Below are 69,111 nucleotides of genomic sequence, written 5' to 3'. Positions count from 1 at the left end.
CAACAAATAGCAATAAACCTCAAGTCCTTTTTAATATTTTTAACTCTCTGACAAATCCTCGTGACACATCTCCCATAGTCGCACCACCTCTATTATGCACAAATTTCCAGAAATTTTTTATTGACCGTATCGCTGACCTACGGTCAATGCATCCCACTTCAACCCTGGACCCTCCCCCTTCTCCTCGCCCTGATATTCCCACTCTTAGACAGTTTGAACCGGTATCCCTATCCACACTCACCGACCTGGTCATGCACCTGAGGCCCACAAATTGCCTAACTGACCCCATACCATCCCGACTCTTTAAGGAAGTTTTTGCTGCCGTTGGCCCAAGTGTGCTATTAATAATCAACGCCTCTCTCCTCTCTGGCTATGTCCCTGTCCCCCTGAAACATGCCGTGGTGAATCCTATTCTTAAAAAGAAAAACCTTGATCCCTCTACTCTGTCTAATTTCAGGCCTATCTCACATCTGCCATTTCTCTCCAAGGTCTTGGAAAAAGTAATTTATATTCAACTACAATCTTTTTTAATTACTAATGGCATACACGAGAAGTTTCAATCTGGCTTTAAGCCCGGCCACAGTACTGAGTCTGCCCTACTGAGAGTTTTTAATGATTTGCTTTTAACTGCTGATAATGGTTGCTCTTCTGTCCTGGTTCTTTTGGACCTCTCCTCTGCTTTTGACACCGTCGACCACAATATTTTAATCTCGCGCCTAGAGCACCATGTAGGCATATCTGGCACTGCCTTGGCCTGGTTCCGGTCGTACCTAACAAGTAGAAGTTTTTCGGTCCAACTAGGTAACTTCTCATCTCCCTCTGCCCCCCTTACCTCTGGGGTCCCCCAAGGCTCTATCCTTGGCCCCATCCTATTTCTCCTATATATGCTACCACTAGGGTCAATTTTCACGAAACATAATATCGCTTTCCACTGCTATGCTGATGATGTACAAATCTATCTACCCATCAATATCAACTCCCATAATTCACTTAAACGCCTACATGACTGCCTAGATGACATAAAATCCTGGATGGACACAAACTTTTTAAACTTAAATCAAAATAAGACAGAAGTCATATTCTTCGGTACTGCTCCATCCACCAATACTAATCTGGGTTCCCTTAGCACTAACATCTGTCCCTCCGTCAAAAATCTGGGTGTCACCTTTGACAGTAATTTCACATTTACCAAACACATTAGTTCTATAGTCAAAAGCAGCTTCTTTCAACTACGCCTAATAGCCAAAGTCAAACCATACCTCCCACCAAAACAACTGGAAATGGCAATACATGCATTCATATCCTCTAGATTGGACTATTGTAACTCTCTCCTCTCTGGCATTGATCAGTCTTCACTCCGGCGTCTACAACTAGTACAGAACGCGGCTGCACGCCTTCTTACTGGCACAAAAAAGCATGAGCATATAACTCCAGTTTTAGCAGCACTGCACTGGCTCCCTGTCAATTTTAGAATTGATTTTAAAATTCTTTTATTTACTTATAAATCCCTGAACGGCCTGGCCCCCCTATACCTGTCTGAACTGGTGGATCTATACGTCCCAAATAGAGCACTAAGGTCAGCCAACCAGCTGCTCTTAGAAGTTCCAAATAGGCCCAACGGGCTGAGAAGTAGGGGCGACCGCGCCTTTGCCTCAGCCGCCCCGAGGCTCTGGAACAGCCTGCCCATCTCTATTAGAAGTGCAAACTCCATTGAGTCTTTTAAATCCCGGCTTAAAACATATTTTTATTCTCTAGCTTTTATTCACAGTTAAACTCATGTTGGAGTTGCTTATTGTTTCTGATATGTACATTTTGTCGCTATTGTTTTTAATGATTGTTTTTGTTTACACTATTGTTTTTAAGATTGTTCTTACAGTAATGTTGGTGATGGTTTTGTGTTCTGTTGTACAGCACTTTGGTCAATTTCGATTGTGTAAATGTGCTTTATAAATAAAGGTTGATTTGATTTGATTTGAAATCCTAACAGTTTTCTGAAAAGTACTCATGCTGTCATCTCTCTCTCAACTAAGGGGTCCTTGGCCTAAAAACGTCGAAGACCCCTCCCTGGCCTATAGGTCATCTTCTGCAGCTCAGATCACTGTGGCTAATAATCCAGATCAGTGGTTCTCAACCTTTTCAGGCCGCAACCCCCAAAATAATCATAGTTTAACTGGCGACCCCCCCCCCCCCCCCACCCTGATGAGCACTAAGAGTTGAGGCATTACATTTTGTATAACGCTGTTCTATTGTGAAAATAGCAGATCTACATGCTCACAACGCCTCGTGTTGCGAGGCGTTGTGAGCATGCAGATCTGCTATTTTCACAATTTCTGTCTATAATATTTGACAATTTGGCCGATGTTTAATTTGTCATGTTAGGGGTATTAAAAAGTCCTTAAATTGTCACTTTAGAAATGTGCAGATACCCTCTTATACACTTAAACCTTATCTTGGTTTGTTTACTGTTGAGTGAGAAAAACAATGTGGCACATTAAGACAATCATCTGGAGGCCCCCCAACATAATTTGGGGACACCCCCCCCCCCCCCCCCCCCCCCCCCCCCCGGCCCGGGGGTCCCCGACCCACAGGTTGAGAACCACTGATCTCAGTGACCTAGATGTGCTTTTGGCAAATAAATCACCAAACTGACGCTTGTCTTATAATAGGCCTAATAAACCAACTTTCTTCACAACATCTGTGGCCTTCTATAGTTGGTCTCCTGTATAGCAGCAAAAAGCCCCAGGTTTGGCCCTGTGAAAAGAGGTCACCGGTGAAACCAGACCTGCGTGGAAAAAAACGCATGCATGGCGTCTGAAATCATTAGAAAGAATGTGTGAAGTCCCTGAGCATGAGTACACAACAGCTGACCAAATTAATGTTTTGGATAATTCAGAGGCCCTGGAATGTGCACCCCTGTGTGTGTGTGTGTGTGTGTGTGTGTGTGTGTGTGTGTGTGTGTGTGTGTGTGTGTGTGTGTGTGTGTGTTATAGGTTTCCCACGGGAGTTGTTGCTTATCACAGAATAGCAGAGCACCATAACCTTGAACAGCATTCATTTCAGACTGAGCCGCAACTCCTACACACACACGCACGCACACACACACACACACACACACACACACACACACACACACACACACACACACACACACACACACACACACACACACACACACACACACACACACAACTAGGCTATAGGTCTATATTACGCATGGATATTATGAAAGACATGTTGACATAGATTGACACAATTTGCCTGAAAGTTACGACATGCAGTTGTTTCCTATTTTGTGGTCAGACTTTCAAACAGACAGATTTTTTTTACTAAGCTATCTGAACCCCTAGGCCTACTAGTCATATATTCAACGTGTTTCGATTTCTAATTCTCGTCGAGTTTTAACAGCACACGTAAATCCACATTTTATCACTTCAAAGTCAAGAAAATATACATGTACCCAAGAAGAAAATCTTATTTTCTGTCTGAATTCTCGGGTGGATCTTTCACCAATATATCACATCACATCACATCTTCATATTCTACCTCATCTAAAAACATGACCGGTTAATTATAGATTAATTGCACATATATTTACCCTAATAAGCTAATAAATAAATAAATCAACCCAGATGACAACTTGGTTCAACATTCAAACCAGCCTAACCTACACACAGCGCAAAATGTGTCAACTTTTCCACTATTTAATCCGCAGTATAGCCTACTGTCGCCCATATATGGTGTTGCTTGCCGAAACGTTCTGATCTGATCTAGAAGTTCGAACTGATCATCGTGTCAGGCAAGCGACACCTCTGTGCGATGGAATGAAGCCGTACAGAGTGGAAGGAAAGAGAGAGAGAGAGAGAGAGAGAGAGAGAGAGAGAGAGAGAGAGAGAGAGAGAGAGAGGAGAGAGAGAGGGTTGAAGAGAGAGAGAGACGTGCGGTGGATGCAGCCATTTTCTCTCTTCTTCTTCTTCTGCTGCTGCCTCGCTTCAATCAGACGATCAATGTTGTGTGGAGAGAGAGAGAGAGAGAGAGAGAGAGAGAGAGAGAGAGAGAGAGTGAGAGAGAGAGAGAGAGAGAGAGAGAGAGCGCTCTGTCTGCATGCTGAGGAAATGGTTGCTTAATAACTAGCCTACGCACCATGCATGAACGACATGCACCACTGAGGCTGATAGTCTACCAGCACCGTATATATGGGCGACATTTCAGACGCATTTATGGAGGCATGATAGAGTTAAATTCAGAATGGATTTCAATAAGACAGCCATGAAAAGAAAGGGAGAGAGAGAGAGAGAGAGAGAGAGAGAGAGAGAGAGAGAGAGAGAGAGAGAGAGAGAGAGAGAGAGAGAGAGATTATGAAATTATTCATTTCACATCAAATTACAGTTTACATTTTCAATGAATATTGATTGATTGATTGATTGATTGATTGATTGATTGATTGATTGATTGATTGATTGATTGAATAGGCTACAGTTTGCAGACACATGCAGTATAAAAAACAAGGTCTGCTATAGGACTTTTAGCCTGTATGGCTTTATTTCCATTGGGGTTCTGCAAACCTATATACAATTCTTTGAAAATGCACTCAATCATAACTAATCATTATAGGCTAAAGAAAACTATAGACTATGGTTTAATGACTTGATGTCCCAACATTGCACACTCGTGTCTATAGGCTATGAATCTATAATGTATCTATATCTATGATCTATTATGTGCACCTACGCACAACAACATCATTTCACTGGAACCACACGACGAGACAGAAACTGACACATCGTCGCTCACAGAGGCGCATAATGTATTTATAGAGCACAGGGTGCTGTTTCACATTCCTCCTAATAGACTGACTATATTAGCCAACAACACAGTGAAAACACCAGCGTTCATTATTAGATAGATAGATAGATAGATAGATAGATAGATAGATAGATAGATAGATAGATAGATGGATAGATAGATAGATAGATAGATAGATAATCTTCCATATTACTGCAGTAGGCCTAATGCTATTACAGACTGTAATAGCACTGTAATTGTTGTAACAGTGTAGGCCTATTGTGTTTGACCCTAAAAAGTAATTAAAAGTTCATCTACAACAGATTCCAAGAAAATAAGCTAATTTTGACTTCAAGTTCAAGTTCAAATATATACTGCCCTATACAGAGCCAAAGTAGGCCTATACGTTTTTGGACACTATAGGCCTACGTCTGCATCCCAAAGGTCAAATTAGCTTTCGTGATATAATGTATTATCACTCATGCCCATATGTCATTTGGTTGACCAGTGCAGTTGAAACACCTTAAGGCCTAAACCCAATGTTTAACAGTGTTTTTAATTGTAGAGCAGTAGCAGTATAGGCCTATATGCTTACCTGATTTGGCAGTTAAGCATTTCGGTAGCCTATTTAAGAGAGGGAATTAGAATGCATTCTAACTGTAGATTTAACTGTCAAAAATGCACAAGCAGAATGAGAGCATTTAGAGGTTAATTTTAGAGCCCACCGCGTCGCTTCAGTTCCTATTTAAAATGATTTCCACTTGTGGTTTTTCATGTGTAGCCTGGTCTAGTCTGTCTGCTGCCTCCGCGTCATCATCAGATCATGATGATAAGAATAAAATACCTTCAGTTCCATATAATCTGCTGCCAGTTGCCCAGAAACCAAGCCAGCCAATGAGACGATATTTATTTGGTATTTCATTTGTACACAAACGACGGCGTCGCTCGAAGACAAAGAGCATTATTTATCTATATCTTCATCGCTGCAATGAGCTTGGAGATGATATCTGTTACCGGGTGCTAAAGTAAGGCATAGGTCTATAGCTCGGTGGTTCTCAAACTTTTTCATGTCAAGGACCCCCAAATTGAAAAGATATGCCACAGCCAGCCTGCTTTTTATGGCTAGGACTAGGAGTAATTCTCAACCATTTTAATTTCAAGGACCCTTCAATTAAGTTTGACATGCATTATTAGGGCTATTACGGACCCCCGTTTAATGGAATGTCTATCTATCTCTGAAATACAACAATTAATTGTTATTATTGTAAAAATCAATGTTAATTGGTCCATTTGGTTCCATTTGTACACTCATGGGTTACAATCCCATGCATAAGGGTCCATTTGGTTCCTATAACTATATACATTTAGCCGGGGGACCCCCTAAAACTCCCTCGCCTCAAGGACCCCTGGGGGTCCTCGGACCCCACTTTGAGAACCACTGTCTGCGTTATAACAGGCTAATAATGTTCTCATACAGTCAGACTGAGCGGCCACTGCGACAAGCCCAACCAAATAGGCTTTATTCATTTATTATAGACTATTAGGCTGAACACGGGCGTCGACGGTTTCTACCTCGTCTCGTCCTCGTCTGCACTCGCATGAAATGAAACCATATAGGCTGCTAGTACATCCCATAATAGTACCGTCAGGAAATGTCGGTCTCTCTCTCTCTCTCTCTCTCTCTCTCTCTCTCTCTCTCTCTGTCTGACTGTATCAAAATGGTGGTCATATTTCTGCGCCATTGCAGCAGCAGCAGCAGCAGCAGCTAGAAGAAGATCGCCTACAAAACACGGCTCATTTTGTCCTCCTGCAAACGGAGCGCTGCGGCGTCCGTTCCAGCTCGCTCGACGTCGTTCAGAATCACATGAAAAGCACACTGGCTTTGTGATAAATTACGATTAAAGTAATATTATCCATCTATAGCCTTTATTTGTCGGAGAAATGAGGCGAAGGCAGCGCTTCTCTTCGCCCGGGGAATGGGTTAATATCCATCTCTCTCTCTCTCTCTCCCCCGCTCTCTGCGCTTTGAGCAACGCCTGTAGCCTATATGCGAGAAATAAAGTCATTTTTCTAAAATGACACATTTCTTATGTTGTATTTCACTGACAAGCTGATTAAAGTGTTGATTCAAAAAGCCGGGCTATTTGTTTGGTATATTTTCCTTTAAACGCACAGGGAGGTGCTAAATGCATGTCATGCTTTTCTGTTGATGACGGAGAAATACATTTTTAAAAATTGCCAATAAATGGAGGAAAGTCGTTAGGCTATGAAAGTTTTATCTGAAAAAAAATATTTCTATTCCCAGAATTCCAGAAGAATATTTTTATGAATTTAGATCTCTTTCATTTGGCAGTGGAACGGAATTTAAAGCCAAGCAAGGTGTGAGTTAGCCCAATAAAAATAAAGATATAAATGTATACATGATATTAATTAATGTGCTGATATATTATATGTGATTTTGATTTCACACCACATATAATATGCGGTTATAATAGTAATATTTAATATTAATTATAATAAATAAATAATTCTTACAATTTTTATGAATCATTGAATTAACTGGGTCAAATACATTTCTACTTTAAGCACCAACAGCAAGAAAAATAAATAAATAATAAATAATAAAACATTAACTATGTTTTTTATTTGTATGAATAATAGCTTAATAATAATAAATAAATCTAATTATGAATCTGGTTTCACAGTTCCATCAGTCTTAAGGATCACTGTATTCAGCAGTAGACCCATACATCTATATTTATTAAGGAATTACGCATATTTGTTTGTTTGTTTGTTAGTTTCTTGTTTTTTAGTTGTTTTTTTAAGGACCTAAAATGCAATAAAAATAGACAAACTGACTGATGTAGTTTGAGTTTAGAAAACTCGTCAGTATGATAAACACTATAGATATAGAGCAATTGTGATCCCATAGTGTTTACACTTACAGGAATATTCATGCCATTAAGTGAGTTTAAGTGAGTACTTTTTTATATATTTAATCTCCTCTTCACCAGAGCTGTTAAATCCATATAGTGAATGTCATCATTGTTTATTCATAGTTTATTCACATATCCATGTCTCTTTGAGCTCTTTAGTAGAAACGGAAAATGCATTTTCATGTCGGGACACCAATTTCATCCAACCAGAAAGGGAGAGATGTGTCGTATAACTATAAAGGACACATAGCCATATAATAAACGAGTGAAATTGGAAGTGATGACGCAAATAAATTACAGCACACTAAATTGGATTTGGAGTCCAAAATCTCAAACTGATAAATCACTATACTGAGCTTCTCGTTATTGGCTGAAATGGTCAACCCGCATGAGAATGTGTTTTTATTATTAAATAACTTGAGAGACATGCAGACATGGAGAGCTCTGTTACTGAACAGACAAACAAACTAACACAAACTTTAGTTTTAACCACAAAACATATCACTTATTATTACCTTGTAGCCTACCTTTAATTAAGTAACCTAGCAGTGGTTCTCAACCTGTGGGTCGGGACCCCCAGGGGGTGGTCCCCAGATGATTCATTTAATTTGCTAAATTGTATGTGATCGGCTATTAGAACCGTGTTATACACTGTAATGCATCAACTCGTCAGGGTGGGTGCATGGGTTGCGAACCACCAATATGACAACTTGCCTTTGGCAAGCCCGTATGTGCATGTTTTATGCTGACTTTTAATTTAGAAAGCTTTTCGTGGGTTCTGGTTGCAATAGATTTGGGCTGAACAACAGACGCAAGTAAATATAAAACAGGCCACCTGAAATTATCAGCCAATAGGGCAGGCTATTATCTGACACAAACGATTAATAGGCTGCCGCCTATAGGCCTATGCATTCAGCAAAAATCCTCCGCGCATTTTAAAAGGAAAAGAATAGGTTTTGTTGTTGATACAGCAAAAATGCGTACAGAATTATTTATGTGCGGTGCCATTGTTGCACAATAATAGGATATTTAAAAAATATAATAAATAAATAAATAAACCTCTTGATCTATTTGTTCCGAAGTTATATTTGAACGTTCATGCCACTTTATATGCCATTTAATGTTGTTGAAAATCTATGTCGAATCAATGTTAAATATGCTATATAGGTATAAGTTACTAAAGCTCAACATGTCCTATACCCATAGTGTTGCTTGCCAATAGAAATAGATCTGTTATTTTCGGCAAGCGACACCGTTCGCATACCACCTCCTTTCTGAGTGAGGTATAGGGACCCTCTATACATTACTTGAGGGGGGCTTCCAAATGACCCCTTTACCATACAGGTCTGCTCTGAGAGTGCAGCCTACACCTGGAACCATAAGGGGTCCCTAAGGGTCCATTTGGGGGTCACCGTTATGGGGGTCCGTGCATGGTGACATAAAACAGTGGTTCTCAACCTATGGGTTGGGACAAATTCTTTTGGGGGGGGGGGGTCCCCAGATGATTACGGTAGCTTAATGTGCAGCATTGTTTTCTCACTCATTTAAAGTTTTAAGTGTGGTGCAGGTGGTGTATAGAGGGTGTCTGCAAACACAAGTGACAATTAAGTAGCCTACTTTTTAGTAGGCCCATATCTCTAAAATGACAAATTAATTATTAGCCAAATCCAAATTATCATCAGGTGCAGACATTTTGAAAATAGCAGCGTTGTGAGCATGTAGATCTGCTATTTTCACAATAGAACCGTGTTAATGCCTCAACTCTTCGTGCTCGTCAGTCGTCAGGGTGAGGGGGTCCCCAGTTAAAATGTGATTATTTTGGGGGTCACAGCCTGACATAAAACATTGGTTCTCAACCTTTTCAGGCCGTGACCCCCAAAATAATCATATTTTAACTGGGGACCCCCCCCCCCCCCCACCCTGATGAGCACTAGAGTTGGGGCATTACATTTTGTATAACACGGTTCTATTGTGAAAATAGCAGATCTACATGCTGTAGAGCATGATGTAGATCTGCTATTTTCACAATTTCTCCCTCTAATATTTGACATTTTGGCCAATGTTTAATTTGTTATTTTAGAGGTATTAAACAGTCCTTAAATTGTCACTAAAGAAATGTGTAGATACCCTCTACATTAAACTTTGTGTTGGTTTGTTTGAGTGAGAAAACAATGTTGCACATTAAGTTAATCATCTGGGGACCCCCCAAAATAATTTCCCTATACCACACTATTCGAACATAACCACTGCTATAATAGCCTATAAATATAATGTTTTTTTTTTTTTTTTTTTTTTCTACTCCCAGACATTCCTGTACACTACAGTCCAGACCAAACCCCGCCCACTGCTGTACCGTAGCAACAGCTGAGCCAATGCACGCACGCTGCACGCAGGCTGCCTAGCAACAAGCACAAGGAAACGTGATGACGTCCCTAGTCAGGCAGCCGCAGATCGCGTATTATTATTATGGGATGTGCGGAATTAAAACACCGAAGAGAGGAGAGCAGAGAAGAGGACACTGTTTCTGGGGGGAAAGAGAGCCTAACAACATAAGGATCTGCATGGCTTATGGTTTCATGTTAGACTAATAGAGAACAACATGGAGCTCTCGGCTGTCGGCGAGAGCGTCTTTGCGGCAGAGTCGATCATTAAAAGGCGCATAAGAAAGGTTAGAGATTTCGCAGATTTTGCCATTAATTTTGCCATTAAACGGCGCATATACCGAGGGGTTGGTGGCGGCCGTTTTCTGCTGCCTCTTCTCTCTTCTTCTCCCCTCCACTCCACCGCACAAACCACGGGGCTTGCGTTCTCAGCGCTCCGTTACGCAACCCCGCTGTTTGTGCATGCATGCAGCGGCACTGACTGCCAGGCAGACAGACATTAGACAGGGCTGCTGCTTTCCGCCTGGTCGCTGAAATAACGTCTCTCTCTCTCTCTGCTTCGTTCGCAGGGTCGCTGGGAATATCTAGTGAAATGGAAGGGCTGGTCGCAGAAGTGAGTATATTGAGAGAAAGAGAGAATCACAACACAGTGTAGCGCTGCTGTCTGGCCGCTGTGCACAACTGCACCACTGTTCGTTTGTTTTATTTTATTGCTTGGGGCTATAATGTTTTTAAATCCATCCGCATCTACTAGTCTCTCGGCCTATACTAGCCTCTAGCTCTAGCAACAGCTTGGTTCCGATCAAGCACTGCTTAACCGCGGGGCCTACACAGGTTTTATTCTGGCCATTTGGATCTTGTGTTCAACTGTAGCTTTAGCAAAGGCTAAGTTCAAGCACACACACACTCACACTCACACGACGACACCGACACACTGTCACCGCCGCTCCGCAGCGAGCTGAGCCGAAGCCAAGCTGCTCTCTGTCTCTCTCTCTGCCTCTGATCAAAGTGTTCCCATGTGTGTTTGTGTTGGCAATAAGACTGTCTGTCTGGTTTCCAACTACAGGTACAGCACCTGGGAACCAGAGGAGCACATTCTGGACGAGCGGCTGTACGCTGGCTTCCAGGAGAGGTGAGGACTGTTTGACAGCCCTTCAGTAGGCCTCTGCTCCTCCTCTCCCCACAGAACCTTATCGAACCCGACTCCACGGCTCTATAATAATCAATCAACGCATTCTCTCCATATTATAGAATGTGTAGCCTTTAAAACAGGGTCTAATCTAATGTGAGGTTTTTTAAATGTCGCAGGGAACGCGAAAGGGAGCTGTTCGGCCCGAAAAAGAGGGGACCCAAACCCGAGACGTTTCTGTTGAAGGTGAGATCATCAAGAGTGAATGATGAGTTGGTTTTATTTTTTATAGCTAAAAAGGCATGCGTTTTTAAATCGTCTCGTCAGTCGGCCACATCCGTTAGTAGACTTCATCCGAAGAGGAGATGAATCATTTGTGTCATGAGCACAGTTACCATTCTGACTTATTGGTGAGTGGGTTAACCTTATAACCACTGGCAGATAAATCAGGAGCATTCATTTAACCCTGGCTGTACAAATGTACATCTGCTACAGTTAAATCATGGTTGTCAATATGCATTCAGATGGTTTCACAAAGAACTTGGAAACTTGGAACAGCTTAAACTCCTTATAGCCTATAATTAAATCAATGTTTAGCGTCGGGAAATAACTCTACAAAACTGCTACCTTTTATTATATAGGCCATTAGGCCTAGTCCTATAGCCCATCTCCTTTTTTATTTATGTAAGTTTGGTCATTTAACCTTAGTGAAATGCATTTATATTTATCCATTTCCACAAGATGGCCCTCCACCTTTTCATGACCTTTCTATTGTAAATACAATTTATTTTACATTGTGTTTCACGACTGTTTTCAAGATAAGATCTTCTGCATGTATACTGTGTTCTGTCTGTCATTCAATGTTATGAGTTTAACAATATATAATTGAAACAAGTCATGCTGGGCTTTTTTGGGGTGTATCGTTTTAGTTGACCTTGAACTATACTGTCATGAAACTGTACCTATTCCTAGTATATGCAAACTTCTAATAAATACTTGATACTATACGATACTTGAATAAAAAAAATTAATGCATATACCGTATTCACTTCCACATGGCCCTCCACCTTTTCATGCAATAACATTTTGTACACAATTTGTTCTTTGCTTTACACAAATCAAACGGCCTGCAGCAAAGCAAAGCGGTGTCTGCCAGCTTTCTGATTCTCAGCCTTTTTAAATTACAGTCAAGGCTTCAGGTTGTTGCCATGACATGCAACGGGGCGAAGCATAGGATGCAGCAGGCCGCCGCCTATAATGGTTGTTTTGGTGTCTCCGCTGTGTCCTGCTTGCTTCAGGCCAAAGCTAAAGCCAAAGCCAGGACGCCTGAGCCGAGGAGAGAGTCCCCCAGGGCGGTTCACCACCACCAGGACTCCTCCTGTCCGGCCCATGGGGAGCCCGTCCTCACGCCCAGGGCCAGGGAAGGCTTACGCGCCGTGGTGCCCAACATCTTCCCACCGGCGACCGTCAACCGAGGGGAGAGCGTGGCCGTGATGGGTCTGGGGGAGCCGGAGAGAACCAGGCCCAGGCCGGCCGCCCCACCACCGCCAGGGCCGCTGACCTCCGCATTCACAGGCAGCGGTGGGACAATGTTTTAAGCTAAAGTAGTCACTTATCAATAGTGCAATGTAGAAATAATCCGTTACAAGTAAAACAAAGTCCAGAATTCAAAACGTACTATAGTATTGTTGGCGTCAAAGTGTATTAAAGTGCCAAAAGTACTAGGCCTACTCATTATGCAGAATGCCCCATTTCAGGTTTTCAAATGTATAGGCTAGTCTAACACATCTTTTGAATAGCCGATCTACAAGATCACAGCACGCACTGTGAGCTTGTATATTGGGTTGAAGTGTACGTTATGTAATAATCGAAATCTAGTACAAAGTAGCCTAACTATAAAGTTCCCAGATAAATGTAGTGGATTAAAAGTACAGCCTATTTGAATCTGAGATGTTAGTAGTGGTGGAGTAGGCTAGAAGTAAAGTAATACCACAAGATACTCAAGACATGTAGAGTAGGCCTACATAAGTAAACGTACTTCCCACCACTGTTCACAGGTCAAGACTTCAGCCGAGTCCCCAAGAAGAGAGGCCGCAAACCCAAGCTCATCCCGGGCGCGGCGGGAGGAGGAGGACGCGCGGAGCTCAGCCCGGTTCCCAGCAAACGGAGCAGGCTGGGGGATGAAGGCTCCTCCTCATCCTCACCTCCACCTCCTCCTCCACACAACGCCTCCAACAACAACAACAACAGGCCTACAGTGTCAAGCAGACACTTAAACCTCCGCGGAGGAGGAGGAGAGGCGGCGTCAACAACAGACAACATCAGCCTCATGCAGCTGACCAGACGCTTCCAGCAGGAGACCACCATTACGCCCAAAAGCTCCGGCGGCGACGCGCGGAGACAACAGCAGCAGGTGGATCACCACCACCCCCACCAACCCCACCACCAACACCACCCCCACCATCACCACCACCACCACCATCATCATCTGCCGCTATTAATCCCGGACGTTGTGGGCATGAGGCAGGCTGTCCACGGAAACCACAACAACAGGACTCACAGCGGCGCGTTCGTTCCCCGACACAACAACATGAAGCTCAAGCGCCTGCTTGCGGAGAGCCATCATTATCGGCCTAAAACGGGACATCCTATTCCTGTGTCCATGGGGATCATGACACAGCAGCAGCAGCGGCAGCAGCAACAGGCCGCGGGAGGAGCCTCTCCGCCCGGCGGCGCTTCTTCTTCTTGTGCCAATACGCGCTCCTCCTCCGCGGAGGCCTCGCCGTGCTGGGCTCCGTGTCTCCTGAACGTGGACAAAGTGACAGTTACGGACGTGACGGCCAACTGTCTGACCGTCACCATCCGAGAGTGTAACACGGACAGCGGCTTCTTCAGAGCCGTGAAGAGATGAGTAGGTATGGACTGCTAACTGTCTAGGCCTTTTCCTGTGCCCTACATACATGCACCACCGCTAAATATAGCTCCGTTTTGTTTATATAGTTGCCTATATATATGTGCTATGTGTTATCTATCCATGTCATATGAACTGTTTTCAACAAAGCTTATATCTGACTAGTAGCACATGCCACGAACCATTACGATTGCTATATTTTTTTCTATGTATATGTCTCTATATAGTGTTAATACCATATCGATCAAATAAAAAAAACAATTAACCCATTTGCTTATGTTGTCTACTATGTGATCTTGTTGCAAACCAGTCACCATAGGCTGATGTATGCGTCTCAATGTGATATTTTACGCTTTGCTAAATGGTTGATTATAACAGGCCTGCATGTAGTCTATATGTGCAAATGCAAATTATTAATAGGCTACGCTTCTAATTTATTATCATAGATTACATTTGGAGGTGCTTCCATAGGCCTATGATATAAGCCTATATTATGTTATAGACACAAAACTCCCCAAACATGTTGGGCAGTGTGCTGTTCATTTGACACTGCAAAGTCCTGTTCATGAGTCTATAGCTGTCAGAATGGAACAGGCCGTCAAGGTTGACTTGACCCCGTTCCGAACAGATCTGCATAATTTGATCTTTACATTTGATTCATTAGATCTTTACAACATGCGTTACTTTTCCATAATGAATTGTTGCCCTGACCCTCTACCCTCTTCAGTGTGTGTCAAATGCAGGCCCACACAGCTGGATGTGGGCCTGAAGTGCAAACTTTTCGTTTCCCACGTATTCTATAAAATACTCTTAATGTCAGAGATTCATTAACAATTTGAAGTAACTATTGTGTCCATTATGATGACTGTTTTACGGGATCCTGTCATTTGAACAAAACCCCTCAAATCTTTTTTATTTTCTTCTTCTTTTTTCTCCCTCTCGATTGAAAAACAAAATAATAAAATAAATAAGCCTACAAATCAAATGCCACATGCGTGCGTTAAATAGGCTATATATATTTAGATGATTGAATGAACAAGTGGGGTGGTGGACTGTCTGTAAAACCGACCCTCAAACTGACACTTGACAGCTAAAGGTCAAACATTTTGACCCGTCACGGAGCCCGGACTGGAACCATTTGAAAAGTTTAAAGCCACGAGGATTTCCCCCCCCCGAAAATAGATTAAATAAAACAAAAAAATGTATAAATAAGTGTAAACTGTTCCTCATTTTGCTGGGGGTATCGGGGGACCCCCTTCTTTAAGGACCCCTCTTGCATGTCGGGATGAGGACGGATGGTGGTCCCCCGAACCTCAAGGATCTCTTTGCTTGTCTTTGAGAACCCGGTGAACCTTGGCTTGCAGGTCTTTTTAACGGAACCTTGAGTTTTCCAGGTGAAACGTGTGTTTGCATTGATCCCTGACACACAATGATTAACCCTTACACCATAAAAACATTAAACCTTCACCGCCAGGCTTAAAGCTTATCAACACAAATAAGCTACACAACACCACGGGCTGTTGTTTTTGTGAGCAAGTGAATGATTATTGCAACAAATGACTATAGTTTCATATAGTTTCACTGAACAAACATAGCGTGTGTCGGTTGGAAACCTCGTATGTCCCAAACCGTTCGTTCGTTTTGTATTTCTAATTTTAAAAATGATTTCTACATAGCACACACTGCCTCGTGTGCTTTTAGATCTGCTATTTTTGTGTGACAGTCTTTTATGATTAAGCAGTGCTTTAATTTATGGAGGAAAAAAATGCAAATTTGAAACTTGGAGATACGAGGATTTTGCCGGACAGTGACGATATACTGTGTATATGTATGCTATTACAATCGTTTTAACCTATACTGCAGGATATGGTTACAGCGCCCAAAATGCCCTGGGTTATAGGGTTATATGTGTTATATTCTATAGCCTATATAAAGAATAGAATAGCCATAGCCTACTTCTGCTGTTCCATTTTAAAGACAATCATTGGGCCAAATATATAATAGGCCTACTGTCCTACACAGCCTATATGAGTTCCAGGACTTCAGGAGGCAGGCCTGTATAAGTCCAAGTACACAACATTATACGACTTCTATAGACTATTGATTGAAGAATCTATAGTTTGCACCACCGAATTTACACGGGAACCACTTTATAAGCAATATAATTATTTGACACCTTAAAAAAATGCTTAAAATACTTGTTATCAGTTTTATTCTTGGCGTAAAGCCAACTGAACTTGTCTCAAACAGGTAAGCTCCGTGATCCCTGCATGCATGATCTACTCATACTCCTACAGAACATGATTCGTTGAAATTGACATTTGGATCCCGATTTGATTTATTTGGCTTTCCTTTCTTCCAAATTATTATAAAAGAAAGTTGCACCCAAAGAAGAACGTGCTGCAGTCATCACTCGGACTCCTCACATATTGAATTATAAATAAATTAAGGCCTTATTATATAGGTCTAATTGATCAGACAACTAGATCAATCAAAAATATCTACACACACTCACCCGTCACAAATGGAAAAAAAAGTTGTTGTCATTTTGTCGGGTAATTAAAAATAAATAACTAATATAGGTCACACGAGGCCGCGTGGTCACTGAAGATATGAACGAGCAAAAGAAACTAAACTAGACAAAGACATTTAGTGTGAATTGCCTCTCTCTCACGCCCCCTTTCATAATTGATTTATCGATTAATATTATTTGTTCAATTATATTTATTTCACTTGTTAGATGTAGGCCTAGGATATACATGTCCATGCATGTCTGTATGGTTATATTTTCAAAGCCTGCTGTTGGAAATTGTTCACGAGGGATTTATGGTCAGCAGTCAATGATTAGATAAGATTATTCAGATTGACAGTCAATCTGAATACATGGCTAAACTCATTTAAAGCCTATATAGCTCTATCGCGTGAGGGGTGTCGTCGCTTTGGCCAAACAACAGATCTGCAAGCCTATAATAACGCATCCTGGCTGTTATAGTTAGCTCTTTTAGATCAGTTATTTTTCTTTCTTTCTTTCTTTTATTTCTTTTTTGGGGGTGAGCGACACCCTCGCACTACGAGGTATAAATGAGGCCGCTGAAAACCTTCACAAAGCCGCTATTCATTCATTCTGCTCACTCGATTCATTCAATGTCCATGAACACAAGGTCTCTCTCTCTCTCTCTCTCTCTCTCTCTCTCTCTCTCTCTCTCTCTCTCTCTCTCTCTCTCTCTCTCTGCATGTGAGATTGACTATTAACTGTTTCTCAGTGTCAAATGGACCCTGGAACGCATAGGCTATCTGCATTGTAACCTTTTGCATGTCATTTTCATGTCCTAAACTGAATATGAATAAATTAATATTCGTCTGCGGACCCCCATCTGAAAATAGCCTGTTCTGCCATGCAGGGACCCCCATAGGTTACATTGATTAAACTTTTATTTTTTTCTGGAACGCCTTCAAGGACCCCTGGGGGTCCCCGGACCCCACTTTGAGAACCAATGTGACTGATCTAGACTATCGCCAAAATAAAAGTCTGGGTTTCCGAGGCTAGATCTAGACTGACTATACTCACATTACATATTTTATTTAAGTAAAAGCATCTATACTGCTATGTAGAAATACTCATGACCGTATTCAAAATGTATATATACATTTTGAATACGGTCATATGCCTATTCTAGGCTAAACTTGAGTAAAAGTACAAAAGTATCTGTGTCAAAATATACTTAAAGTAGGCTACCAAATACCAAAAGTAAAAGTAGACGCAATTGTGCAGAATGCCCCATTTCACAAGTAAAATTTTAGCCTTTAAAAAATATTTTGAAAATAGCCATCTGCAATGCATTGAAGCTACAGGGCCTACAGGGATAGGGCTGGAGTGATTAGTGTGTTTTGTAATATTAATTTTAATCTTTATTTAATGTTTTTTTTGTGACTAGTAAAAAATAAATTGTTGTGGGGTAAAAGCACAACATTTTCCTCTTTGTAGTGGGGTGGCTACAACTAAAAGTATTGAAAATTCTAAATATACGAAGAAAGTAAAAAAAATACCTATAATTTTACTTAAGTATGGCCTAGGCCTACTTGAGTAGTACGCATACTTTATGTCACTGAGTCTGTACGCATGCACTACCAAAATTAAGCTGCTTTCTTTTCTCCCTCATAAGATATAATTTAGCCAGGCCTGGACTGAGGGGGAAGGGGGGGGGGGTACTTGCCCTACAGCTGAGAAAACATCTGGCTAGATTCCCCAATCCCCATATGACTGTGATTTAGTCCAAAACATAAGACTTACTCATCAAAAACCCCAAGCCTTTGATGTGATCTTGCCGAGGGGGGCGGGGCTACGCGGTTCCTTCAAAGCCACGAGAGGACAGGGCTTTACTTTTAGGTTTGAGTCCGTTTTGGTTTACTATGACCTTACGTTTTACCCCGGGTCTCCACAAGATGTCGCCACCAACATTGAACTTGAATTACAGCGTGGCATATTATAAGCAGGGGTCTTCAACGTTTTCAGGCCGGGGACCCCCAAACTGATGGGGAGATGGAGCAGGGACCCCCTACCACCTCGTAGGGTGGGGGGGTCGGGGCTACGACATATTTTTTTATTTTAAACATGTACAAGTTACAGCGAGCAGGGTGGGCCGTACCACTACCATTTCTAAACATACTACTTATTAACTGAGAACCAATGTCAATAATATCAACAATCTGTCAATTGCATAGTAATCATGTATTCAAGCTATTCAAAATGGATAGAATCATGATTTATTTTTTAACATAAATGTAAAAAAAATAAAAAATAAATAAAAAAAAAAACATTTTTTTTTCTTTAAGCAATAATTTCGCGGACCCCCTGCAGTACCTCCGCGGACCCCCTGGGGGTCGCGGACCCCCTGTTGAAGACCCCTATAAGGTTTAAATTAATATGGGAATGAACGGGCACCATTCTTATGTTTTAATTCAGGTTTAACCAACCCATCTAGGGAATTACATGTCGTATTTCTGAACTATTAGACGTGCTCCCCGTCAATTGTGTGAAAATGTTCCCAAATGTTGTTTTAGAACAATGACAACTCTTTTACAAAGCTGTCCTTGGTTACTATTATATTACAAGGAAGGACTGTAATTACGGGTCCACGACAATAGGGGGCACAAACACAGCATAGGCTACTAGGAGCGAGGTAACCTCGCCTACCAGGCTAGGAGCGAGGTAGTCAGCAGGTACTTAACAAGCTCATCTTTGTGAAGATGTTGTATACATAAATGATATTTAGGTGGCCAAATTGACATTTCTGTATAGGTCTACTCTCCCAACTCTGTTGCAGCATTAATTGTGACTTATTGGCTATGTCCTCCTAACTCCTAAAGCCAATCAGAATGCTTGTTACATTCCAAAAATGACTTATAGGCAGAAAGTGCTTTTAAGTCAACTTCTTGACTTAGGCAGAAAGTGTTGTTTTTGTAACAAGATAGGCTGAGGACATTGGCAATGAGGCAGGTGTTTGAGTTAGGCAGATATAGGCTACATAATTGCAGATAAGGAGTCTCCAATGAAAACCTTACAAAAAAGATATAGGCCCAATGCTGTGAGGCTATTCGACAAAATGTATGTCTAATAAATTATAATGAAGCAAAGCAAGCCCAGGGGAAATCTGAAATGAACTGTCGCCTAAATGATAGAGAGAGAGAGCGAGAGAGAGAGAGCGAGAGAGAGAGAGAGAGAGAGAGAGAGAGAGAGAGAGAGGTGGGGGTGATAGAGGGGTGAAGCCGTGAAGGGGACTCATCCTAAAATCCATTCCAGTCACTGTCACACAGAATCGTGCTGCTGCTGTGAGCAACTCTCTGTCTACTGATAGAAGCTATAGGCCTATTGTGTGTCTGACTCTGTCTGTGTGTGCGCTGTGAGGTTAATATGCACGCTGTATATAACCTGTTTCAACTAGTCATGATGTTTTACCACCAAGCGTTGCTTTTATCTTCAACTTCAACCGGTTAGAGAGAAGATGTCGATGAATGTTCTGATTTCACTAGTTTCTCTGCTGCTTCTTCTGCTGTGGTGGCGATGCTGCGCCGCTGATCTGTGCAACTGGAGTGGAAGGTAATGGATTGTTGTTTTAAAAGTACCTAAAATGTTTATTTCTATTTCACAGCTGCAATATGGGGCTATCAAATGCACGATGTTTAGGCATAAAACACCAGCGACCAGCCAATAGCTGCAAAATATCTCCTTAAATGTAGCCAACAATTAGGCTGTGTGCTGTTTTTCATTATAGCTATAGGCTGACTTAACAGAATAGGCTATAAAGATATACCGCCTGAGCTATATGTATAGCCATGCAGTTGGGAAGACGGATGAGTAGTTAGACTGTAATCCTAAAGAAATCCTAAAGTTCATAAGGTAGGCTATTCTAGTGTTTGTTGGATATATAGTGATAGTGGTTCTCAAACTTTCTTCATGTCAAGGACACCTGAAAAGATGAGATGCCAGGGACCCACATACAAAAGCTGTGTTGTTTAAATGTTTCAAAAAATATTCAAAATTTGACACATTTTGTCAAGATTAAAGAAAAGAAATGTCAGATCTACAAGTTCACAACTCATGGTTGTGAGCTTGTAGATCGTCTACAAGCTCAGATGTGTAGCATGTAGGCCTACTGTATAACAGCCTATAGGGGGTTAAGATGGTTAAACTGATAGAAATCCTTAAAAAGCTATTAAGACATTTTGCTGGGAACCCCCTGAAAATCCCTAATCAAATAAATAATACATTTTATATTTAAAAAATATACATTTGAAAAAATAAAATAAAAACACTGAAATGAATAAAATTCAGATCAATGATAATTAAGACCTCCTCCCCAAATGTATACACATGCTAAGAAAAAGATTCAAGTTTAAAAACACACAAAGGTCTAAGATGTAGAGTCGTAGAAGTTAAGAGTTAAGAGTTAAGATCTGTTTATTTGACAGGGACCGTGCTCATTAATGGACATGTCAGTTTTCACTTCAATGTAAATGAGCCAGAGTTAGCCCGCCGCGTGCTAATTTTCATCTGCAGTCCCTGGACCCCCATTGGTGGTGATCAACCCCCCCAATCCAACCCTTGATGCTGAGTGCCAAGCAGGGAGGCATTGGGTCCCATTTTTATAGTCTTTGGTATGACCCGGCCGGGGAATTGAACCCCCGACCTCCCAGTCTCAGGGCGGACACTCTAACCACAAGGCCACTGAGCTGGTTAGTCAGACAGACAGACAGACAGACAGACAGACAGGATCCCCATTGGTGGTGGTGATCAACCCCCCCAATCCAACCCTTGATGCTGAGTGCCAAGCAGGGAGGCATTGGGTCCCATTTTTATAGTCTTTGGTATGACCCGGCCGGGGAATTGAACCCCCGACCTCCCAGTCTCAGGGCGGACACTCTAACCACAAGGCCACTGACAAGTGACCTCTGACTGAGGTTCCCTGGACCCCACTTTACATATAGTCAGGGCATATTATCAGAATAATGTCAAACCTGGGAATACATTCCTTAGTACCAATACATTTCTTCACCAATGTGTTTGTAAAGAGTGTCCAGAAACACATCTCACTAATTCAGTTAGAGGAATCTGTGACAGCTGCTGAACATTGCGGTATTAACTTATATGCAGGAAATATATGATTTCTAGACACCTTTACACACACATTGGTCATTGGTGAAGAAATGTATTTGTAAGTAATTTATTTGAAGTTTTTTTAAAGGTAGGGTAAGTGATTTAATTAAATTAAAATAATAACAAATGGGTCTATGTTCTGATAGTAAGCCTACTATAGTTACTATCAGGGGCGGATCTAGGCATAGGCAAGGGGAGGCAATGCCCTCCTAAATGCCCTCTCTACCCCACCTAACATGATGGCATGCAAAAATCTAAAATTTCAAAAATATTAAACTATTTGAAATGTTATGCTACAACTATATATAGATGGATAGATAAACTGATAAGATATTAGAGAGATAGAAGTGTAAGATCTGTTGTTTGAATTGTGTGTTATAGGTATAAGTGTGCCAAAATGCGTAGTTTTCAATGCATTTCGGGTGTTTTAGGGTGTTTGAACTCCCATTTTTTTCCGCCCACACCGCTTCGCGGCATGGGCTGGAGGTGACCTCCCATATCATTTCTTCCTGCCCCACCTAGTGCTAAAGGCTAGATCCGGCCCTGGTTACTATAGTGTTTGGTCCATATTTGGACTTCAGCTTTATCTCCTGAAGAGAAAACAAGCAGTTTCACTTGCTCCACCAAAACTGTTGGGTGACACATTTTCCTCCAATCAGGATAGAGTGGGGCCTTCCTCCAATCATGGTCGAGTGGGGGCGGGCCTTAAGCTCACCAAGGCCTGCCCCCACTTGATCATGATTGGAGGAAGGCCCCCGGCTGTCACCTACATGAAAACTTAAACTGAAACTTATAGGTGAAATCACTTACCCTACCATTAAATATTCCCTGACTAATAGAGATGTATTTATTTATTTGTGTTGTTTTTTTTTCTGTCTCCTGCATCCATCCATCCATCCATCCATCCATCCAGCGGTCTGTCTCCCTCTCCTGGCGAGGAGGAGGACTCCAGGACGGTGCTGCAGGTGCGCCTGCGCTGCGCAGAGGGCTGGGTGGAGTGGTCCTACCCGGGCACGGGGGTCCACCAGGCCCTCAGGGTGGTCCTGGAGCCCCCCAACCTGTCCTACCCGCACCCCCACGGCGGCACCGCGTGCCTCAAGCCCTTCTTCCACGGAGGGGTCCGGGGGGGCGGAGCTGGGGCCGGGGGCGGGGCCAGCGTGTACATCGAGCGGTCCGGAGAACTGGAGCTGCTGACGACGGACGGTGACGGCGGGGGAGGATTAAGGCCACAGCAGGTGTTCTGTTACCGGGCGGACTACGAGGGTCCACACAGACCTGCCATCTACCTCCAGGTATGGTGGTCGGGACTGTTAACACTTTGAGTGCCAGCCCCCCCTGGCCCCCGTCCCTTACCAGTGCCACCATTAGGTCCCATTCATTCTGCCCCGATTCCAGGGAATATATTGAAAATGATCCGATATTCACATCGGAACAAAAATGGGAGGTTTGGTAAAAGAGGATTTTTTTTTTTACCAAAAAATTTTTGGAGTGATTTCGGTGAGCGGTTTTGGAGATAGGTGCTCGAGAGTGCGCACTGCGCAAACCAGTCAATAACCTCAGAAATCTAGATTCTGAGATATTTGAGTTCAAAGAAAAAAAACTTTAGGAAGCCATAGCGACAAATTGGTAAATGGTAACGGAACACAAGTACCCTTGACAGAAAGAATAGCATGCCTACTTTATTTTCTGCAAAAAAAGTGAAAAAAATATTGTACCATCGTCTAGTTTCAAGGGGGCAAAGTGAAAAAGTATGAAATGACTCAGAAGGTGGAAATTGCCTTACATTTTGATAGAACTATGCACTGTGAATTCACTGTGTTTTTACCTGGTCTAGAAGGTCAGGAAGACAAAAAGTCAGAAAAGCGATGTCAACCTTTTATTTTATGGCAACATCGAACCCTAACCCTGGTGAGTACCTCACACATCCAGCATGAACATATTTATGTTCAACAATATTTACAAATATTTCAACAAAAAAAATCACAAATATGACTTCACAAAAATAAAATATAACTGGATAAAAGTAAAATAAAATAAATGTGCAGCAAGTAAAGAATAAATAAAATAATATAAAAGTCAAAAAAAGGCATTCAACAAGCCAACATTCAGGAGTCAAAGGCACCACAAATCAAGGTCAAAGATGGTACTGTTCACCGTGTGTGTGTGTGTGTGTGTGTGTGTGTGTGTGTGTGTGTGTGTGTGTGTGTGTGTGTGTGTGTGTGTGTGTGTGTGTGCGCGCGTGCGCGTGTGTGTGTGTACCTCAGGTGCCTCAAAATGGCCTGGTACCTGTTCCTTGCCATTGTTCTGGGAAAGTACGGCATGGCAATGTTTTTTTGACCACTGCATGGCAATCTCCGGCTTGTGAACGATAGCTGTGAGGAAGAGAAGTCCCAGAAAGTTCTTCAGCTCCCCTAGAGTGACATTGGTCCAGGCAGCGAACCTACAGTGTGTATGACCTATGCCTGACTCCTCCGCTCTCGCTATCTCCGCCATCATCCTGTCCTCTGCGTTGTCATTGGTCTGGTTGCAGATCGGGCTCCCATCCTTCCTCCATCCAGTCAGACTCCACGGGCCCTGTATATGATAGAAATAAATACAAAATACTAAATGAACGTGCTTCTGTATAATTTGTATGTTCTTTAGCAAAGGCTGTCGCACAAAAGTAGTGAAAACAGCAGATCTACAAGCGAGGCGTTGTGTGCTTGTAGATCGGCTGTTTTCACTAGTCTAAATAATTTCAAATGTATATATGTATATATACGTGGCCACTGAATTCTATAGGCTCTGCTTTGATACAAATTTGATACAGATTTGAGATCGATTTGATAGATTATTATGTCACACACACACACACACACACACACACACACACACACACACACACACACACACACACACACACACTGATTGTATTACTAAACTAGAAATACTGTTCCTTCGAAACAGTGTGGGCTCGATTCCAACCCAACAAATAGGATACTTTAAGGTACTGTAAGGTACAGTACCCTACAGTATTGTACTGTACCTTACTGTACTGTACTGTACTGTACTCTACTGTACTGTACCTTACTGTACTTTACTGTACCTTACTGTACTGTACTCTACCTTACTGTACTATACCATACTGTACTCTACTGTACCGTACTGTACCTTACTGTACTGTACTCTACTGTACCTTACTATACTGTACTTTACTGTACTCTACTGTACTTTACTGTACTCCACTGTACCTTACTGTACTTTATTCTACTTTACTGTACTTTATTGTACTTTACTGTACTCTACTGTACTTTACTGTACTCTACTGTACCTTACTGTATTGTTTTGTACTTTACTGTACCTTACTGTACTTTACTGTACTCTACTGTAACTTACTGTACTTTACTGTACTCTACTGTACTGTACCTTACTGTACTTTACTGTACTCTACTGTACCCTACTGTACTGTACCTTACTGTACTGTACTTTACTGTACTCTACTGTACCTTACTGTAGTGTACCTTACTGTACTATACTATACTGTACTCTACTGTACCGTACTGTACCTTACTGTACTGTACTCTACTGTACCTTACTATACTGTACTTTACTGTACTCTACTGTAATTTACGTTACTCTACTGTACTTTACTGTACTCCACTGTACCTTACTGTACTTTATTGTACTTTACTGTACTTTATTGTACTTTACTGTACCTTACTGTACTTTACTGTACTCTACTGAACCTTACTGTACATATTCTATGTGTTCTAGAGGTGTATATTGAGTGCATATACTGTAGGTTAACAATCCCAGATCACATCTGTCCTCCACTATGTCTATAACCAAGGCGTTCTTCTATGTGGCCACTCCAGACTGAGGAGTGGAGCATGACTTTTATTGTGTTTGTGGATCTGATTTGAAAATGCATCGGTTGTGATATCTCCCTGAAAACCAACAACAACCACTAATACGGCTGATTGTCCCTGCGGGTTCTAGGATATATACTGTAAATCCCATTGCCCGGGATCCTAAAACCTTATTCTTTTTAAGAACAATTTCTAAAACACTACAAAACATGTCTCAAAGACAAATACAAGCAAACGTCTTCACAGTAACACAGTAACAGTTGTTTGTGTGTGTGTGTGTGTGTGTGTGTGTGTGTGTGTGTGTGTGTGTGTGTGTGTGTGTGTGTGTGTGTGTGTGTGTGTGTGTGTGTGTGTGTGTGTGTGTGTGTGTGTGTGTGTGTGTGTGTGCGTGCGTGCGTGCGTGCGTGTGCACATTGTAGATCAACTTCATAGCAGTATTAAGTGGTCCATCTATGTTTTTTATTAATAATAAAATCTGCAAAGTAACAAGTAACTGAGGCTGTCAAATGCTGTATTTATAGTAGAGTATATGTAACAAAAATGGAAAGTAGAGTAAAAGTACCTCAAAATTGTACTGTAGGTACAAGTACTTGTATATACTTGAGTAAATGTACTTAGTTACTTTGCAGCACCACAGAACAGCCAATGACAGACAGGCCTTTAATCACAGCTGTCTCAATCAGTAGAGTGGAGAGGGACATTTATAGATATTTGTAGTTTTAACTCAGAATATATACATCACAAAGCTTAGATATTTGGATCAAATCAGAGAGCAGACCTGTGTGAACGCAATGATATAGATAGCATATCTGAAGTGTGAACACTGCAGCCACAGCGCCTTAACATAAACATGGGTCTATTATCCTTCTCTCCACTCTGTCCCCACTAACTAAACCCATTGGAAATGCATTGGGTGCTTAAAGTTAAACATTTTATTTTTTTATATTTATACTACAAAACATTTCAAAACCAAAAATACAAGCACACGTGTCCTCAGTAAGCTGAACACATAAAATTTTGAATGGTGTTGAAAGGTGTAAGCGTTTAAGAGATGAAGCGCGCCAAAATATTGAGGAGATACTGACTAGTATATAAATAAATAATGAAGATAACATACGTGTGCTCGCCTTCCAGGCGAGCCCACAACTATCTATCTAGGTATACACACACAATAAAAAACTAAACTATAAAGAAATGTATTCTTACTGGAAGAAGTTGGAGGAACTTCATACACCTACTACAAACCATGGATTGACATCTAGACCTACTGCACATACAGTATGAAACAGAGCTGATACCTTTATGTACTATGAGGAAAATAATGCTGATATTTGTACCCTGTATATATATATAAAATGACAATGCGACATAGCTCTGTTTGAACAATGCTGTACCCCCTCCAACTGTATATTTTCAACTGTTTTTTTTATTGTATGTGTGATACTTGCTTTGGCAATGTAAACGTATGTTTTCTCATGCCAATAACGCTCCTTTGAATTGAATTGTATATTACCAAATGCACCCTACGTGGAAAAAAAACAATAGCAGGTCAGGCTTATTGACATCGGTTATTGATTGATTGAAGAATGTATTACAAGCTTGCATTAGAGTAGACCTACAGATTCATGGCTCATTTCCACAGGAACACACTTTATGCATATCATACAGTGGTGTGTTCTAGACTTTTTTTGAGGGCATACGATCAGCTACTATTCGTTTGGCCAGGGCAGACGCTATAGTACATAATCCCTATCAAATACGCTACTTTGAAAGGTTCACGAGGGCAGACGCCGTTCATATTTTATTGTTCCTCCATCACGGAGGTATAGAGGCCGGCGCCTGGCGGCGCCGTGCCTGCGAGGGTGTCCCAAGTCGGGCGAGGTGTGGAGGGTAGTCCCCGGTGAGTCCCCAGAACACAGCACTGATCTCATATAACATTGAAAGACAGACAGACGTATAGAACATATTGAAACGTAAAAAGCATAGCTTTATAATGCTTACCCGGTTCGCTGATCGCAGCACACCTCAGCAGTGCTTCCTTCAGGGCAGGGGGAGACAGAGCACCGCAGCGACCGGGTCGTCCTCCTTGGCTAAGTCCACGCACGGCCTCATTTGGGTGTATTAGCGCCCGCTGCAACTCCGCTCTCCGGGGCCATACCTATCGGTGCAGCCGGTGGGCGCCGTAAGATGATACACTGCTCCAAACAGCCTGCCTCCGGTCCGGATCACCGCCGTAGCTCCTCCGTCCACTGTGGATGGCTGGCGACGTTCCTTGGCTCCCCCGACACAGCAGCAAAAACACAGAATTCTCTTCAAATCGCCGGCATCAGCGTTCAACGGCATCACCGTTCATCCTCACGCGTCGCCTCAGTCAAGTCCCAAACGCAGCCGCGCAGCAACAAACGAAAGTCCAACTGGTGCTTCGGGTTTTGATTATGGTCGGTGGCGGCGCTGGGCAGCTGCGGGCTTGGTGTCCACGGCCACGGGGCATGGTTCGGCTGCCTGCTTGGTCTCCATGTGCGGCCATGACTTGCTCTCTGATCAGCGGAGCAACGGTCCGGTAACTTTTTACAAAATGGAACCCCCCCAACCTACAAAGAAACTAGCCCTTCCCTTCCCCCACTCCTCCTAGGTAAAACCTCTACCTTCCGATCTCTCTCTCTATCTCTATCTCTCTAAATAATACTACATCTAATGATTTTATAACTAATTCTAGCTCATTCTCTCAATATATCTCTCTCTCCCTCTGATTGCTGTGTGTCCGGACGGTAAAAGTCACTGAATTCTTTGAGACCCTTGTTTCTGGGGGGAACCGGCCAATCAGCATGCTTGAATTTGGTCACATAAGCGTGTGATGTCATGCAGGGGCGTCAATTGGGTATGGCAGGGGTATGCAGCTGCCATACCTTGACAGGGGGAAATAATAAAAATGTACTTTTCATCGTGCCTGTTGCTAAGGTATGGCAACATGACTGGTGTCTTGTATGGCAACATGACTGGTGTCTTCACCAGACACCAGTCATGTTGCCATACCTTAGCTTGTTCTGAACTGACGCCACTGAATTGTCATGCATGACGACCGTCCCATCGTCCAAAAGGGCTGTATCTTGGTTACCGCATAGATCCAACACTGTACTACTGTAATATGAAAAAAAAGCATCTGGCGTCATATGACGCCAATATTATTTTCTGGCATCATTGCCAAGTGCGTGTCTGACGTCATATGACGCCCTGGCACTCAAAGTGTTAACCGGTCTTTACTATTAAATTCACACAATTAGTTCATACCAAAAAATTACTTATTATAGTCTCGCGTAGCCAGACAACTACTTCACAATCTCCGAACGCTACAGTATATAGAGTCTGGAACTGCACCTCCTGATATCCGAGTAACGGAAGCTGGCATTTCCGTTCACGGAAATCTATTTTAAAATCTAATTTCTGATTAGCAGCAATATACGTATATGCTTAGATGATTTCTATTTATATTAGGATAAATGTGCACAACTGTACAAACAAAGCGGAAGTGGGGTGGACGCTTCATATCTGCTTTAACGCTTCTCAAGCCAGATACTCATGATCCCAGACTGTATGACAGGAGCATTTGCAAATTGTGGGGTTCAACAGTCTGGTGACGCAAGACTTATTACACACCCCATGAAACCTTGAATTCATGGAGATTTGTTTTAGTTATTGTCACATGACCGGGTCATCGGTACTGACCGGCGGAGTCTCTGGTAGGAGACTCAAATTAGGAGACTGTCATCAAATGATTGACTTCGGAAATGCAACAAAAATCGAATGAATCCAAGGCTTCATTCTAAAATTCAATTTACAAATGCTCTGATGTGATTTTATACATTCATAGTTCTGTGGAATAAATGTACGCAACTCTAATCATGATAATGGTAAAAACGGTCCCACCCCTCCCTCTCCCCCCATGCAGGCCAGCCCCCCGGTGCAGAGTGAGGTGAGCAGGAGGGTGGTGGGCTTCAGGTACGAGCTGCTGGGGAGGAACAGCAGCACCCCTCCTGCTGCCTCCTCACCCCTCCTGGGAGGAGGGGGGCTGCTGGACGGTGAGTGACCACACATTTACACTAGATTTATTTGCACAACTGAGCGGCAAACATGACCCGCTTTAATTACTTCTTCAGTCTATATTAGTAGCTTACTGACTAGTTGTGGACTTTTTTATGTCCAATGTATTTGTATTTAAGTTAACATAAGAACAGGTATGGCTCCCCCATAGTTTGTGTTGAAGAGTCCTTGAGCAAGACTCTGAACCCATAGTTGCTCCCGATGAGCAGGTTGGTGCCTTGCATGGTTTCCTCTGCCATCGGTGTGTGAATGTGTGTGTGTGTGTGTGTGTGCGTGTGTGTGTGAGTGTGTGAGAATGGGTGAATGTAATGCACAATCTATGCCTTTGATAAAGGTGCTATATAAATGCACCATTTACCATTTATACATGCATTACACGGTATACAACTTCTCTCCCAAATATGGCTCTGAGATGAGATGAGATATACTTTATTAATCCCCAAAGGGAAATTACAGCAGCATAGTGTGACCGATAAATAAATAATAAACTACTAGACAACAAGGACACATCAGACACAGATGGACATAATCGCTAAAGACCAGGTTGACACAGGACCACATGCTTGAGGGACAGAGTTCCTATGCATCATGTACATTGTGCTGTCTGATGGCATGTTGGCAAGAAAGAGAGTCTGTGTGGCTGAGGTGCTCACCCGAGAGAACCTCACCGTTTACATGTATCTTTCATCCATCTTTCATATTGTCGATGTCTGATATAATATATAGACGCAAATTAATAAATTTTGAAGAAATTAAACTGAGGATTTTACTGGGTGAAATGACTTGATCGTGTGACTGGGAGTCACAGAATTAATTAACCCATTTAGGCCTAGAATTATTGAATGCTTTAACCAGTGAAAAATAGCAGATATACAAGCTCACAGCGCGGCACAGAGTGCCGCGCTGCGAGCTTGTAGATCTGCTATTTTTGAAAAAAAATGTGTGCAAATCTTTGAATATATGTATTTTCAAAGCGAACATTTGTAACTCAAATTTTGCTTCTGGGTGGTCCCTGGAACTAAATATTTCGAGATGGGGGTCTGTGGCCAAATACATATCATTTTGGGGGTCCTTCACATGAAAAGGTTTGAGAACCACTGACATAGTAGTCTCTCAAGAACAGACTAACTGAGTTCCATTTAAGTGAAAAGGACCTTTTTTTTGACGATGGCTAGCCTGATTGCTGACATAGAAACATAGGTTTTTCAAAAAATCTTAGAAGGATTCAAAAGACACATAGAATCGGGTCAAAATTCTAATTTTCACGATTTAAAAAAAATAGCAGATCTACAAGCTCACAGCGCTGCACTTGCCGCGCTGTGAGGTTGTATATCTGCTATTTTTCAATAGTTAAAGCATAAAATAATGATACACAATATAGTGTACCATTTGGGTTAAAGACAACATCAAGCCAGCTGCTGTAAGTTTTATCTCCGTCCATCCTCTGTCTGTCCGTCCGTCCGTCCATCTGTCCGTCAGTCAGTCTGTCTGTCATCCGCTCTCTAAACACAAAGCAGGGAGCAGAGAGCAGCCCACCGGGCCCCCGAGGGCCACTGGCCCTCACGGGCCTCAATTGAGTTGGCAAATAGTTTGCGGATTCCAGAAATACCTCGTCATTGTGTGCATATGTGTGCGTTTGCCGACGGCTTCTTGTAACTGTGTGTGTGTGCGTGTGCGTGTGCGTGTGCGTGCGTGCGTGCCTGTCTGGGCCCTGCAGTGATGTGGTGGTGGTGAGATGAGATCATTCCTCTGTGCAGCGATGATAACAACCAGCCGGCCGCCTCGTAGCACCGTCTGCTTTGGCTTGTATTGACAGAGCGGTCTGGCTGCCATGGGAGAACACAGAGTCATTGACTTATGCAGAGATTTACACTGGCGCAGGGTCATCCAGTCTAAGCTGGCATAATGAGAGCCAAACACGGGGGGTCAAGGCTACAGCGGAGGGCTGGGCGGTGGTGGGCAGAGGCCTCGCATGCCCGGCATTCCTTCATGTGACCCCGTGGGATTGATGTGTCTTATGGTCCCAGGCAGATGAAAAGGAGCCTGGGTATCTGGTATGTGTGTCCGATTGGCAATGGCAGAGTGTTTCAGAGATGGCTGGGCGTTGTGGTGGTGGATATATTGTGACCGTTCAAACTCCGTCCGTCTCAAAACTGTCAAAATAAGGGGTACGTGTCAGTCAGTCACATGGATTAAAGCAAAAATAAAATCTCATGACTGAAAGGTTTCATCAGGCCGAGTCCTATAATCTGCAATCTGTGAAACGGCGTGAAAGAAGTCCTCCCTCATTCACACTAGCGCTGTGTTTCATGAACAAGCAAAATATGGGACTTTTGGTGCATTTTGATACCAATAAATTTGAACTCTTACTCAAGTACATTTTGAATTCCGGACTTTCAGAACAGGCAGATCTGGCGTCTTTAAGCACATGGAGCCCTAGCGCAGCGTCCCGATATCCTGGGGGCGAACATTAGACAACCAAAAATAATAGCCAAACTACAAGCTCTCTTGGTGTAGAGGGGGGAAAGGGGAAAAAAGGAGCCGGCCAAGTGCAGAACCCAGGGGGATCCCAGTCAGCTAAGTAGACCAGGGTTTAACACGTTGAAATAATGGTCAGCGTTAACGTTCATGAAGTTGTTCCTATAGTCGACTTGCAAATACAAACAGATCGTCTTACTTTCTGTGTTTCTGTGTCTCATAGCTGCATGCCGGCCTTGCACTGACACAGAGCTGCTCCTGGCCATCTGCAACAGTGACTTTGGTGAGTATTCATATTGTACTTGTGCTGTGTGTATAGAGAGAGTATGCACAATTGCACATGCATAAAGTGAATGGCAAATGAGTGGCAAAGTGAGTTTAACATCTTTTTTTTTTTTTTAAACTTAAAATCTTATTTGCAATTTTCACACATGCATACAAGTACAGGGTTCACAATATTCATTTCAAATGTCTCTTTTCAGTCCTTTTCAAAGTTCGGTGATGGTGTCATCCTGATGTGTGTTATACACAGTCCATTTTTCCCACTTCTCCAGGAATAGGTCTTCTTGCAACCTAAGTTTGTGTGTAAATCTCTCCATTACAAATATTTCCTCCACAATGCACAGCCACTGCTCACAACTCGGAGGGTCAGCTTTATACCACAATCTTGTAATTGCTTTTTTGCTGGCTGCCAGTAGCACCTTGATCAGATACATGTCCTCTCCCCGTGTGTTTTCCTGTGTCAGATTCCCTAGATACAGTACCACACTTGTTTTCGGTATTTCGTATTTTAGTGAGTTTAACATCTTTTAACGTCATTTAATGCTATCAGCTAGGACTTTTCTGTTTGGATGTATGGGCTGTGAAGGCCTTAGTAGGCGTTCCCACATAACCTCCGGGTATGATGATGATGTCACGTGCATACCCTCTGTTATCCTTTACCAAAGATCCAATCAAATCAAAGCTTTTAGTTCCATTCAGATCAACATGTCGTTGCTGGCAGAAACCTCTTATTTATGTATGTTTGTAAATTAACGCTCTACTTAATCACACTACATTGTCACACAAAAGCATCAAGTAGCAGATTGTTTTGAGCTTGTAGATCTGCTACTTTTGATGTTTCTTTTTTATTTGAATCCTGAAAAGTAACACCCGACAGAGACGACATCCACTATAAGACACACATTGTTTTTAACCCTTTCAGTGCCACCTTTTCACCACTAGAGGGCGCCCAATGGCCATAGAATCCACCATAGACAAGCGCTGTATATGCACAAGCCGTGCGCAGCCATGACGCGCCTGAACACTTTCCTTTGTGCATGAACAGGGACAGGATGAAGTTAGCTTGAAGTTAGCTATTGGCTACCAAGCATTTTAGAAGCCCTATTTTCGGCGATTTAGCCATGATTAAACCTTGCACACCTCATGGATATGCATGGAACAGAGAAAATGAGCTCTAAAGATCCTGGATTGCATTGGAGTGGATGGTAAATATCGGCGGCGCGACGCTCTCGCGGGCCGTGTAACAATTTTTTACAATTTTTTTTTTTACAATTTATTTTTTATTTTTTAAAAGCCGAACTAGTTCGGGATAGGCACCCAGAACGTTAATAATTTTCGGGATAGGCACAATAAGAGTTAATTGTACCTACAGTCCGTAAAGAAATTGGGATTTGTTCATTTAAGTTTAAACTAAGCACCTTTCATGTCCTACAAACAAGACTTCTTTGGCTTGCTTCACTCAAATCTAGTGCTTTAATTTCATCGGGGATGCAGCATACCGATATAAAACTGATTGCAGCTTCAAATAAAAGGGTTTGGGAGGCACAGTCAAATGCCTCTGTAAAAAAAGGAAAGAAAATGGTTGCATCAGTCGTGTGGAGCAGCTCAAAGGGAGAGGGACCCCGACAGATGTGGGGTTGCATAGGCTGCACAGTGGGTGTGTGTGTGTGTGTGTGTGTGTGTGTGTGTGTGTGTGTGTGTGTGTGTGTATGTGTGTGTGTGTGTGTGTGTGGGTGTGGTGTGGTGTGGTGTGGTGTGGTGTGTGTGTGTGTGTGTGTGTGTGTGCAGCAGAGCAGAAGCAACATGCCTATTGAGACCCATCTCCTTTTAGCTCTCCACCAAACAGATCACTACCTACTGACAGACTGGCAGTCCAATGAAAACATGCTGAATGCACCTGAGGGCAGACGACCGCTGCAGTGCTAAAAATAGCCCATAGCTTGACCAAGCTTGCTTGGACGGTTTCCGACGCTGCCCTACAGCTTGTGACCCGATGCCACAGTGTACCCAACGGCAGATTATCGGTGTGTGTGTGTGTGCGTGCGTATGTGTGTGCGTGCATGCGGGTGCGCACTGCGCAGACAGGCAGACAGACAGACAGCATGTCTATAGTGTCAGCCGAGCATAAACCTGATTTCCGGGGGGAAGTGGATGTTTTGGATGCTTGTGAATGGCTGTACAGGGAAGGTGGAAGTTAATTTAGCGAGCAGGGAAACAAGAGCGTTGGGGAAGAGGTTGAATGTTTTGAAGGAGGTTAAATTTGGAGTCGACAGACACAAGAAAACTAATTGTATGGATTCTGCATTCCACCTTTTTTACATGAAGTTAGTTCTGTATACGGACTCTCTCGCCCCCTTCCTTTCTATCTCCATATAAATCAGTCAATTAGATAAATCCACATTTGGGTATGTAATGGAACTTAACCCATTCAGAACGGGTACACAGTATTGTATATCATTATTTTATGCTTTAACTATTGAAAAAATATACAAGCTCACAGCGTGGCACCAGCTTGTAGATCTGCTATTTTGACCTGATTCTATAAGTGTCTTTTGAATCCTTCTAAGGTTTTTTGGAAAAAAACTATGTTTCTGTCAGCAATCTGGCCAGCCATCGTCAAAGAAAAGGTCCTTTTCACTTAACTGGAGCTCAGTTAGTCTGTTCTTGAGAGACTACTATGTCAGTGGTTCTCAAACCTTTTCATGTGAAGGACCCCCAAAATGATATTTATTTGGCCACGGACCCCCGTCTCAAAACATTTAGTTCCAGGGACCACCCAGAAGCAAAACTTGAGTTACAAACGTTCGCTTTGAAAATACACATACCGTAAATCACCAATTAGTAGCCCGGGCGTTTATTTCGCAAAATGGGGTCGGACCCCGGGCGCTTAAAAGGGACCAGGCGGCTATTGGTAACAGGCTTTTATTTATTTTGGCACTGGCCAGCACTGGGCCATTATTTGGTACATTTTTCTTTCTCAAACTATATAATAGTATTAATAATCAAAATGTTATAATAAATGTTATAATTATGATTATTTGTATTATTTTAATTGTTACCAACACCCAGAAAATAGCACATTTCGATCTATTAGACCAAACCTCATTTAAAAAATATCAAGAGTGTATGAAAGCCTTTTTAAAAAATATATATAGGTCTACTATACTATGGGAAACTTTCTCCAAAAGAATCAATTACCGCATGCCAGCAAAGACGGATCTAGAAGTCAACGAGTCAACGACCCAATTAGCGCAGAAGTCCTGCAGCTGCGGTGCTCTGACTGGACTCGCTGACATGACCACTGAACAGCTCCACTATCCTGACATTAAACCATTTTGGTATTGCATTATGATTAAGCCTTCTGCATTCCCCTTGAACCTCAAAATAATGGATTACTTCTTCAAAATGTGGACTGGATAACAAGAGGCAGCAACAGGTAATGACTTATTCTGATCCAGCTGTTCTTTATTGGCCAGTCTTTCTCCATCACAACGTTTTGCCATTAAAGTAGGCCAACTCACGCAAACTTTGAATTGTAGCAACGTTTTAGACAGTAATGAATGGTGGTCAGTGCGCAGAGAGCAGCAGACTCCTTTTTTCCTCTCTCTTTTTTTGGTGTCCTTTGGCAATCTGTTCCCCGACGCGTCCTGCGCGTAATGGTAGCGCAGCACTGGGCTGGGCTGGGCACCATATACATTTGGCTTAGAAGTGTCTGTCCACAGGGCTGTGAGCTTGTAGATTTGCTGTTTTCAGCGCACTACCGTCATGCAACATATGACCCGTAGCGACGCACAGCGAGTGTGGTGCGTTGCAACGTGCTGTCACAGCACTGCTGTGAGCTTGTAGATTTGCTGTTTTCAGCGCACCATTGCCATGCAACATAAATGACCAGTTAAGTTGAATAAATAGCAAATAATACCAAACAACCAAACAAATAATAGCCCGGGCTCTTACATAAAACATAATAAGGATAATATTAATTGCAAATAACGGCCCAGGCGCTTATACGAACCGTGCGCTTATTTGAAACAGGCGTTTATTGCGCAAAATGGGGTCAGACCCCGGGCGGATATATGGGACCCGGCGGCAGTTTGCCACCGGGCGATTAATTGGGGATTTACGGTATTCATATTTTATATTCATATTTTTCTGGCACTCGGTGCCGCGCTGTGAGCTTGTATATCTGCTATTTTTCACTGGTTAAAGCATTCAATAATTCTAAGATTAAATGGGTTTTAACGCATTCCCTGCTAGGCCCGATAGTCCAGAGAATATTTCAATGTCTCTACCTGCCAGGCCCGATAGTCCCGAGAATTTTCAAAAAATGTAGTAGGCATGATAGCAATCGCAAAATTGCATGTTTAACCCCCATAGCAACCCCATCTTTCAAACATGGCAGCCATCTTTGTTTACATTTTAGGAAAACATAATGGCTGCTATCTCATGATGAATGCCTGAACGGATTTCCATTCAGATTTTTTCGTTTGAAAGCTGTGAGCAATGTGGACACACGTGGTGCATGATCTAGGCATGGGTGTGCATGATCCGTGCACTATGAATTACATGGAAGTCTATGGAGACATGGCATATGGGAGTACAAAGGTATTCTTAAAAGACGGGGAATGTGTTAAGATATATGTTGTGCTCCTGTGCTCTCTGCAGTGGTCCGTGGCTACATCAAGAGCATCTCCCATGACCGCCGGCAGCAGATGTCGTTGGTGGAGGTGTCGGGCGGCAGGGTGTACCGGCAGCGCAGCGGCGCCTTCGAGCGAGAAGAAGGAGGAGGAGAAGAAGAAGAAGTGCCTTTCGCCGCGGGGAGGAGGGCGTCCCGACCAGAACCCGGGCCCGGACCCGCGGCGTCTTCCTCCTGGCACGGACGCGTCCGCACACCCCTGCAGTGTGGCGTCAGGCCCGGCGGCGGGCACTTCCTCTTCACAGGGTCAGAACACTTCGGGGAGGCCTGGCTGGGCTGCGCCCCGCGATACAAACACTTCCTGTCTCTGTACCGGACCGCCCGGGCGGCGGGTCGGACCTCCTGCGACTTCCCTTTGGACTGAGGAGGAAACCCCTCTGTCTCTCACTCTCTCTCGTCCTGCTATGTATAGCCCAAAGATTTAAAAGAAGAAAGACCCGCCATCTGCGGTTGACTTCCTGTATCTGCACGGAGCAGGTGATGCCTTATTAGGAGACCGTGAAGCAGGTTGGAGTCTTATTATTTCCAATGGAAGAGTGAACGTGATCTGCCTTGTCTGCTTATTATAAGCATCTATAGGTTTGTTTCCTGTTAAGTCACGTGTACATATTGGTCTGTTGGGCATGTTTTCAAAATGTAGTTGCTTTTTTGGACTTGCTTCCTAATGTTGGTAATTATTGTTAATTTCTATTAGTAGTTTTTGCCAGATTTGTGTTATAGATATCGGCCTATTTTCAAATATAGACGATGTAATAGGTGTGCTGGTCGTGTGCTGGCTTCCTTTTGGGGATTGTTTTCATAGACAGTCTGGTTGCTTATTTCTCTCGCTAAATCTGGCTTGGATGTGTAATCAAAGTTACATATCGTCCCTGTCACACAATGCCTCGCAGCGCAAGGTGTTGTGCTTGTGCTTGCTATTTTCACCATTTTAAATCATTTTTTAAATGATAAATACAAAACAAACGGTTTTGGACAAGGTTTCCACCCGTCAATGACGATATCCAAGTGCTCCACAGCACTGCAGGGACCTTGTTCAAGTTGCTCTGGAGAGCACAGAGCACAGAGCATCGCCAGCAGCGACTCAAACTGTGGGAACGCTGGTGAAAAAGCCATTACAAGGACCGGGGACATAACATGCACTGAGAGCCCGGGGGCCTCCCTCCATGCATCTCTGCCCCGCAGTGGGGAGAGGCTGTTTAGAGAGCGGGGGCCTCCCTCCATGCAGCACGGCCCCGCAGTGGGGAGAGGCTGTTTAGAGAGGGCAGAGGGCCTTTGTTTCTTCTCCCCCCGTCCGTCGCCACCTCTCCAGCATCCTCAGAGAGACTAACAATAAGGGGCCGGGTCGCTGTGCAGTCGTCTTGGTGCCTCTTCTTCTCCTTTCCACACAAAATGCTGCTGCTCTCTGCTTGGTTCTGACCTGCCACGGGAGGGAGGGAACCAAGTGGCAAGATTTAGCACTAGCCTCGACGACCTTGTAGGCTTATGCAAAAGCTAAGATGTAATTAGATAGCATGTTATGTAGACTGATGCCAGGTCATTGTTGACTTGGCATCTTATCCACCTGTTTCCGCAAGACTTTACTGTAGCATTATCTGCGGGACACTTCCGGTTAACAGCAGACATGCAAGCTCACGTCGCGTCGCAGATGCAACCGTTGTGAGCTTGTAGATCACACTCGGCTGCGACGCCGGAAATGCTGCTCGCCTTCTGCGCAATGCACGATGGGATGTTGGAAAGTTGTTTATATACATTATCAAGGGTTTTCAAACGCTGAATTACACTGTTAATTATTTGAATCTTGCATCATATTACGCAACGTAAATATGCACATCATTGTACCTGAGACACGGTAGGCTATGTCACAGAGAAATATCAGTTTCCATCAGAACAGACTGAAAATAACTTTATACTTTTAGACATTTAACCACTTGAACCCCAGCATCCCTATTCTTGGGGGAAGGTTTTGTGACACATTGAGAGCTTGTAGATCTGCTATTTTTTTTGTGAAGAGAGTTGGCAGTAGATGGAAAAAGAAACTGTTTACAAGGCATAGTGAAGTGATATTGATGTGGTGATATTGATGAATGCCAAATATTATCAGATTATTCTGCTGCACCCCTGGACTGGCACCACGGCACCCACTCTGGGATACCCTGATGTAGACTGATGCCAGCTCATTGTTGACTTGGCATCCATAATGTGTACAGTTTCAATGTACAGATTATTGATGTTTTTTTTGTGTGGTTAATTATTCTCGTTAGTTAGACTGATGATGTACCTATGATCCTAGATTACTATTGCCATGCATTTGATGTGTTACCGTTTATGCCTGCATTGTGAATTGTAAAAGAAATACCAGTAATCACAATATAACTTAAACCCAAGAGAGGTTTTTTTCTTTTATTGTCAGGTTTATATTGTGACGATGATGCTTTTCACGTTTAAAAGCGTTTCAGAGAGTCATAGTTATGTTTTCTTATCAAAGAAGACATTGACTTAATTGTATTTATCCGGTTGATTATTAGCTATAAAATGCCTATAGATTAGGTTAAATATCACATTTGCTGTGTTGGGAAAACTTCAGATTCAATAGTGATAGCATTTTTTTCTTGTGGTATTTATTATCGTTTAGTATTTGTGTTTAGCTTTAAACTAATAACAATAGTTTAATAGTGAGCATATGTTAAAACTGACTCAACTCTTAACTCTTAAGTCTTTTTAGCCCCCACAACCCCCACACCCCCACCATTGTGTCATTTTTCTTTTCCATAATCAGCTCATAGAAGCATACATGTTGCTCATTCTGTTGCCATTCAACACACGGATCATATTTAGGTCTGAGAAGAAAGATTGAAGTCAAGGAGATGGATCACCCATCTGCTGGTGAAAGCGCTGGCGCGGTGGGAGGGTGGCCATTAACCGCCTCCCCCTCTCCTTTAGCTCCTCCCAGGGGCGTGGCTGCTCCTCCCCGTTGTATTGTGGCCAGCGAGGGAAAGGGCAAGACACGGCAAAAAGACAGTTCTAGAGAATCTACTGAGAACCAGTGCATAAAGGCGGTTGTTTTCTCTTTATCGGATAATAAATTGAACACAACTTCTGTGTCCGCTAAAGGACGCAGATATGTCACAATTTAATCTCCTTTTCCCAGGCTGGCCAGAACAGGAACTTGGGCATGAAAGGATCTGTGGCTTGATTAGATTTCATGTTGCAGCCCAGTGGGTTTCAAGAAGGGGTCCGTGGCCCCTATAGAGGCACCAGGGAGGGCATCTGGAAAGGACAGGAAAATAAGAAGGGAACTTCACCTTGCATCCCTATTTTGGGCAGAATATTATTGTCAAAACCATGCAAAATTAACCAATTTCTTTCAAAAACATTTTCCCATTTTCTATATAGTTTTTAGAATAGCCGATCCAAAGCTCGCAACAAACACATTGCATCATTTGTGACGCATTGTGAGCTTGTAGATTTCTTTTCTATTTTGCAATAGGGGAAACGCAAAGTTCTGTTGTTGCCTAGTTGTTGTTTTAGAGGTATAACCTGCACAAAGGACATTTTGACACCAGGGCATTGTAGAACCACAATTACAGACGTAGAGTGATTCAGCTGATTGATAGTCAACAGAGTAAACATTTAGTCAATGACATAAAATCAGGTTGGAATTATTCATCATTTTAACACAGATTGTTTTGGAGCTGAATCAAGGAGATCCTTGCATTTTTTTTAAAATTTGAGAACCAGTACCAGTGGACTCCTAATGTGCCATAGTGTCAGTAAATCAGTGTCTTACATATTCTGAAGGAAACCTGGTGACTGACTAACATTCAGTCGATGGGTCTTATGATCAAAACAAGATCTTATGTGTAAAACAGAAAATCTAAAATTAGCCACGGATGAGGCAACGTTTTTTTGCCACGGACAAAAAGGTTTTCTAAGTGGGGTCCACCACAGGGGCAATTGTAGAGGAAAAAAGAAAACATTAAATACGATGAAGCTGGTTGCACACTGCACTGCGTTTTTTCGTTGCGTTTTGGAAATCCGAAATCCTCGAAAAAGCATGTTTCAGGACAAGGAGAGAGAGAGAAGAGAGAGAGAGAGCAAGGGACTCAGTGCCAGTGGTGACAGTTGCGAAAATCGAAAAAAAAATCAACCCTGGTCCGGAAATAAATACGAAACGGGCGGCAGTGTGCAAACGTCATTGTCATAACGTGAGGTTGATTTTTGTATTTACCCGCTTCGAAATTCACTCCGATATTCGGCCCGAAAAACGCAGCAGTGTGCAACGACCTTTAGTGCTAGTTTATCCGGCATCCCAATTTTGGCACGTCACTATTGTCAAAATGTATATATGCATATAATAAATGTAAAATGAAAAACTACAAGCTCACAATGCATGGCAGGCAGCGCATCACGTTATGAGCTTGTAGATGAGCTTATATTGGCTGTTTCTTAAGCCATTTGGCAGTGCAGGGGCCACCACAGCCAGAGCCATGGTCTTAACAGCGTCTTATGTTAATAGCATAGCTGCTCTGCCATAAAATGACACACATTAATGTGCCTTAGATTGCCAAAGCAAGGAGTAGAGGGACTCCAGCCTTTTCTTGTGAGCTCCGTGGCCCCTAGCAGTGTTGAATAGACAGATGTGGGGCCCTTGGGAGGCCTGGGTTCCCTCCCCCCATCGGCCCCTCTCCCAGAAGAAGAGGGGGAACAATTAATTGACTTTTAAAGCAACTGCTTTTCTTTTTAGGGGGAACCCCCCTCCCCACACACACACACACACACACACACCCCCACACTTCTCTCCGGCTGAGCGGGGATCCACAAATTGGTGTGTTGAACTTTTTATTGGGACTAAATGGCTGCCAATGAAAGTGTAAATGAGCCGGCGGTGAAAGGCCTCCTTCACAATGACCCCCACGGTGAGCAGGCCTCCGGCAGACTGAATGAACCCGGGGCCGTCAGGCCTCATGAAGACACCCTGGAACAGGGGCGTCACAAGGGGGAGGAAAGTGAGTTACTAGGGCCCACGGTGGAGGGGCCCTAGCAACTATCGAAAAATAGCAGGTATACAAGCTCACAGTGCGGCACCGAGTGCCGCACTGCGAGCTTGTAGATCTGCTATTTTTGAAAAGTTGTGAAAATGTGTGCAAATCTTTGAATACATATATTCTTAAAGCGAAGATTTGTAACTCAAATTTTGCTTCTGGGGGGTCCCTGGAACTAAATATTTTTAGATGGGGGTCCGTGGCCAAATACATATCATCTTGGGGGTCCTTAACATGAAAACGTTTGAGCACCACTATAAGGAAACATAGGTTTCTTGCACACATTTTCACAATTTTTCAAAAATAGCAAGATCTACAAGATCTGCTATTTTTCAATAGTTAACATTCATGGGGGGCCCGCAGTGAATCCTTGTACCCAGGGCCCAGAATTTGGTGTGACGCCCCTGCCCTGGAACAATGTTCCACCATGTCCTACACTCCCTCCCCCCTCATCTCTCTCATTGTTCATGTTTTATATATCGTTGTTGTTGGGTGGAAACCTTGTATGTCCAAAACCGTTAGCTTTGTATTTATCATTTAAAAAAAAAGATTTAAAATAGTGAAAATAGCTGATCTACAAGCAAACAACGCCTCGCACCACGAGGCGTTGTGTGCTTGTAGATCTATATCTATAGCCAACTAGTTTTGTGCGACAGTCTTGTTTTCTTGGTCACAATGGATAAATAAAGAGTTGGCAGAATTAGATAAACAAAAGACATTTGTTTCCATGCTTCTTGAATCATCTCTTTCTGCATCAGAACTATCAGAAGCTTCGAAGAAAGATGCTCACTTCAGAGATTGCATGAGGCGACATCTGCAAAAGCAGCATCACAGGACTGGAGAAGAAATCTATGTACGGACCACCATTCTGTTCCCCAAATAAAATGTGAGTATTGGTGTATACTTGAGTACACTCAAGAGAGTGGAAAGAGTGCCTTTCCAGTTTCCATTGCATGGCACTGCAGCTGTGAAAGGTAGATTTTCGGTTGCCCAATGATCCATGGGTCGGAGGTTCAAATCCCGGCTACTCCTGTCTACATGTCGAAGTGTCCATTGGGCAAGACACTGAACCCTGAGTTGCTCCCGGTGAGCTGGTTGGTGCCTTGCATGGTTTCCACTGCCACCGGTTTATGAATGTATGTGTGAATGGGTGAATGTAATGCACATTGTAAAGCGCTTTGGATAAAAGCACTATATAAATGCACCATTTACCAATTATTGCAAATCAAAAAAGAGAAAGTAATGGTCTGGTTGGGGAGATTGTGTAGAAAATAGTTCGCAACTGCCCAGTAAACCTTCCCTTGCAAAAAAGCCCAGAGCACGACGTCTCAACTCCTCCTCAAACCCTGTGGGGTATTATCATCATCAGGGGGCCACCGTGTCAAATGTTCCAGCAGCATATATGTGTGTGTGCTGTGGGCTGTGAGCGTGTAGCTTATCTATTCTGCATCTAGCATGAGGCAAGACCCAAATTCACAGTGAACATTTTTAACTCAAATATTTTCTGCTTCTGGGGTCCCCGGAACAAATTATTTTGAGATGGGGGACGGGGGTCTGCAGTCAAATACATATCATTTTGGGGGTCCTTGACATGACAAGGTGCCGCTGATATAGGCTGATTCTATATGTCTCTACAGTTTAAAAAAAAAATATTCAATTCAATTCAAAGGAGCTTTATTGGCATGAGAAAACATACATTTACATTGCCAAAGCAAGTATCACAAATACAATAAAAACAGTTGAAAATGGGGAACATATATACATTAGGAGGGGGTACAGCATTGTGTAAACAGAGTTATGTCGCATTGTGACATTTTATATATATACAGCGTACAAATAGCAGCATTATTCTTTCTATATTCTTATTCTTATTATATCAGTGCTTCTCAAACTTTATCATGTCAAGGATCCCCAAAATGACATGTATTTGGCCACGGACCCCCATCTCAAAATATCTTGTTCCGGGGACCCCCAGAAGCAAAGATTTAAGTTAAAAATGTTCATTCTGAATTTGGGTCTTCTTTCTTGCCTCATGCTAGATGCAGAATAGATACTGGCGGGCTGTGATAGTGTGAGGCCAGACAACCCTCCTCTCTGCATGCATGGGAACTCCAGCAGGCTCTCATGTGGAAACGGTCCAGGAGGCAGGCCAGGCCATGCCATGCAGCGCCCGCCCCGGGAGCAGCCCCTCGCATGGCGCGCCGGCCCGGGGCCCGCATGGGGCCCGGGGCCCACATGGGGCCTGGGGCCTACGCGGGCCCCGCAGGGAGCTGGCCCTGGCTGCGGGGAGTAATTGGTTTATCCCAGGGTTTGGGCTGCGTTCCCATGTGGGCCGACCGCTGTGTGGAGGCCTGGGGGCACAATATGGACCCAGCATGATCCCCACCACCACGGCTGGGTCCCATGGCTTCCATAGAGGGACTGCATGGGCTGGGGGTCCCCAGAGCACACAGCATGGGCCAGGGGTCCCCGGAGCACAAAGCCAAAATGGATCATGCTGCCTCTCTCTCTCACTCTCTGATGGCCCAGCAGAAAGGAGGGAAACCTTTTCAACACCCATGCAGTGCTATGGGGCGTTGAAAAGGTTTGGGCCATTTTTGTCTCCTTTTCTTTTTTTCTTTTCTGAAAATCTGTTCTGATAATTGAATTATGGCTAAATGTGATTTTGTGTTTTTTATGTCATTGTGTGGATTCATAGAGTAATGAGATTATCAGTTCTATAGGCGATGGGCACTGCATGGGATGCACCTGGTTCTGTTTTTATAACAAAACACACAAAGATCTCATTTAATTATGATAAATGATCATGGGGGGGAAAGAGCGTTGAGCAATAGATAAGTTTGCAACATAAATTTGTAACAATAAATAGAGTTGAAAAATGATTATGATTTGCCATCTTCTGCCAATTAGTTGGCACGGGTGCAAGCTTGCCACCATTGGTGTGTGAATGTGGGAAATGAGGACGCTGGCGTTGAATGTTCGCCGCTTCACTTCCCAATGTATGAATGGACCGTTGTAAAGCGCTTTGAGTTCGCAACTTGCTTAGAAAAGCGCTATAAAATGCAATCCATCCATCTTCTGATATATGCAGCTCGACAATTCAATTTGGAGAATCACGATGTGTCCCTTATCTGCCATTCATACTTATCTTTGTGTTAACAAAGCAAGAGAGTGATTCAGTTCAGTTCAGTTTTAGTTTATTTCCTGCACTTTTGGACCACCAAGTACATACTGTAGACCTGTACAATGTGCATCAGTGCAATCTGAGCAAGGCACAATAAAAAAAGAAAAGAACATAAAAAGGCCAATTAAGGCAAGTTGTCAAGATAGGCCTATGATGTCCAAGATGCTGGAAGAGGGCACAGGGAGAAGAACAAGGGAGCGCTTCGCTGTTTCTACACGTCATCTTTTCGACACGCCACTCTGAGTTACAACAGGGGGTCCTCCAAATCTTTGTGTGATAGAAACCTTTTTCTCGTTCTTTTATATTAACCACTTGAATCCTAGCGTCCATATTCTGAGAATTAGCCAAAAATAGCAGATCTCCAAGCTCACAAGTCTGTCTGTAACCCAATGAGTCATAGGCTACTTGAAATGTGAGAATTGGAGGTGTAGTTGCATGTTGTTCCCACCAGAGGGCATTACAATACATTTACCCCCAAATGCATTAGGAGGATGGATAGATAGATAGATAGATAGATAGATAGATAGATAGATAGATAGATACCTTTATTATCCCAAGGGGGAAATTCAGTTGTTCAGTTGTAGCATAGCAGTATACAGTTATTTACAAAGTTACAGAGAAGTAAGAAAAAAGATAGATAAGAGGGAAAGAAAAGCAGTACAGTACCAATAAAGAGAAGGACGGTGCATCAATAGAGGGGGTGAATACTATATAAGTATATGAACATAAAGTGTCTTACAAAAAGAGACCGTAACAGTCAATGCTAGTTAGTGCAACAAGTATCTCACTGACATTGTTAAACAAAGAAGAATACTGCTACCAACACAACCTAATAGTGCAAAGTCAAAAATCAATGCGAAAAAACAAAACAAAAAAATCAGCTCAGAGAAGATGCATTTATGTATGCATGTATCTCATATAACATTGAATAGAACACACATGTTCTATTCAATGTTATATGAGATACATACATTTCTGTGTTCTATTCAATGTTATATGAGATACATAAATTACTGTGTTCTATTCAATGTTATATGAGATACATAAATTACTGTGTTCTATTCAATGTCATATGAGATACATAAAGCACTGTGTTCTATTCAATGTTATATGAGATACATATCATTTTGGGGGGTCCTTCACACGAAAAGGTTTGAGAAGGATTTGAAATATTCAAATTAATATTCAAAATTGTCAAGATTTTTCAAAAATGACAGATCTTCATGGTTGCAGCGGTATATCTGCTATTTTTCAATAGTTAGAGCACAAAACATAAATATGTACATGCAGTGAATGTTTTTATTCATGGCATTTCTTACATTTGTTTGTTTGTTTGTTAAAAAAATGTATAAACAAAACAAACAACAAAACAGATACAGAAAAAATATCTTTTGAAATGTACACATGTATTTTAATGTTGGAAAATAAAATGGGATTTTCACTCGAGTCGTGAGAATTGGTCCGTGACATGGGTCCAGACCCACAGTTTGGGAAACGGTGCTCTAAATATATCACATGAACAGAACGTGCGTGCGTGTGCCTTTAATCTAATGGAATCGATCGACGTGCATGTACATTAACACGTGACGTCATAGACGCGTGCCCGTGACGCGCACGCGCTTTGTGTGACACGTGAGCGCGTTGCCATTAGTCAATGTAAAATCACACGACGCAACCACAAGTTCAGTCACGCTCGGGGGTATGAGGTACGCGTAGCCTACGCGTACCTACGCGGCGTAGGTGAGAATTTTGGCACTCATGGAACGTTTGATTTATGGCTCCCTGCGTAGCACAGCTCACATGAGCATGTCACGTATATTTCCCATTGATTTACCATTGTAAATCACGTGACGCGTCACGTGACGCGACCAGATCAGATGCGACCAGATCAGATGCTCCAACAATGCCAGCTCTCCAATGAAATCTACGTGTGAACCTGTAAAAGGACACGCTTTTGCATTAAAGTTAAACGTAGCAACACGAAAACGTTTACCTTTAAACGTTCACGCGTAGTTTCATTGGAGAACAGACATCGTTGGAGCATCTGCACCTTTTTTGTGGGTTTTTTTGTACTCAGCAACGCACGCACGCACGTGTGGTTCTGTGAAGCACTCAACGCACACACAATGCAATTTCGCATTTCACCAGCAGATGGCAGAAAAGGTTTATATTCAGGGGTTCAAATAGCTTTTCCTCCGGTATTCCTACATTGTATACTGTTTGTTTAGACTTACTGTTTTCTTTTTTGTTTTTCTTTACATATCTACTGCATAGTACTGTGTTCTATTTGTCTGTCATTCACTGTTATATGAGATACTTTAATGGTTTCCAGTGGAAATAAGCTTAGTCTTTTCATGGATCTTTTAGTAGACCTTGTATCAGTGAACTGTACCTTTTCCTATGCAAACTTCTAATAAAGTCTTCAACCATTCAAATAGTCATAACTTTCACTCCCAGCACCTTATATTTATAGCATAATTTAGTGATTGAAAACGTCTGTTTTCTTTTTTGTTTTTCTTTACATATCTACTGCATAGTACTGTGTTCTATTTGTCTGTCATTCACTGTTATATGAGATACTTTAATGGTTTCCAGTGGAAATAAGCTTAGTCTTTTCATGGATCTCCTTTTAGTAGACCTTGTACCAGTGAACTGTACCGTCATGAAACTGTACCTTTTCCTATGCAAACTTCTAATAAAGTCTTCAATCAATCAATCAATCAATCAATCAATCAATCAATCAATCAATTTGTACTGTCATGAAACTGTACTTTTTTCTATGGCAAACTTCTAATTATTCAATCAATCAATGAATGGAGTTTGTAATATCATTTGTCTCTGAAGACAAATTAACGTTTAGTGTTCTTAACGCCACATCATAAATGCATCTTTTGCTGAGAATATTTGCTTTCCTTGTGAGCATAAGCAATGGCAGACTTTAGATAAACGAAAAATTGTTGGGACACTCGGGACTCGAACTCAAGACCTTCTAATAATGAGCGCACGGACGTAACCACTACGCCACGGAACATGTTGCTAATCTTCTGGTGGGAACTTCTATTTATTGAATACAGAAAAAAGGTTTGACAAAAAAAAAAAAAATACAGTTTCGCTTCTCACCAAAACAAACACGGTTTTGTTGAGTTGAAAGCCTACTTTCCTTAGTGGCAACACTATGATCCCCCACCTCACGTCTAAAATACACTTTATGGACAGAAAAGATGATATTTCACCATCCATTTGCCGGCCATTTTAGCTACTCCACAGCGCCCTCTACAGGTCTTGTCAATAGAAATGTCCATTGAGCATATTTTTTTGCCTTCTGGTGAAATATTTTCTTTTCTGTCCATAAAGTGTATTTTAGACGTGAGGTGGGGGGATCAGAGTGTTGCCACTAAGGACAGTGGGCTTTCACCTCCATAAAACCATCTTTGTTTTGCTGAGTTGAGAAATTGTATTTGTTATTTTCACTACAGACCAGAGGGTGAGCAGCATTTCTGGGGTGCAGTGGACGTAGAGAAACATAGCGATAGCGTTAAGGAGAACTCCTTCTATCCATAATGGACCAGAGCAAAGTCTCGGCCAGGGATTTATTTGCAATCGATTCTGACGTTTGTTTGTAGTTTTTAACCATAAAAGTACACACAACGACACACGAGGGATTAAACGCCCAAGCCACAGATGTTACCTGACCGTACCGGTCGTTTGTGTTTAGTTATAAAAGCGCAAAGGTTTGACACATTTGTGTTTTAATTCTGTGTTGTCCGAAAGCCTTGCATTTCCTCGTTTACATGGAGTGCAATACCGGCGCTCACCTGCTGCAAGCGCCACTCGACCAACTAAGTGTTTGCAGTTCTGTGTTTGAGTAACCTCGCCCAGAAAGCCTGGTGTTCGTTCCATAGACTGTAGAAAAATATGGACGAAATGACGCCATTGGTTTCTATGCAGCGCAAACGGCCCTTTTCCACGCCTTGAAATGGGTGTCGCCATCATAGAAATAAATAGAATTGTAATGCTACCAGAGATGCTATTGGCTGCCAACGGTCACGTGCAACGCAAGGATACTTGGGAGAATGTGTTGAGCTCTGCCGAAAATACAGCAGACGAAGAAGAAAACGTGGATCGCCCACAACAAGCCAACAACAACGCAACAACAACAACAACACACAGCCTATTTTTCTACAGTCTATGACACAGACGGACCGCAGTGACAGTAAATGTCCGAATAACTTTTTAATTTTGCCACGGAGATTTGAGCACCGAAACGTTTGGACTCTGGAGTAGCCGCTGCAGCCGCCGCTAACCAAGCCTGGGTTCCCGAGGCTACCGCTAACCTGACCGGCCGTCTAGGACTCTGTACCCCGCATGGAAGCCTTGTTGAGGACTCCACTTTTGAAAGTGCCCGTGTAGTTCCGCTGGGTCTTATAATAATCCAGTTGTCCACTAGCCCCATATAGAACCTCACCCGTCGCTGCATACTGTTGTGTCTCGAGGTTATATGGGGCTAATTGTCCACTAGACTTTTCACAAAGCAAAGAGGCATTCGTCCAGAGAAATATGCATGTGTTTATTCATATTTATTAACAGGGATTTGTGATGTTTATAGGACTGAGGTTGCATTCATAGTTCATAGTGCATTCATAGTTCTCAGTCACACCTCTTAACAAAAGCTGACAACAATTTGACACCTATGTTAACAATGCGATTAATGTAGGAATGGATGCAATATGCATATGAATTGTCCATTGTGACTACAGTCTGTGATTGTGACATGCTAAGTAGCCAGCCTACAGTAGAAGAGAAGCTGGATTCACGAATGGATTCATGAACTAATTATTGAGCTGACATGCAGTATCGTGGGTTAATTATTCCGGGAGGCTAAAGAGGTTATTTCAATCAGCGATCGTAAATGCGCTTGATTCATGTCATTTGTTTGATTGAGTTTTTTTTTACAGTAGCAGGCCTACATCATTCAGCATATTCCTCCTCTTTGATTCAGTCAATTTCATTCTGGTTTATATTTTGGAAATAAAATGTGAGATCAACCTATGTCTATTTGTGTGCGTTCCTATGCAAATTTGTGTGACATTTGTATGTGTGAGTGAATGTAAGTGCTAACTTAGTTTGACGTGCTGCAGACTGTTCTATTGACAATTATACTGTAGCCTCAGTGTTATTTTCAAATGTTTTAATTAATACCATTTGGTGAGGCTAAATGTTGAGTGTTTCTTTTTAGTTTTATATTATATTATAGGCTATACCACTTTATATACGAGTGGTTACTTGGGAGAAATACATTATTACCTAATAGCCGTTCTAAACCTACAAAAAGCCAGATAATTGCCATAACATCACGTCGCCGAAGTCTGCTATGACCAACTTCAAATTCCAAAAGAGCTCCCGACCGAGATCTCCCATCCTGGCTCCAACAACAGGTATATGAGGTATGGCAAGAATTATACAGGATAGCAGGACATGCAACTTCATATAAAAAGTGCTGTTTTCAGTTTCCAAAATGTTACATGAAATATTTGATAAATGGTCTGAAGTAGGCCTATAAAGTAAGTCTGTGGTAGGCATATGATTGACAAATTATCAAGAATGCTATATGCCAATGTTAAAGAGGAGTTTATAAAATAATATAGGCTTCCCTTGGCTTAGAACATAGGCTATTTTGGCTGTAAGTGGCCACTAATATGTTGTCTGGTGTCGATATGTTTATGTAGGGCTATTAGCTTAATGGCATGCCATACTTGCACAAATCAAGACGAGAAAAAACAAATAAAGACGGATTGTTTTGGTGGCATAATATAGGCTTGTTACACAATCGGGCAGTAGGTAGCCTTCATAATAAATAAATACCAAGTCGTGTATTTGTGGCTGATATGCCTATAAGAGTAAATACATTGTAGGCGAATTAACAAAAACGATGTTTTAACATTTATATAATTATAGAGAATATATGTGTGTTTATTTATGTCCTCACTCATTTTAATAGCTCTGGATTAAGCGTCTGCTAAATGTACATTGTAACCTGGGTTTGTATAATAGATTTATTTTGTAAAAATGTTTACACGCCGTTGTACAAAATAAACCGATCTAGCTAACAGTGCGTCGCATTACGACGAGTTGTTAGATCTGCTCTGCTCTGGGTAACCGAATTGTGCATCAGTGCATGCAGGCTGGCCGCAGATCAGTTTCATCAGAAGTCGGCCCCGCCCCCACCCTGCAACTTTATAATTTATTTTAAAATACATTGGACCAAATTTCGACAAAACGCATATGATGGTGATTGAAAGGCTAGCGATAACTAGCGATAGGAACCATAAAGTATTCATGAAAATGTTAATTAAGGTTAGAACACGAAAGGGGAAAATGAATGGGATCCAATGGTGAACAATTCTTTTTGCTATCGGCCGAGGGGGAAAACAGCGCAACTAGCGGCCAATCATAGGAAGTTTTACTTCCGTATTGGAGTCATTTTAAATCGGCAGAACTTGCCCCTTGGTTCGTTCACAACAGCCCGTTTGGTTTCCGACCAACGCGGAAACCACTAGAAGAAGCGGCGTCGCTTTGATTTGGTTCCCTCCGTTTGTTTCCCCAATCCCTTTAAAATGCTCGAGTAGCCTAGTGTAGTCTTTCCAGTCGCTACGAGTTGGACTAAAAAAAGATGCATATACCAAACACATTTTTCAAAAGCAAAACTACTCCGCATCAAGGAGTTTATTAGGTAGGCCCTAAAAGTATGTCCTTGAGTGCAGGGGAATTATTTTGGGTTAAAACTGTTTCCGGTGGATAGTTCCGGCCAAATTGTAGTCCTTTGAGTACTACAACATGACGTTTTGTGGTTTCCGCTCCAGACCGGTTACAAGCCCGAAAAGTGAAGTGATCCCAGACTAGTGTTTGAGGCATGGCGGGGTAACATGTGTGGCTTTGGGATTTACACTTTTAGTAATAGTAATTATTACTAGTAAGACACCTGAGGGTGGAATGCGACCTCAGGGTGACATGCGACCTCGCCCTAGGTCGCGCCAATTCTTGACTATCTGGCCAACCACAGCGTTTCTCTGACGATTCTAGTTGTTATCATTCTGGGGGGAGTTTGTTCATGTTTTTGTGAGGGTATCAACCCTAGGAGACACGGGGAGAACATGCAAACTCCACACAGAAAGGCCCTATCGCCAACCCCACCTAGGGGGTGAGCGATAGGGCCTAAACATGGAGATGTGGAGAACACTATATATGGAGATAGTCCAGTCCATCATGTCATGACTACTGTCATAGACAGTAGCCATTGTTAGGCCGGAGTCAATGGCTGTCTGTCTGACTGTCTGTACAGGAAGTGATGTCACATGACATACTTTTTATGCCCATATATGAGTCATTCTGTACCACATCTCCATGTTTAGGCCAAACAGGTTCGCTCCATTTCTCCATGTATAGGTCCAAATGACCAACGTCGAGCTTGACAAGGAGGATACCGCACAGTGTACCTCATCCACCCTTTCTTCTCTCTCCTTTTGGTATCTTTATCCTCCTCCTCCTTTTTTTCTTTTTTATTCTTCTCTTTTTTTCACAGCCGCGGCCACCCCCATATTTACTTTAGAAAATATATATTAAATTCTAAGAACGTTTCGAGTACCAGTTTGATACAAGAGCGAATAAGCGCTACACTTCTGGAATCCTGTGCGTCGACTTTAAGTCGGATCCAGGCCTAATAACTTTATCTAGCCGCCCCCGTTGCCACATCCTTTTCTTTTCTGAGACACATTGTACCTCATCCACCCTTTCTTCTCTCTCCTTTTGGTATCTTTATCCTCCTCCTCCTTTTTTTGTCTTTCTTAGTCTTGTGTATCCTTCTCTTTTGGCTACTGTCTATGACGGTAGTCCCATATGACATGATGGACTGGACTATCTCCATATATAGTGTTATCCACATTTCGTGTAGCCGCCCCGTACAGGAAGTGATGTCACAACTCGCTGACATCACACTGACATCACAGAGGTTACGGAAGGAAGGAAGGACACTCAAGCGACACGGTTTTTCAGAGTATATGCGACCTTTGGTCGTAAAAATTAATAATAACCCTTTTTTACAGCGCTTTTCATAAAATATAACATTGATAATTCATTAAAAGCTTTTGTTGATTTTATTGTCTAATCAGGCTTTTATGAACACCCTGGACATATTTTAATTTGATTGATTCAGTATTTAGATTTGATGTAAATGTCACCAGGCTCTCCTCCTGCAGGACGCCTCCCCCATACACACCCATTGTAACTTCAAACTCCATTTTAACCTTGATAGATTCATCAAAAACGGCCATTATTTTTTCTGGTGACTCGTACTACCCTCGTAATACTTTTTTCATTCGTTTTTAATAAAGTTTTATTGTATTAATTTTTGTTCCATTTTCCCAAATAAAAGATTTTTTTAAAAATGAATGAAAAAGTCTGCTCATGTATTAGGATGGTATGAGTCAACAGACAAAATAATGTTTTTAATGAATCTATCATGGTTAAAATGGAGTTTGAAGTTACAATGGGTTTGTATGGGGAGGCGTCCTGCAGGAGGAGGGCCTGGTAACATTTACATCAAATATCTAAATATTGAATCGAGCAAAAATAAAATCTGTTCAGGGTGTTCATAAAACCCTGATTAAACGATAAAATGACCAAAATGCATATAAGTGAAATTATCCCTTTAAACTAAAGGGATAGGGCATAGCAGTGAGCGTGGTTTACTGGTGCCACAAAATAAATACTATTACATTTTCCCATATTTTCTTTTTACTAAAATATTTATGATTTATTTTAAGCCAATAGAATCAAGCCATCCTTGTGAATCATAACCATTAAACCTTTGATTCTGTGAAAAGATAAAAATATAAAACGGCTAAACAGAGTTAAATGTCAGGGGTGTCACAAGAGGGGGGAAAGTGGGACTGAGTTACCGGGGCCCAAGGTGGAGGGGCTTAATTATTTTATACTTTAGATATTTTTAAGTGAACATTTGTAACTCAAATATTTACTTCTGGGTTGAAGTGTTGGAGTTTGGAGGCGCTCGTTGGAAATCACTTGGTGGTCCTGTGTGTACCAACTGTTTCTAAAATGCACATGACGTGGGAGACAGCGGGACATTGCCTTATTGAAAAAGAGCGCTTCCAAACTCCAACACTCTAACACTAATCTCCTGCACTGAGTTTTATTGACAGAAAGGAGCTCATAACATGTTTTATGGTGGGTTTTTATGAAACAAACACTTTGCAGATAGAAAGATTCTAATACAAGCTTTCTGTACAGCTGCAATGTTGGGGAGTTTAACGTTGTTTAATGGTGGTTCCCAAACTTTATATCTCAAGACCCAAAATTGGACGTTTTCCTGGGACCCAGACAGACACGAATGCCAAATGCTTGCAAGCTGTACCTCGTATAGGTGACTAATCAAGGATAAAAACAATATTGTTTTTTTTTTCTTTTCTTTTTTTTTGCATTTGTGGCAATAATTTGACCAGCAGTGGTTCCCTATGGAGACACAAAGAGCCTTATTTGTTCCCTATGGAGACACAAAAAGCCTGCTTTGTTCCCTATGGGGACACAAAGGGCCTCCTTTGTTCCCTATGGAGACACAAAGGGCCTCCTTTGTTCCCTATGGAGACACAAAGGGCCTCCTTTGTTCCCTATGGAGAGAGTCTCCTCAAATTATTGGTTTAGAAATGCAACAGAAACAAAGAAATATCCATGAATTCAAGTCAGCATGGGGTTAGTAATCCATAGAAAAAGTACTTTCGCGTGTGAACTATCCCTTGTCACACAAATGATTGCGAATGTTTTTTTTTACATTTTAACACTATGAATAGAAATGTGTGTATTTGTTTGGCTATTCGGCTTCTCAAACAAAAAGTTCCACAAGGCAGATATGACAAAATGATAAATAAGTTAATTACTTTTATGCTTTCAACAAAATGCATTAATAATGGAGTTACCCGAGTGGAAATGGCAGATCTACAAGCTCAAAACGGTCTCATCACGACACATTCTGAGCCTTGTAGGTCAGCTGTGTCCACTGTTTTTGGAAAATGTATGAAAATATATGAACTTCTGTGCAACATGGTAAGAATTATGGAAACCATAATTAAGATTATTGTCTGGTTATTGCCTTTTGCAACTTTTGTTTACGAGGTCTAAAAGTGGGAAAAAAAAGCCAAACGAATATAATTAACCCTTTAAAACCAGGAAAGCATAGTGTATTTTTTATTTTAACCATTTTAACTATCATTTTATACTTAAAAAAGACTAAATGTTGCCTTTTTTCTCCTGTCATTTCAGAACACAACTTCTGGCAGCCTGTGGCAGGTAGTAAATAAAGAACACGATGGAGGTCTGCTGCTGGGTGAGTATCTGATTCCAGCTGCTGCTGCTTATTTAATGTGGCTACATGCTACGTGCTACCATATCGTGGGTCGTCATTTGCACCATGTCTCGTTTCACGCCGTTTGCAGCACGTCGTTTGCCCGAGTCTTGTATTTGCTGCGCTGTGTGTTTACGTCATGTGACTGCGCGGGCGGGGTGGCGGCCATCATTAACGTCAGTCCACATCACATGCGAACTCAGTCTAGGCCCAGTCTGTGATGTGGAGGGATGTGATGCGGGTCGTCATTCACGCCGTGTCTCGTGTCGTTTCACCAGACACCAGAAGGTTTGCCTTGGCAAGCTGCCGGTTGCTAAGCTAGCATTGGACAAAAGCTTTTAGGGGAGGGGCATAGCTACTGGCTAATTAGAGAATGTAGAAGAATTGCTATTTTGATCAACGGTTGCTCCTATGGCACGAACATACAGCAATTGTGGGCAAAATCTTATCTAAATGTCATCAAATGCTGGCCTGTGGCTCAAATACTGAATAGATAATGGACGTTGATGTGAAAAGGGTTGAAAGCCACTGTAGGGGAGTGTGAAACTAACAGGGAATGCAAATGATGATTCTGTCATTTGCTTCCTTGCTTAGTGTTTTGTGAGTAGTGACCATGTTTATCTGAGGCTGTCTGGAAGAAACCTTGTGTCCATTTTTCAACCTTCTTTTGTTAAATTAATGTCCTGACTTCCTTACTGCAGTGTCTCACACTGAAGTAGAACACGTAGCCGATCTACAAGCTCACAGCGCATAGATCGGCATAGATTTCTGAACAATTAGGTAAATTGTAAGTGTGTGTTTTTGTAAATATCGAATGGATTAAGTGTTAACAAGAGCTTGTGTTCCAATGGATTGAATATAATTCTTAAGTTCTTTTTTAATTTTTCATTTCCTGAAGTACGTTTTTGGACATACAATGTTTCTAACCCACCTTCAGCCTTTAATATCTGCCCTTTGCTCTTCTCTATCCTTTGCATAATAAATGTATCTCCTTGTCTTGAGGTTTCTTCCTTCTCACCTTCCAACTTGTATTGCACTAGTTCTTCACCAGTAGGTTTTGTGTACATATGGAACCAATTTGGTTCCATTTGTCACAATACAGAATGCCTAGGTTGTATAATAGTGACAGGGACAGTATACTTATACTAGGTTGTGTAATATAGTGACAGGGACAGTATGCGTATACTGATCCCTGTCACTATTAGTTGTGCTATATTATACACATACTGTGACTGCGTACATTAGGTTTTATAATATAGTGACAGGGACAGTATACATTATACTAATATAGCTATAGGGTACAGTATACGCATACTAGGTTTTATAATGGAGCTATTAATGGTTTCATGGTGTCATTTGCGTTGCGCCATTTTAGCGGGTGGCGGGCCAGCGGTGCGCGTCGGTTCGCGTCGTTCGCGTTCGTTGCCTGTCACTCGTGAAGACTGGAGACTAAAGGTAGGTCCCATGTGATTGCGCGGGGTGCCGGCCATCATTAACGTCAGTCCACATCACATGCGAACTCAGTCTAGGCCCAGTCTGTGATGTGGAGGGATGTGATGCGTGTCGTCACTCACGTCGTGTCTTGTGTCGTTTCACAAAACGAGATCCGCGTCGTACCGTGATCTTTTATAATCTCGCGTCACGTCGTGTCTTGTGTCATTTCATAGGACAAGAATAATAGATTATAAAAGGCAAATCATGATACGCCGCGGGCGTATCGTGATCGACAAATCAATCATTTCACACATGATTTGATAATTTCTTCACGATTGCGGCTAAAGCTTGTCTTTCATGTCTTTCAGGCTAGGTGATTAGGTCAGAATAGGAAGTGATGTAAGGAAAATCATTCACATGATCATGCTCAAAGGAAAACCGAGTGATCAAATGATCACTTAGTTTTTCTCTGCTGTTGTTGTATATTATCATTCATAGTATGTTGTGTATTAATGTCAGTATGTTGTGTATTCATTTCATTTACAAGTGTTGCTGTATTGCGGTCACTTGCGGTTAAAGCTTCATCACGTCAGTCCACATCACATACGACCAGTATGTGATGTGCATTTATGTGAGAAGTTTGTATTTATTTATTTTTTCCGACGATGCTCGTAATTTGGCAGTAGAGAAGAGCGAATACTACTGCTGCTTTTGATTTGCAATCAATTTTTCATTATTGCTCCTCATTTTAAGAAGCATTTCTAGAAGAGAAGAAGGCTGCTGACATGGTGTCATTCACGTCTGGCATAACTTGCGCCGATTGTCCATAAATGACGTAAATTATAACATTTCCTCTATATTTTATTTAACATTTATTTAACCAGTAAAGTAAAAATAACATTGAGACCAAAGTCTCTCTATCTCAAAGGCTAAGCTATAATACATTATGTATGCTGTTGTCAGGTCATTGTTGACCTGACATCCTATAGTGTGTATAGTTTATATGTACACATGATTGTTTTAGTTATTCTACTGTTAGGCTGATACTTGGTTTACCTATGATCCTAGATTACTATTTCTATGCATTTGATGTATTTTAGATTACTATTTCTATGCATTTGATGTATTTTAGATTACTATTTCTTTGCATTTGATGTATTTTAGATTACTATTTCTAATCATTTGATATATTTTAGATTACTATTTCTATGCATTTAATGTATTGCCTCGTTGATGTCCTTGCTTATTGTAAATCGCTCTGGATTAAGAGCGTCTGCTAAATGCCTATTGCCTAAATTCTCTGCCTAAGAAAAGCCTTAAGACAAAGACTAAGAAAAATGTGTTTATTACATTTTTGTTCTTGTTCATAAAGTGCTCAAAGTGCTCAAAGTGAAAAGTGCAGCAGCAAACGTTTAGGTCATAGGACCACGGTCAGTGCTATGACACCAAATATAATATGCGGGGAAAGCTTCATCACGCCAGTCCTCATCACATGCGAACATGCATTAGGGCCCAGTATGTGATGTGGATTGATGTGTCGGCGTCGTTTCACATTTGCGAGTAAAGCTTCAGTCCACATCACATACAAACATAGGGTTAGGGCTAGGGAGGTTAGGGGTATGTGATGTGGATTGATGTGATACTCATGTCTTGTATATTTCTACGTCACTTGTGATGCGTAATGTGATTTGCGTTGACTCTTATTTCACGTCACTTGTGTTGCGTCGTTTGCGGGGAAAGCTCGCCACGTCAGTCCACATCACATATTGCCCATATGCGGCTAGTGTGTGATGTGCATTGATGTGATTTATGCATTATTTGTGGCTCAAGCTTGATAATCCACGGCAGTCAGTAAGCGAGGCACTGACAATGGCCCTACGACCCAAACATTTGCTGCTGCTTTTTATCCTTTTAGCACTTCGATCACTTTATGAGCACCAACACAATGTAATAAAAATATATTTCTTAGTTTGTCTAAGGAATTTTCCTTAAGCATTTAGTGAACAGAGACTTTCTTTTCAATTGTATGAAGGGGAAAAGCTACAGCTAGACTTTGTGGAGATTTCTTTTATTTATTTTTATTGATTGATTGTTATTATGCATCTCTTATAACAAGTTTGTTTGTAAAGTTACATAGGAGACTGTGGACAGATCTAAAATATGGATTGTACTATTATTTTAATCAAATAATTAAACAGACTATTGTAACATGAACATCATGGAATAATTCTACAAAAGGACTGCTTTGCTGCAGACCCTCTTACTGTTTTTATTTCATTTGTATTTTTCGTTTGTATTGTAGTTTATATAATCCACTACAAATGTATAATTCTGTATTGTATGCTGTAATTCCAAAGTGGATTCCTCAAGACTCAAACCACAATTTCCAGGAATTGTAGCTTTCTAGTTTTGCTATTGTACTGTTTAAACTGCTATTTCTTAGTGTAGTGCCTCAGTGAACCAGAATCACTGGTAAACTGTCTATGAATTCGATGTATTGTTGTACCGTGCTTATTGTAAGTCAACTCTGTATAAATGCATACTGTACAATGTGAAGTTACTTTACCAAAATGTATGAATGACTGAAAAAAAAGCAAAAGGCACTGGTATGGAACTCTTGGTTTACCGGGACGGGGTTCAATTCCCTGCAGTGCCCTGCTTTTTGGAGCTGTGTGAAGCACAGGCTCCCTATACGTGGCTGTGTGGGTCTGTGTGTCTGTCTGTCTGTGTGTCTGTGTGTGTGTATGTAGCCTGAACTTCCTAAACTTCGGCACGCTACTAGTCCCACAGTTTTGCCACCACACACTCGCGCCATATGTCAAATCGACCGGCTTACTCGGGAATCGTGGGCTAGTAACTTGCTAAGAGAAAGGTTCAATAGTTTAATTGATATTAATTTATTAGTGAATTAACTTTCCCCATTGACTTATAATGGGAATCGCAAAAACTCACATTCAATTATTTGTCTCTCGCAAACCATAGGGGCTAGAGTTTCAAGACTTGGAGAGGAGGTTCATAATGATTTCAAGGATTAAATAAAAAATAATTGTGTCATTTGGCCGCATGGTGGCGCCATAACACCCCACTTTACGTTTTGGCCTGTAACTCTTGAACCGTAGGTCGGAAAATTAAAAATATTTTTTCCCTGGATTCCTTGGGTCATGACGCATCTCCCCATATAGGCCACGCCCATTTGCGCCATGATAGATTTTCCGCCATCTTGAATTTTCTCCAAAACACACTTTTTGCTCCTTTTCCTACATATTTTCTTCAAATGTCACAAAAATCGGTACACATGATCCACACACACACACACACACACACACACACACACACACACACACACACACACACACAGCTCCACTTCACACGGGTGTGATTTTTTGTATTTATTTTTGCTCATTATGCTGCATCTTGGGTTGGGATCCTTATTTTTTTTATGGACACAAAGTCTTCAAAAACCAGAAGACGACATACCTTTTGTCGAAACTCAATATTTTCCAGTATTGTAGTGGCTCTGAAAGATGTCTTGAGACCCTCTGGACAAAGGACAACTTTGTTTTTGTTTTTTTACAACAGGGTTCATATTTTAGATTGTAATTAGAGAAAAGAAAAAGTGAGTGTTAAAATGTTTTCATTTGCTTCGTTCTATTGTTTTATTGCGTTTACCGTGCTAAACTGTGGGTATGCGTACAAGTGGCTAAATATGTCTTTTTAGACACAGTAAGCCAGCAGTTTCTTTATTGCTATTTACAGTAACACTTCTAGCCCCCATAAGTCACATCCAACCATGAAAGGTTGCGTTGTATCTTGGGAATGGGCTTATTCTGTGTAAAATGACATATTTAGTCACTTGTACGCATGCCCCCAGCAACTGAAATAAGAATCTCTAAAACGATAGAAGTAAATGAAATCATTTTAACACATCTTTTATATTCTTTAATTACGATCTAAAATATGAACCCTTGTTGTAAAAAAAACTAAAGTTGTCCTTCAGCTACTGTTGTTTCTGGTGTGTTGTTGTTGAAGGCAACCATTCACCTCATTACATTGGGAGTGATTTTTAAGGCATTTTAGCTCAAGCCTCAAAAGGAGAATCTGCCCAGGACTCATTGGTGGAAAATGGCAGATGTAAAAAGCTCACAATGTGGCGAAGGCGCCAAATTTTGATCTTGTATCTGCTGTCTTCACTACTACTTATGTTTATTCATTTGTTTGCACTTATTATATGACTTGATCTTAAAAATATGTGTATTTAAATTGTTTGATTCTATGTGTGTATTTAAGGATATTTTCGTCTATCAGTGTCTTAGCACATAGGGTGTATTAGTCCAGTAGTCCAGTGTCGTAAAAGTAAATAGTTACGTTTGTCTTCAACCTGTAAATACGTCAAGAAGCAAAAGACACTGGTCTGGCACTCCTGGTTTACTAGGATGGGGTTCGATTCCCTGCGGTGTCCTGCTGATTGCACTTACAGGAATGTTGATTTGAGGGGTTGGTTCATTAATTAATGTTTTGATCTTTTGTTCCTTTCCATTTAAAATCATTTTTCATTCATTCTAATTCTTCTGTCCTGGTTCTATATAATCTACATCTATAAATTGTATGTGCTATATCTATACATTCTGTGTTCTAGATTTGTGCATTTATAGATATAGAACACAGAATCTAAAAAAACACAGATCTAGAACACAATTTATAGATCTTGAACTCGTAGAATTAGAACAGAAAATATAAAAATCCGATATGTTGTCGAAACTCAAACACAAATGCTAATGCTAACAAATCCTAATGCTAACACCAACCGCTACACAAGGTTTCAGACACTTAGCAAGCTGCAGGCACACTGAAAATGTCTTAGAAATGTTCTCCTTAATTCCAAATCTAATCCTAGATTTTTCAAAGTGTGATAACTCAGAAACCAATAGGTTTTAAGCGCCCGTCTTTTAGTAAGCGATTTTAGTAAGCGCTTTTAGTAAGCGCTTTTAGTATGTTGTATAGCTCTTCAAGACGAACGCGTGGATATGAAATGTGTTCATTTTTTTCAGATTGTCTTCAAAACCCCCAAAATTACAAGTAAGTAAGGCGTCAAAACATAGATTTTAAGTCTTAATTTTCTATAGTGCCTATCTTTTGGTAAGTTGTACAGCTCGTCGAGACGAACGTGTGGATGTGTGACACATTGCTGTGCGACCCCTGGAACCCTACCTTTTTTCGACAAATGCTAATGCTAACAAATGCTAATGCTAGATTTTTCAAAGTGCGATAACTCGGAAAACCAATAGGTTTTAAGCGCCCGTCTCTTAGTATGTTGTATAGCTCTTCGAGACGAACGCGTGGATATGACATTTATTCATTTTTTTCAGATTGTCTTCAAAACCCCCAAAATTACATAAGGCTATATATAGTAAGGCGTCAAAACATAGATTTTAAGTCTTAAATTTTCGATAGTGCTTATATATAGGTATGATGTAAGGCTCGTCGAGATGAACGTGTGGATGTGTGACACATTGCTGTGCGACCTCTGGAACCCTACTTTTTTTCGACAAATGCTAATGCTAACAAATGCTAATGCTAGATTTTTCAAAGTGCGATAACTCGGAAACCAATAGGTTTTAAGCGCCTGTCTTTTAGTATGTTGTATAGCTCTTCGAGACGAATGCGTGGATATGAAATGTATTCATTTTTTTCAGATTGTCTTCAAAACCCCAGAAATTACATAAGGCTATAGTAAGGCGTCAAAACATAGATTTTAAGTCTTAAATTTTTGATAGTGCTTATCTTTAGGTATGTTGTAAAGCTCGTCGAGACGAACGTGTGGATGTGTGAAACATTGCTGTGCGACCTCTGGAACCCTACTTTTATTTTTCGACAAATGCTAATGCTTACAAATGCTAATGCTAGATTTTTCAAGTGCAATAACTCGGAAACCAATAGGTTTTAAGCGCCTGTCTTTTAGTATATTGTATAGCTCTTCCAGACGAACGCGTGGATATGACATTTATTCATTTTTTTCAGATTGTCTTCAAAACCCCCAAAATTACATAAGGCTATAGTAAGGCGTCAAAACATAGATTTTAAGTCTTACATTTTCGATAGTGCTTATATTTAGGTATGTTGTAAAGCTCGTCGAGATGAACGTGTGGATGTGTGACACATTGCTGTGCGACCTCTGGAACACTACTTTTTTCGACAAATGCTAATGCTAACAAATGCTAATGCTAGATTTTTCAAATGCGATAACTCGGAAACCAATAGGTTTTAAGCGCCTGTCTTTTAGTATGTTGTATAGCTCTTCGAGACGAATGCGTGGATATGAAATGTATTCATTTTTTTCAGATTGTCTTCAAAACCCCAGAAATTACATAAGGCTATAGTAAGGCGTCAAAACATAGATTTTAAGTCTTAAATTTTTGATAGTGCTTATCTTTAGGTATGTTGTAAAGCTCGTCGAGACGAACGTGTGGATGTGTGAAACATTGCTGTGCGACCTCTGGAACCCTACTTTTATTTTTCGACAAATGCTAATGCTTACAAATGCTAATGCTAGATTTTTCAAGTGCAATAACTCGGAAACCAATAGGTTTTAAGCGCCTGTCTTTTAGTATATTGTATAGCTCTTCCAGACGAACGCGTGGATATGACATTTATTCATTTTTTTCAGATTGTCTTCAAAACCCCCAAAATTACATAAGGCTATAGTAAGGCGTCAAAACATAGATTTTAAGTCTTACATTTTCGATAGTGCTTATATTTAGGTATGTTGTAAAGCTCGTCGAGATGAACGTGTGGATGTGTGAAACATTGCTGTGCGACCTCTGGAACCCTACTTTTATTTTTCGACAAATGCTAATGCTTACAAATGCTAATGCTAGATTTTTCAAGTGCAATAACTCGGAAACCAATAGGTTTTAAGCGCCTGTCTTTTAGTATATTGTATAGCTCTTCCAGACGAACGCGTGGATATGACATTTATTCATTTTTTTCAGATTGTCTTCAAAACCCCCAAAATTACATAAGGCTATAGTAAGGCGTCAAAACATAGATTTTAAGTCTTACATTTTCGATAGTGCTTATATTTAGGTATGTTGTAAAGCTCGTCGAGATGAACGTGTGGATGTGTGACACATTGCTGTGCGACCTCTGGAACCCTACTTTTTTCGACAAATGCTAATGCTAACAAATGCTAATGCTAGATTTTTCAAATGCGATAACTCGGAAACCAATAGGTTTTAAGCGCCCGTCTTTTAGTATATTGTATAGCTCTTCCAGACGAACGCGTGGATATGAAATGTATTCATTTTTTTCAGATTGTCTTCAAAACCCCCAAAATTACATAAGGCTATTAGGCGTCAAAACATAGATTTTAAGTCTTAAATTTTCGATGGTGCTTATATTTAGGTATGTTGTAAAGCTCGTCGAGTCGAACATGTGGATGTGTGACACATTGCTGTGCGACCTCTGGAACCCTACTTTTTTTCGACAAATGCTAATGCTAACAAATGCTAATGCTAGATGTTTCAAAGTGCGATAACTTGGAAACTAATAGGGTTTTAAGCGCTCGTCTTTTAGTATGTTGTATAGCTCTTCGAGATGAATGCGTGGATATGAAATGTATTCATTTTTTTCAGATTGTCTTCAAAACCCCCAAAATTACATAAGGCTATAGTAAGGCGTCAAAACATAGATTTTAAGTCTTAAATTTTCGATAGTGCTTATAATTAGGTATGTTGTAAAGCTCGTCGAGACGAACGTGTGGATGTGACACATAACTGTGCGACCTCTGGAACCCTACTTTTTTTCGACAAATGCTAATGCTAACAAATGCTAATGCTAGATTTTTCAAGTGCGATAACTCGGAAACCAATAGGTTTTAAGCGCCCGTCTTTTAGTATATTGTATAGCTCTTCCAGACGAACGCGTGGATATGACATTTATGAATTTTTTTCAGATTGTCTTCAAAACCTCCAAAATTACATAAGGCTATTAAGGCGTCAAAACATAGATTTTAAGTCTTAAATTTTCGATAGTGCTTATAATTAGGTATGTTGTAAAGGTCGTCGAGATGAACGTGTGGATGTGTGACACATTGCTGTGCGACCTCTGGAACCCTACTTTTTTCGACAAATGCTAAAGCTAACAAATGCTAATGCTCGATTTTTCAAAGTGCGATAACTCGGAAACCAATAGGTTTTAAGCGCTCGTCTTTTAGTATGTTGTATAGCTCTTCGAGACGAATGCGTGGATATGAAATGTATTCATTTTTTTCAGATTGTCTTCAAAACCCCCAAAATTACATAAGGCTATATAGTAAGGCGTCAAAACATAGATTTTAAGTCTTAAATTTTCGATAGTGCTTATATTTAGGTATGTTGTAAAGCTCGTCGAGACGAACGTGTGGATGTGTGACACATTGCTGTGCGACCTCTGGAACCCTACTTTTTTTTCGACAAATGCTAATGCTAACAAATGCTAATGCTAGATGTTTCAAAGTGCGATAACTCGGAAAACCAATAGGTTTTAAGCGCCCGTCTTTTAGTATGTTGTATAGCTCTTCGAGACGAACGCGTGGATAAGACATTTATTCATTTTTTTCAGATTGTCTTCAAAACCCCCAAAATTACATAAGGCTATAGTAAGGCGTCAAAACATAGATTTTAAGTCTTAAATTTTCGATAGTGCTTATAATTAGGTATGTTGTAAAGGTCGTCGAGATGAACGTGTGGATGTGTGACACATTGCTGTGCGACCTCTGGAACCCTACTTTTTTTTCGACAAATGCTAATGCTAACAAATGCTAATGCTAGATGTTTCAAAGTGCGATAACTCGGAAACCAATAGGGTTTTAAGCGCTCGTCTTTTAGTATGTTGTATAGCTCTTCGAGACGAATGCGTGGATATGAAATGTATTCATTTTTTTCAGATTGTCTTCAAAACTCCCAAAATTACATAAGGGGTAAGGCGTCAAAACATAGATTTTAAGTCTTAAATTTTCGATAGTGCTTATATTTAGGTATGTTGTAAAGCTCGTCGAGATGAACGTGTGGATGTGTGACACATTGCTGTGCGACCTCTGGAACCCTACTTTTTTTCGACAAATGCTAATGCTAACAAATGCTAATGCTAGATGTTTCAAAGTGCGATAACTTGGAAACCAATAGGTTTTAAGCGCTCGTCTTTTAGTATGTTGTATAGCTCTTCGAGACAAACGCGTGGATATGACATTTATTCATTCTTTTCAGATTGTCTTCAAAACCCCCAAAATTACATAAGGCTATATAGTAAGGCGTCAAAACATAGATTTTAAAGGGGTATTTCACTTTCAAAAAAACTTTTGGTAATTTTATCATCTAATCAGGCTTTTATGAACACCCTGAACATATTTTAATTAGCTTGATTGAATATTTAGATATTTGATGTAAATGTTACCAGGCCCTCCAGGCTCCGGGCCTCTCCCCACACACACCCATTGTAACTTCAAACTTCATTTTAACCATGATAGATTCATTAAAAACACACATTATTTTTTCTGGTGACTCATGCTACCCTCCTAATATGTGAGCAGGCCGTGTTTTTTCGATAACATTTTTCATTTATTTTTAATATTTTTTTTTTTGTATTTCATTTTTTCCATTTTTCCAAATAATTATTAAAAATAAATGAAAAAAGTTATCAAAAAAACAAAGCCTGCTCATGTATTAGGAAGGTAAAATGAGTCACCAGAAAAAATAATGGGTGTTTTTAATGAATCTATCATGGTTAAAATGGAGTTTGAAGTTACAATGGGTGTGTATGTGGAGAGAAGCCCTACCACTGCTCCCTGTTGAAAGTGGAATATCCCTTTAAGTCTTAAATTTTTGATAGTGCTTATCTTTAGGCATGTTGTAAAGCTCGTCGAGACGAACGTGTGGATGTGTGACACATTGCTGTGCGACCTCTGGAACCCTACTTTTTTTCGACAAATGCTAATGCTAACAAATGCTAATGCTAGATTTTTTCAAAGTGCGATAACTCGGAAACTAATAGGTTTAGTATGTTGAATAGCTCTTCGAGACGAACGCGTGGATATGACATTTATTCATTTTTTTCAGATTGTCTTCAAAACCCCCAAAATTACATAAGGTATAGTAAGGCGTCAAAACATAGATTTTAAGTCTTACATTTTCGATAGTGCTTATATTTAGGTATGTTGTAAAGCTCGTCGAGACGAACGTGTGGATGTGTGACACATTGCTGTGCGACCTCTGGAACCCTACTTTTTTCGACAAATGCTAATGCTAACAAATGCTAATGCTAGATTTTTCAAGTGCGATAACTCGGAAACCAATAGGTTTTAAGCGCCCGTCTTTTAGTATGTTGTATAGCTCTTCGAGATGAACGCGTGGATATGACATTTATTCATTTTTTTCAGATTGTCTTCAAAATCCCAAAAATTACATAAGACTATAGTAAGGCGTCAAAACATAGATTTTAAGTCTTAAATTTCCGATAGTGCCTATCTTTTTGTATGTTATATAGCTCGTCGAGACGAATGTGTGGATGGGTGACAAATTGCTGTGCGACCCCTGGAACCCAACCTTTTGTCGACATATGCAATTCTAGATTTTTCAAAGATAACCAATAGGTTTTAAGTGCCTGTCTCTTAGTATGTTGTATAGCTCTTCGCGTGGATATGAAATTAATTCATTATTTTCAGATTGTCTTCAAAACCCCCAAAATTACATAAGACTATAGTAAGGCGTCAAAACATAGATTTTAAGTCTTAAATTTCCGATAGTGCCTATCTTTTGGTATGTTGTATAGCTCGTCGAGACGAACGTGTGGATGTTTGACACATTGCTGTGCGACCCCTGGAACCCTACTTTTTTTCGACAAGTGCAATCCTATATTTTTCAAAGTGCGATAACTCGGAAACCAATAGGTTTTAAGCGCCTGTCTCTTAGTATGTTTTATAGCTCTTCGAGACGAACGCGTGGATATGATTTTTTTTTTGTTTGTCAGATTGTCTTCAAAACCCCCAAAATTACATAAGACTATAGTATGTCGTCAAACCATAGATTTTAAGTCTTAATTTTCCGATGCATATCTTTTAGTATGTTGTATAGCTCGTCGAGACGAACGTGTGGATGTGTCACACATTCCTGTGTGACCCCTGGAACCCTACTTTTTTTTCGACAAATGCTAATGCTAAAAATGCTAATGCTAACACCAAGCGCTACACAAGGTTGCACACATTTAGCGAGCTGACTGTACCAGGTCTTCTGAGCCTTTGATTAGGCAGCGGCCTGTTATAGAGCGGAGCGGTCTGTTACAAGGGAATATCGGACCTCTGATTTCAGCGATTGACCAATCAGAATCAAGCATTCAACCAAGCCGAGTAATAAAGTTTGATAGACAACATGACAGATATATCACTATCTGACAGCAGGACACCCCAGGGAATTGAACCCCGTCCCAGTGAACCAGGAGTTCCATACCGGTGTCTTTTTAAGGTTGTCTTAACGTTGTGTTTGTGTTCTCTTTCTATTAGAGGATACTACAGGTGTTAAATACAGTAGCTCTATGTTGTGAGAGTAATCATTGCTATAGAGTGTTTGTTCAATGTTAAATAGCTCTATATTGTGATAGTAATCATTGCTATAGAGTGTTTGTTCAGTAACAGTGTTAAATAGCTCTATATTGTGATAGTAATCGTTGCTATAGAGGGTTTGTTCAGTAACAGTGTTAAATAGCTCTATATTGTGACAGTAATCATTGCTATAGAGCGTTTGTTCAGTAACAGTGTTAAATAGCTCTATATTGTGACAGTAATCGTTGCTATAGAGTGTTTGTTCAGTAACAGTGTTAA

The 69,111-nt window shown here is 41.4% G+C and overlaps 2 protein-coding genes across 2 annotated transcripts; both read left to right on the top strand.

Annotated features, from left to right (window-relative positions):
• Nucleotides 1-10,222: 10,222 nt before the first annotated feature.
• Nucleotides 10,223-14,376, top strand: LOC308283790 (uncharacterized protein). The gene is made up of 6 exons (XM_080724284.1): nucleotides 10,223-10,386; nucleotides 10,669-10,712; nucleotides 11,166-11,231; nucleotides 11,408-11,474; nucleotides 12,527-12,809; nucleotides 13,286-14,376. The coding sequence occupies exons 1-6, from the start codon at nucleotides 10,318-10,320 to the stop codon at nucleotides 14,137-14,139; spliced, it is 1,383 nt and encodes a 460-aa protein (XP_080580410.1). The 5' UTR covers nucleotides 10,223-10,317; the 3' UTR covers nucleotides 14,140-14,376.
• A 5,638-nt stretch (nucleotides 14,377-20,014) lies between these two features.
• Nucleotides 20,015-37,556, top strand: LOC308283804 (meteorin-like protein; the record flags this gene model as incomplete). The annotated part of the gene is made up of 5 exons (XM_080724299.1): nucleotides 20,015-20,236; nucleotides 22,707-23,085; nucleotides 29,588-29,717; nucleotides 32,441-32,500; nucleotides 37,162-37,556. Exons 1-5 carry the CDS (start codon nucleotides 20,142-20,144, stop codon nucleotides 37,554-37,556), a joined length of 1,059 nt encoding a protein of 352 aa, XP_080580425.1. The 5' UTR covers nucleotides 20,015-20,141.
• Between the last annotated feature and the right edge of the window lie 31,555 nt (nucleotides 37,557-69,111).

Source organism: Nannobrachium achirus (assembly GCF_963921795.1).
Source record: "Nannobrachium achirus genome assembly, chromosome: 4".
In the NCBI taxonomy this organism is placed as follows: Eukaryota; Metazoa; Chordata; class Actinopteri; order Myctophiformes; family Myctophidae; genus Nannobrachium; species Nannobrachium achirus.
The sequence above is the reverse complement of the archived record's forward strand: the minus strand, read 5'-3'. Positions and strand labels throughout refer to the sequence as shown.

Excerpts from the sequence above, each read along its gene's own strand:
- LOC308283790 (XM_080724284.1), top strand. The coding sequence starts at position 10,318 with ATGGAGCTCTCGGCTGTCGGCGAGAGCGTCTTTGCGGCAGAGTCGATC. Across the intron at positions 10,713-11,165 it reads TGGAAGGGCTGGTCGCAGAA|GTACAGCACCTGGGAACCAG; the intron begins GTGAGTATATTG and ends TTCCAACTACAG. Across the intron at positions 11,232-11,407 it reads TACGCTGGCTTCCAGGAGAG|GGAACGCGAAAGGGAGCTGT; the intron begins GTGAGGACTGTT and ends TAAATGTCGCAG.